Source organism: Dermacentor silvarum, chromosome 4 (genome assembly GCF_013339745.2).
Source record: "Dermacentor silvarum isolate Dsil-2018 chromosome 4, BIME_Dsil_1.4, whole genome shotgun sequence".
NCBI classification, from domain to species: Eukaryota; Metazoa; Arthropoda; class Arachnida; order Ixodida; family Ixodidae; genus Dermacentor; species Dermacentor silvarum.
In genome coordinates this window covers 147,145,705-147,217,793 of record NC_051157.2, presented here as the reverse complement: position 1 = coordinate 147,217,793, position 72,089 = coordinate 147,145,705, and positions in this window count along the sequence as shown.

Sequence of the window (72,089 nt, the reverse complement as noted above, 5' to 3'; positions counted from 1 at the left end):
GGAAGGATCAGACCTACAGCACCTGAGCAGTACGCGTCATCTGGACCTCAGTGACCTGATCGAGGCTGCAAGCGCACAGTTGGAATGCGCTGGAAACACTGAACGGGGTTGGTCGGCATTGGACTTTGTCGACGACCAGCCGCGGCCCGAGCCCCTGGAGGAGAAAGTGGCCGCGTGGGACCCATGTCAAGAAAACAGCTGCGCTCTGTCGCCGCCCGGCGAACTCTAGCTGTTTGAACTCGACATGTTCGACCCAAGGCGCACTAGACTAACGAAGCCGGCACCGCGCAATGTTGCACTCTGTTGTGTGAGCACGTCTTCGTGCGCTCGGTCGCCGGCCAGTCCTCCGAAGAGTAAGAAACTTGTGCCCGTAACGGCCGCCGATTCCAGCATGTACACACTGGATCTGCACTGGTTCACCGAATCTTGTGACCAGTCGGCTACGTCATCTCCGCTCTGCGACCGCGCAACCACGGTCGCGCTTCGACGCCGAAAACTGAAGCCCGAGCTGCCTGCCGCTCCACTAAGGCCTGCTGCACTACCAAACGGCAAGCTGACAAGGCGTTTGCGCTGCCGTCGACATAGCCGAGCCTCGCCTTCAGTCGCTCCAGGTGTATCGCGTTCGCTTAGTGGTCCAGGAGAATAACTACAGCAAGAACGCGCGCGCGCGCACAATACGTCGGACACGTTCACAGCTCCACCTGTAGTGGTGCACAACAGCTGTATACCTCGAAAGCCCACTACCAGCACTGGCGTTCACGAGCATGTATTGCCTTATGCGCCAAAACCTTCGTCGTTGGATAGCTTTTACGACGTCAACTGGATGTCCGGAGACGAATCTCGCCAGGTAGTAGGACCGGTGGCGTCGGGAAGGAGGACAAGGCGGAGGGAGGCGATGCGAAGAGTGATGAACCCGACGAGCAGGAAGCTGCAGCCCGAAGAAAAAAGAAGCGTCATCACAAACGCGACAGGAAGAAGCATAACAGAAAGAAAAAGGTTGGCCCCAAGCTGAAGAAGATAGAGCGGGCGTATTGCTGCCCGGCCTACGCAAGACGAAGCAGTCTTGCTGACATCTGAGCAGTAGGGCTGCTGATGTTCAATTTTTTTTCTTCTTGGTAATATTGGAGGTCTTTATGTTGACTGTACTTAAAAGCGCACGTCAGCAAATGTTTGCGACCTTGCAGAATTAAAAATCTATTTCCAGCGTTCATTAGAGCAGTTTAAATATTTTCAGTTCCCTGTAATTACACTTTAAAAAGTTGCCCTTATATGACGGTTCCGTTTGAAAACTTGCTCGCATGTAAAGCTTTAGGGAACTTATTGTTAGGAAGTTTTAAAAGCAGTAATTCGTCAACACACATTTCACTTCGCCAGAACATTGACCATATAGCCTCCCCTCCTATGATTGCTAGATTTGACCTAGGTATTGCTTGCAGTTTTCCCCGTGCCGCGGTATAAATTGGACTATGTTCGTAAAACACGATACAGCTCCCGATTGCTTGCATGCGTAATTTACGGCAAATTTTGTAATTTGTGCCTTCGCTTTGAACTTAGCCTACACATTGCCCACAACGCGTTCCTTAATTTAGTTAAATATAGCTGAGACATCTTGATTAGGTCACTGAGACCTCGAATAAATCAACTCTGAACATCTTATGACGCACGAATGTAGGGAAGAAAAAAAGGCAAGGTTTCAGTGATTATTTTCAACGTTTCCTACTGGACTAGGAACATATAAATTTCGTCTGTCATCGTACGTACCATGACCACTCCTCCCATTTCCAAGAAGTATAAACATGTAACCTACAGGTTTTGGTGATGATGATGATGATTTATGTTTTGTGGCGCAAGGGCCAGCTATGGCCAAAGAGCGCCAAGACGTGGTGTACTGAGTGATCAATGCTGTGATCAATCATAGTGGGTAGGTGTAGGGTGGCTGTAAAGAGGTCTAAAATCCTGCGCACTAAAAGTGCGCAAAAGACAAAATAAGATCATGACAATGATGTGATAGGGGTGCAATGCATATAATTATGTAACATAACATAGTATTAGAAAGATATAAGCGATACAAGACACTAATGCCTCACAGAGACCCTTAGAAGCAAGGGCCTGGAAGAGAGTACATTTAAAATATGCTGTCGCAGCAGCGTCCTCTAAAAGAGGACGCCGCTACGAATCTCTCGGGCGAAGAACTTGCAAAATGTCAATGTCGATTAAAAAGGCTAAAACTGAATCGTGCTGAAATACAGGGTCACTATGTATGATGATGATGTATGGTGTTTAATGGCGCAAGGGCCAGGTATGGCCAAAGAGCGCCAGGCCAGTGTTAATAAGTTGACAATGGAGCAATGAATTGCGAAAGGTAGATGTGTCGTGGCTGTAAAAGGGCATAAAAACAATCGCTGTAAAATGCGTAAAATATATATGTAATAAAATATGGCAATGGCTAATGAGGCGCACTATGAACACGAAAGCACAAATGGCAAGATAATGATGATAAATGAAAATTTATCACTGATAAATCTTTTCAAAAAGCACTACTGCCTTGACAGGCCCTTTGAAACGCAAGGGCCTGGAGACGCGCGCTATACAAAACTACTATCGCAGCGGCATCCTCTGGAGAGAGGATGCGCTATGAAACTATTGGGCAAATAACATGCAATATAACATCGCTACGAAAACCCAGGACAGCTTTAGTGTTAAAGAGGGGTTTGTCGCCCAGAAACATAGCGGGATGGAGAGGGAGACAGTACCGGTACGCTAGAGGAAAGTGCCTTTTTCTCTCTGTTTCGGCTTCCCTGCACTCCACGAGGGCGTGAAGCACGGTAAGCCTCTCTCAACATCTACCACAGGTTGGTGGGTCATATCCAGTTAAGAGAAAATTGTGGGTGCCGTATGTATGTCCTATTCTCAAACGAGAGAATAGGACATTAGTTCTTCGTATTTTCGTAACGGGATGCCAGGGACCTATCTGTGGCTTAACTAAGTGGAGCTTATTGTTCGTTTCGGCATCCCACAAGCGCTGCCAGTGGCTTCGAAGATTATTTCTTAAGTAGGGCTTGAGATCTGCGGCAGGGTTAAGTGCTCGCGATGTAGTTGATGTGGCCATTTCATCAGCTAGAACATTGCCCTCGATGCCTGTATGGTCAGGCACCCAGTATATAATAATATGCTGGTTAGACATGTATGCTTTGCACAGAGCAGAATACAGTTCAATGAGTACAGGGTTTTTGTGTCTATGTAGAGTCATGATAGCTTTTACAACGCTTAGGGAGTCTGTAAATATTATTGATCGTTTGAGTTTTGACTTGCCTATACTCTTCACGGCTGATAAAAGTGCATAGGCTTCAGCCGTAAAAATGCTTGTTTCCGGGTGCAGTACATTGGACTCAGACAACGATGGGCCGATTACTGCATAAGAAACCCCTGCATGTGACTTGGAAGCGTCAGTGTAAAACTGAGTGCAGGACGAGTACTTGAACTGGATTTCTAGAAAATGTATCTGGATATGGGCCTCTGGAGCGTCTTTTGTGACCTCTACGAACGAAGTATCACACTCTATGAGTTGCCACTGCCACGGTGGCACTGGATTTGCTGGGGCCATCAAATTATATTCAACTAGTGGGATATGCATTTCTGCACTAATTTTTCTTGTACGTAGTGAGAAGGGTTCTCTTGCTGTCGGCCGGTTATTGAAGAGCGTGGCACTGGTCATATCATTTATGATTGAGAATGACGGATGTTCTGAGTTCGAATTTACTTTCAGGAAATAGGTAAGGCTTAAGTATGAACGTAGCATGTCAAGCGACCACACGTCCGCCTATACATACAAGCATGACACAGGACTTGTTCTGAAGGCACCAGTGGCTAGGCGGATGCCTAGATGGTGTACAGGATCCAGCATCCTTAGGGCGCTTGGCGTAGCGGAATGGTACACTATGGCACCGTAATCTAGTGGTGTGAGTATGAGGCTATTATACAGATTTAAAAGGCACGTTGTGTCACTAACCCAAACGGTGCGTGAAAACACTTTCAGAATATTCATTGTTTTCATCCACTTGTTTCTTATATACTGTATGTGTGCCACAAATGTAAGTTTCGCATCCAGAATCACACCTAAAAATTTATGTTCTGTTTTTACGGCCACACGTTGTCCCTACAACTCAATGTCAGGATCGGGGTGCAGACCCCTCTTCCTGGAGAACAGGACGCAGGTGGTCTTTTGTGGGTTAAGGGTAAATACATTCTCGTCTGCCCACTTAGACACCTTGTTCAGACCAAGCTGAATCTGCCGCTCAAAGACTGCAACATGGCACGAGGCGAAACCTAACTGTACATCATCGACGTATGCAGAGTAAAAACATGCTTCTTGGGATACACAGACGCAAAGAACTCATTTTTACGATAAAGAGAGTGCAACTCAGCACCCCGTCCTGTGGCACTCCAGTTTCCTACACAAATGGCCTTGATACACCATTTCCCACACGAACACGGAATGTGCGATTAGATAACTTTCTATGACATTTAACATGTTACCACGTATACCAACGTGTGAGAGGTCTCTAAGTATTCCAAACCGCCACGTGGTGTCGTAGGCTTTTCCATATCCAGGAATACAGACAGAAAGAACTGCTTATGGACAAAAGCTTCACGAATTTGCGTTTCAATACGTATCAAATGGTCGGCAGTGGATCGACCCTCTCGAAACCCGCATTGGTACGGGTCAAGCAGTTTGTTAGATTCGAGGAAATGTTTTAGTCGGCGGTTTATCAATTTTTCGAACAGTTTCCAGAGAGCTTGTTAGTGCTATAGGCCGGTAACACGAAACAGACGATGGGTCCTTGCCCTGCTTCAGTATAGGGACGACAATGGCCTCTTTCCAGGGGGAGGGGATCTTGCCGGAGGACCATATAGCATTGTAAAGGCAGAGGAGAGTTTTCTTTGTTTCATGGGGAAGGTGTTTTAGCATTTGATAAACTATGCGGTCAGAGCCTGGGGCAGACTTGTTGCAACAACTAAGCGACGCATACAGCTCAGCGATGCAAAATGGCTGGTTGTATGCCTCGTATCCGTTGCATTTTCTTTCTATTTTCTGTTTTTCTATGGTAGCCTTGTGTCTTTTAAATGTTGGCGAATGATGGGATGAGCTTGCCACATGTTCAAAATGTGCTCCCAGGCAGTTAGCTTGGTCTTCCAGACTGTCGCCTTGTGTGTTTACCAACGGGAGTGAATAAGTTTGTAGCCCTTTTATCTTATTAACTTTCTTCCAGACTCTATTCTCGCCTGTATACGAGTTGATGCCTGATAAAAACTTCTCCCAACTCTCTCTCCAGGCCTGTCGACGCGTTCTTCTCCCCTCCGATTTTATCTTCTTAAAATTGAGAGGATTCTCCGCAGTTGGGGAGTCGCGTAGCAACCCCCACGCTTTGTTCTGTTTCCTACGAGCGTTCCGACATTCGTCGTTCCACCATGGGACACGGCGTTTGCAGGTCGCACCACTTATTTCAGGTATACATCCAGAAGCGACATCAATTATAAAAGATGTAAAATACTCGACAGCAGCATCAATTCCAAGCGAAGATATGTCAGACCACGAGATACTACTTGTAAGACTTTGGAATTTCTCCCAATCTGCTATATCCAACTTCCAGCGGGGTGCCTGTGTGTGGAGGTTCGTTTTGTAGTGGTGATCTCAGCAGTATCGGGAAGTGGTGACTCCCGTAAAGATTTTTTATAACTTCCCATTTAAGTTCAGCAAATATAGACGGGGAAGCTACACTGAGATCAATGGAAGAAAACGTTTTGTTTGCCAGATTGTAGTAGGTGGGTTCCTTCTTATTCAAGAGACACGCACCAGAGAAGAAAAGAAATTGTTCGATTAGGCGTCCTCGCGCATCGATACGCGTGTCGCCCCACAAGCTTCTGTGTGCATTGAAATCTCCAAGAACGAGCTAAGGTTCTGGTAATTCATCTATAAGTGACTGAAATTCATGCTTGTGTAAAGGATAATGTGGGGGTATGTAGAGCGAGCAAATGGTAATGAGTTTACCCAGAAGTACAGCACCAACGGCTACCGCCTCAAGTGCCGTATTGAGTGGAAGTTGCTGACAGGCTACACTTCTGTCGGGTATGATGGCCACACCACCAGATGATGCGGCAGAATCCTCGCGATCTTTTCGGAAAACAATATTCTGACGTAGGAAGTTGGTGTTTCTGGAGTTTAGATGTGTTTCTTGAACACACAGCACCTTTGGAATAAATTTACTGAGAAGTTCTTGGATGTCGTCTAGGTTGTGGATTAGTACCCTAACATTCCACTGCATTATTTTATTCATGTTGGAGGAAGATAAAAGGTGCTGTGTGTTTCAAGGGGTGTGTACAGCCTATTTTACAGAGCCTTTTCCAGGCGCTGTAACTGGTGTCTTGTCTTTTTTGGAGCGTTCTTGGGAGAGTCGCCTCTCCCTAGGCACTCCGTGTGCCGTCTGAGAAGGAGTTGTGTCCATTGCCTCTTGCGAGGCGTTGGACAATCGCTCTAACGAGCGATGTGTAACGTCGGTTTGGCTTCGCCTCGGAAGACGAAGCCTTTGTCCCCACCAGTGCGGAGGTTGACGGCACCTCCTTAGCCTCTGCGCTATCCTGGCTGCTGCCAGAACTAGTAGAGGCCACTGGTGTGGCTGAGTTCGGTGATGGTAAGGCAGCCTTGGCTGCTCCCACCATAGGGGCGGGGGGCGCCACAGCCGACCGCTCGCTGTGCGCGGGCCGGACAAGTGGCGGAGGCCGATGCGACACTGCCCCCTGACGCGTCACATCGGCATAGGTTGTGAGCATCTTTTGCAATGGTGAGCATCTTTTACGCGCTTCCTTGAAAGAGATGTTCTCGCGCACTTTGAGAGTGATAATATCTTTTTCTTTTTCCAGGTAGGACAGGATCTGGAGTAAGCTGGATGTTCACCATCACACTTAACACAGTGAGGTGTCGCTTCGCAGTTATCTGAGGCATGACCCTGTGCTCCACATTTCGCACATCTGAGCCTACCACGGCTGCTCTGCGAGCCGTGGCCAAATCTTTGACATTGGAAACATCTTCTGGGATTAGGTATGTATGGCCTGACAGCTATCTTTGTGTATCCGGTTTCTATGCTTTGTGGCAGATCGCAAGTGGCAAAGGTCAGAATCAGGTGTTTTGTAGAAATTTCTTTATTGTCTCTTCTGATGTTGATACGCTGTACATTGGTTACGTTTTGCTCTTTCCAGCCTTCCAATAGTTCGGTTTCGGACAAGTCGATGAGATCTGCATCAGACACTACACCGCGTGCTGCATTCATAGAACGATGAGGTGAAATGGTGACAGGAATGTCTCCAAATGCCACAAGCTTGTTGAGTTTATTGTGCTGCTCTTTATTGCGGATCTCAAGCAGAAGGTCCCCGCTCGCCATTTTGGTGACTTTATAACCTGGGCCAAGAGCGTCAGTCATGCCTTTCGCAACAAGAAAAGGGGATGCGGTTCTAGCTGGTTTTTCAGTTTTTTCACTGTGCACTACTTGAAATCGGGGAAAGATTTGTTTTGGTTTAAACAGGTTTAGTAGTTCACCGGTGCGTCCCCTCTTATGAGAGTGACTATCAAGTAAACGGGGAAATGCAGGTGTTCGCATAATTATTTGGTATATTTCGGCGGCAATGGCGGCCACCCACCACGGAGCCCAACGAGGGGACGCTGCAGCACTTAACGTGTAAGGCTGCAGGCGCCAGCCGTGCATTGCTGATATAACCCAATATAAGATACCCAAGAGAGGGCACATACACAAGGTTAACCCAAGCCGCCTGTGAAAATTAGGAAGTGACGGAAGAGAAGAGATGATAAGAGAGCAAAAGAAAGGAGATAGGAAAGCAAAAGATTGGAGAGGTGGACAGGAAAAGGCGACCACCGTTTTCCCCCGGGTGGGTCAATCCGGGGGTGCCGTCTATGTGAAGCAGAGGCCAAAGAGGTGTGTTGCCTCCGCCGGGGGGCCTCAAAGGTCCAAGCACCCGGCATTAGCTCAACCTCCAGGATCCCCCTTTCCCCAGACACGGCTAAGCCACGCACTGCTATACGCGGGAGGATCCAACCCTCATGTGCTCGGGTACGTGGTGGCGCAACTCACCAAACGCCTGCTGATGCACACGCCCCTGCGGGGAGGGTCACTATGTAAAAACATCGCTGGGTGAAGGGGTATATTCTCTCTATAAGCTTGAACAAAGTGCTTTTTTCTTTCAGGTTCTATTAGTGGACACTGTGCTAGGATGTGAAGTACAGTAAGTGTTTCGCCACATCTAGTACAGGTCGGGGGTTCCCCTCCTGACATCAGGAAATTGTGCGTGCCGTAAGTGTGTCCTATTCTAAGCCTACAGAATAGGACATCATTTCTTCTAGATTTCATGGTCGATGGCCAGTTCCCTAAGCCAGCTAGGTTTAATTAAATGAAGTTTGCTATGAGTCTGGGCGTCCCACAAACGTTTCCAGTGGACTCGAAGTCTCTTGCCTAGATGTGGTTTCATATCGGGAGCAGGGACGACCATAGATGTGTTGCTAGCTTTTGCCTCGATGGATGTGGCATGCTGGTCTGCCAGTACATTTCCCTTGATGTCTCGGCGTCCCGGCACCTAGCACACCACAACATGCTGCCCGGACGCATAAATATTACATACGAGTGAATAAAGCGATACTATTACAGGATTTTTGTGCCTTTTAAGAGGTTTTAAAGCTTTTACTACGCTCAGCGAGTCTGTGTAGATGATTGCTTTTGGTAGTTTTGATCCTTTGATATGTTTAAGAGGCGACAGTATTGCATAAGCCTCTGTTTTGAAAATGCTCGTTTGGGGGTACAGGGCCCCGCAGGGGCGTCTGCGCAAGCAGGCGTTCGGTGAGTTGCGCCACCACGTACCCGAGCACACCAAGGTTGGACCCTCCCGCGTGTTTCCGTGCGCGGCTTAGCCGTGTCTGGTGCCTAAAAGTCACCCCTGAACTAGCCTTCCAGGCCTTCCGTCAATGGTGTCATTGGGTCCTGCTCGATGCCACGGGCCCGGACTGGTGGTACTGCTGATGCCTCATGGACGCCTTCATCATGCACGCCAACCGTGCTGTCTGGACTTTTGCTGCTGGTGTTTGCTCAAATTTTTTCTCTTTCTTTTTCTTTCCTTTTTCTTTCTTTCTTTCTTCTTCTCTCCCTTGCTGTTCGATCTGTGTCATTCATTTCTCTATCTAGTTCTATATTTCTTTTTCCCCTTTTCTTACTCTATGTATGTATGTCTGTGAACTACGTGTGTGTTTCAAATAAACAGCTGAGACGCGACATGCCATGCCATGGCAGACACTTAGCTTCCACCTTGTGACAGGATTTGGCCGAATATCTTCTCTGCTTTTTGGGTCGGCTCACCCTCGGCATTCTTTAATTTTTTGTTCAATTGGCTTTTCCTTAAATTACTTTTTGGGTTATACCCTTATTCATTTTTGTTTGATTGGTTTAAGCCTGCGATGCGTTTGTGGTGCGGGCTACCCTCATTTTCATTTAGGTTGTTTTTAATGTTCAGAGGGACCCAAAAACAAGCCGTGTCTGGGGAAAGGGGGATCCTGGGGGTTTAGCCGATGCCGGGTGTTCTGACCTTTAAGGCCCCCCGGCGGAGGCAACACACCTCTTCGGCCTCTGCTTCACATAGACGGCACCTCCAGACTGACCCACCTGGAGAAAACCGGCAGTTGCCTTTTCCTGTCCCCCTCCTCAGTCTTTTGTCTTTCTCTCTCACTTATCCATCTTTCATGTCTTCTAGTCACTTCTTCTCACTTCCGAATTTCTGGGTGGCAAGGGTTAACCTTGTGTGGGTAATCAACCTAGATTGCAGCATATTTGGTTATAGCAATGATGTACTGCTGACGTGTACACAACTTGCCCTTGCTATGTCGTCACGAGGGGCGTAGCCAGGGGGGGTTGGGGGTTTCAACCCCCCCCCCCCGACATTTTTTGCGCACCCCCCCCCCCCACTTAGCCACCCTTTTCTCGTCGCTTCGCGCTGACATAATTCAAGAAACCGGTGCTACTATCACAATTTCATTCCTGGGCGCTTCTGTTTGGGTTGGTAATTTACAGCGAATCATGTCTGCATATGAAAAAAAACTGTCACGGTGTTTGTCAAGGCTTTGACACTCTGTGAGGTTTTGGGCGAGAATGTGGCGGCCACATTCTGCAGCAACAAATGCGGCAGCCGCATTTTAGATGAAGGCGAAAATGCTCGAGGCCCGTTTAGATTTAGGTGCACGTCAAAGACCCCAGGTGGTCTAAATTTACGGTATACATTTCCGCCGCCACCCTTCAGGTGCCGGTTAGGCCGCGCTCGCGCAGGTCTGCGCTCGAAACGTCTCTTGTGTGCGATTGCGCCCCTACGGAAGGCTGGTAGTTCCTGCTGTGTTGTTGAATCCCAAACCAGCAATTACGGAAGGCTGGAAGTCACTGTTCTGTTGTGGAATCCCAGACCAGCAATGTACACACGAAGGGGTTGATGCCAGCAGTGAAATTCCACTGACTCGCAACAGAATGCACGAAATAGACAGCCGACAAGGATGGATTACTGCTGTGCGCAGTACAGCGTATGCAAACTCTTGTTGCAGGCGCCGACAGTTCTCGTCGGAGTTCACGCGTCCTGAGAAATTTATTATGTGCACTATGCACTGAACAAGACCGGAGTTCATTCATGCATCAGTAGTACACCAATCAGCCGAGATTCTGTGAGGTACTAGGCCGATTCCTGTTTGCACCAACGTAAGCGAAGCATAAATGAGTTGCACACACTACTTAAAATGCGTACACATGCCATATCTATGCTGTGCGGTGAAATATTCTGTACAATTCTGAATCTGTTGACGTAAAGGCAAATGACGGCTGCATGCTCGCACAAAGCGTCCATGCACTTGCCGCAGGAAATGCAACCCTCTCGTATGAGGGAGCAGGGCGACGAAAGTTTCGAAAAAAAAGCATTAGGCGTTCTAGCGCGTATTTAAGTTTTCTAGCGCAAAGACGCACCGAACAAGGTATTGCATGGGAGTAGGTATATAGCCTGGTCACACGTGCATTTTCACGTGTATAGCTGTCCTTGACTTCTGAAACGCACTTCGGCCCGACGAGGACGACGCCATCTACGCTTAACGGAGATTAACAATTAATGATGTCATTTCCGATCGGGCGGATCGTCTCAATGATGCGTTTTCGAAGACTGGTCCTTTCATTGGCGCGATGAGAGACCGTTGCTTCAAACGCCCACTGTACCTGTCGTACTTACTGTATTTTACTGAGCTTACTTTACGTTTTACTTAATTTCTTCACAAGCACACGCGAGGGGGGGGGGCAGTCCCATGTCTTTGATATACATGTATAGAGTCTGCTTAAACTACCGATATTTATTATCGAGCACGTCACATAGAGAAAAGCAGACGCTTTCCCTCCCCCCCCCTCCCACTCGGGCCGGTGAACCCCCCCCCCCCAAAAAAAAACATTCTGGCTACGCCCCTGGTCGTCACGTCCTCTTGTTGGGCTCGGTGGTGGGTGGCAGGCATCACTGCTGGACATAAGCTAATATATTACGGGATCAAGCTATCCTCCACTAACTGATCGTCTCCCTGACAAGAGGGGTCGCACCTATGCAACATTTAACTTTCTGGTCCAACCTAAAGAAACATTTTCCAAATTCCACGTTGTACATTGTGAAACTTCAGACAAGACTGTTTGAACAATCTCACTATTTATTGTGTCAAAATCTCTCACTGGAGTAATAGGACCAGGTTACAAAGCAACGAAGATGGCTAGTGGAGTCTTGCTGCTGGAGCAGAGTGATCAAACACAACACAGCAAGCTGTCTAACCTCATGACGATTGGAGACAACCCTGTCTCCATTTCTCCTCACCGCTCACTTAACACAGTCCGCGGAGTAGTATCTGAACAAGACCTTTTGGAACTAACTGAAACAGAACTTCTTGAAGGATGGAAGGACCAAGATGTAATAAACGTACAGAGAATCAAACTGAGACGAGATAACAAAGAAATACCAACAAAGCACCTAATTTTGACCTTCGCCATGAGCAACCTACCAGAGTCAATTGAGACAGGATATATGAAGATCCGTGTTAGACCGTATATACCAAATCCCCGCCGATGTTTCAAATGTCAAAGGTTTGGCCACGGCTCACCGAGCTGCCGTGGTCAGTTGACGTGTGCTAAATGTGCTGCAAATGACTACCCTGCAGATGATTGTCAACGCGAACCTCACTGTGCTGTGATGGAGGACACGCCGAATACTCGCGGTCATGTCCCAAATGGAAACAAGAAAAAATTAATCCTAGCGCTCAAGGTGAAACAAAACATTTCTTTCAAAGAAGCGCGTAAGCGTCTTTCGTTTGTCCAGCACACAACGTATGCCGATGTGGCGAGTCAGGGGGCTGCGCCACCTCGGCCTAAGGTGGCTGCTAAGATCACGAGCTGTGAGCTTGCAGTCTCGCCACCCGCCCCCTTGGTGAGAGCAGCTAGCGCTGCCTCACCTAACCCGAGAAAAGGGAAGCTGACCGTTGAGTCAGTGACTCCCAAAACCCCGCGAGAGTCGAGGCCCGTGGCGCGTGGCACACTGCCGCCCGCGCGGGCGTCCAGCGCCTCACAGGAGGCGATGGAGGTAACCCCAGGCCCTTCGGTGTCAACGGCGCCGAAGGATCGGCGTGCCTCGTTAGAGCGCGCCAAAACAGGAAAACTCACAAGAGTTACTGCGCCTGTGAAAGGCCCAGTAACTCTTGTCTCTGCAATCTTGAACACAGAACCACTTATCCCAGCTACAATGGCTGTGCAAATATGTTACAATGGAATGTCAGAGGACTTATTCATAATCTAGACGATGTAAGCAAATGTTATCTGAATTCTAACGAAAAGTGTTCTGTGTTCAGGAAACACACTTAAGACCCTGCCACACAAATTTTCTAAAACAGTTTGCAGTATTTCAAAAAGACCGCGATAACTGTCTTGCCCCTTCAGGTGGAGTGGCTATAATTACAAACAAATCAATTGCTTGCCAACATCTAAATATTCAGACATCTCTTGAAGCCGTAGCAATCCGTGCCATACTCTTTAACAAGTTAATAACGGTTTTCTCTTTGTACATCCCTCCTAATCATCATCTAACCAGCGTTGAGCTTGAGAACCTGGTAGATCAACTTAAGGAACCCTACATAATACTCGGTGACCTGAATGCCCACAATCCGCTTTGGAACGACACACGCTGCGACTCGAGAGGACGTCTCATTGAAAAATTTATTTCAACTGGTGCGTGTCTTTTTAGCAAAAAAGAACCCACATTTTATAGCTCAGCACACCATACATTTTCTTCAGTTGATCTTGCCATAGGTTCCTCCGTACGAATCCGTAAAAAAGTCCGTACGGAAGTGACCGTTTTTCGCTAATTTTGAGCACAGCAGATACGCTCGATCCTTTTTTCTACCCGAAGAAATGGAAATTTAGTGCTGCCAATTGAGAGAAAGTTAGAGAACTCTCTGTTCTCTCATATGATTCAATAATACACTTGGAAATTGAGGAAATCAATGAATTTTTCACGGAACACATACTAAACGGCGCAAGAGTCCATACCGCAAACAGGACGCACTCGTGTTAATACCAAGCCGTGGTGGAACCATGAGTGTGAAATAGCTAAAGAGAGGCAAAATAAAGCGTGGGGTAAGCTTTCGCGCTACCCCAACACTGAAAATTTAATCGCTTTCAAGCGAGCAAAGGCTAGTGGAAGGCACATCCGGCGTGAGGCCAAGCAGGAAAGCTGGAGAAACTATCTATCGCACATAACCTCATATGCAGATAAAAAGAAGGTGTATGTGAGGGTGAGAAGGCTTATGGGCCAAGCTCCTAGCCCACTCCCATTGGTAAATAATCTTGGCGACACACCAGAACAACAAGCTGACACACTAGGTGAGCATTTTGAAAGCATTTCTAGTTCACATCACTATACGAAAGAGTCTTTAGCGCACAAAAAACATGCTGAACGCAGACCACTCCTTTCCAATAAACGAAGTCGAGAGGGCTATAAGAGAACTATAACAATGCACGAACTAGACATCGCTCTAAACAGTTGCCGAAGTTCAGCTCCGGGTAAGTACCAGATTCGTTACGACTTGCTAAAGAAACTGCCGAAGCAGACGCATGAGTGTTTGCTGGGCCGTTTTAACAAAATCTTTGACGCTGGCTGTTTGCCCAACAGTTGGAAAGAGGCAATCGTTATACCAATCCTCAAGCAAGGCAAGGACCCCTCCATGGTTGCAAATTATCGTCCGATAGCTTTAACAAGTTGCTTATGCAAACTGTTTGAAAAGATCGTGAATCGCCGCATTATACACTTTTTGTAATACAATGGTATACTAGATACGCTCCAAGCTGGCTTCCGTGCAGGTTGATCAACAACCGACAACATGGTCCTCCTCGAATCGTACATACGAGACGCCTTTGTCCATAATCAGTACTGCCTTTCTGTATTCTTTGATCTCGAAAAGGCATACGACACAGCATGGCGGTATGGCATAGTGCAAGATTTGACCGCATATGGGATAAACGGAAACATGCTCCAGGTCATAAAGAGCTACCTCTCTGATCAAAAGTTCCGAGTGAGGATAGGAAACAGACTTTCTCGAACCTTTGTGCAGAAAAACGGTGTTCCCCATGGAGGTGTACTTAGTTGTACGCTGTTCATTGCGAAAATGAATTCTCCTCGAACTTCTGTACCGCCAACAATCGCATATTCGGTCTACGTAGATGATTTGCAAGTCAGCTTTAAATCTTGCAATTCATCTATATGTGAGCGTCAAGTTCATCTTGGTGTAAATAGACTATCGAAATGGGCAAACGATAATGGTTTCCGCTTTAATACAGAGAAAACAACATGCGTACTATCTACAAGAAACAAAGGCATGCACCCTGATCCATCCATTGAATTAAATGGACACAAAGTGACGGTCAAAAGTGAACATCAATTTCTCGGCATCATTTTTGATAGCGAACTTACATTTATTCCACACATCAAGAATTTAAAACTAAAATGCCGAAAATTGATGAACGTCATAAAGATCCTTACTCATTACTCCTGGGGAACTGACACGCAATGTCTGCTATCACTCTTCAATAGTCTTGTGCGGTACCAGATTGACTATGGCAGCATAGTATTTCAATCAGCATCTAAAGCAGTGTTAAAGATGCTTGACCCCATATACCATTTAGGCATTCGGCTAGCTACTGGTGCTTTTCGGACTAGCCCTGTTCAAACCCTCTATCCAGAGTCCACTCAATGGCCCTTGGAGTATCAGAGAACACATTTAGGAATTACATATGCCCTAAACATATTAGCTCAGAGGGAACACCTATGCAGAACACTAATTAATTATCGAACATCGGAACAGCTGTACGCAAATAGGCCATCACCAGCTCAGCCGTTTCCTTTGGCTATCACAAATGTTGCCGAATCACTTGGGTTTAGTTTCTCAGATCTCCACGAAACTGGGCTTAGTGATCTCATTGCTCCTTTGTGCCTGCCGCCCAGTTCTGTGTGACATGTCCTTTAAAGCGCTTGACAAGAAAAGCGTGCCACGCGAGGCTATTATGCAACATTTCCTATCGCTGGAAGATAAGTACAACGCAACGTCCTATTTTACGGACGCCTCAAAGACCCACAAGGCAGTCTCATGCGCATATATAGCCACGGCTATAATATTTCAAGAACTCTCAATACAAGTTGCAGCACGTTCACTGCGGAAGCATATGGTATTCGACTGGCTGTGGATCATATACGACAACGTAGGATACAAAAAGCTGTTGTCTACACAGATGCACTAAGTGTCGTAATTGCACTAGCTTCGGGAAAGATGGGAGACAACCCTGTGCTTGATCACCTGCTAAAATCCATTTATAACGCTTACAATGAAGAACTTTCCCTCGTGGTATGCTGGGTACCGGGGCATTGCGGCATAGCAGGAAACGAGACAGCTGATCAGAGTGCTAGAGAAGCTGCTCTACGTGGTGACATTGAAGTTACTGAGGTCCCTAGCCCAGATATTAAACATTACGCCCGTAACTGGCTATGCCAGCACTGGCAGTCCCAATGGGATAAAGAAACGGAAAATATATTACACGCAATAAAACCACAACTAGGCAAATTTTTCCTGCAAAAAGTCACAAGGCTAACAGAAACCACACTGTGCAGGCAACGTATAGGACACACATAAGTGACAAACATATACCTGTTAGAAGGCACACAACCACCCATATGCGAAAAATGTGGAGAACAACTCACTGTCCGGCCCATCTTAATTGAATGTCCAAGACTTCACCAAACAAGAGTACAGCATTTTAGAGAACTTTACAGACATAATATACCCTCTCACCTTGCATTATTTTTATCCGATGACCCGATGTTTACTGTCAAAAGAGTTTTTAAATACCTCGCCGACGTCCAGTTCTTAAACACTCTATACTACAATCCAAACCACCATGCTCCATCACATACGTGAGGAGCCTGAGCTATTAATGCCTCGAGGTCTCGCAGCTTTTTCGCATCGTTAAAGTACTTTGCTGATGGCTTCGAGGCAAATATTTATCGCCTATACTCACTGAAAACTACGAATAATCTGCATAACATATACATAGCATATAACATATGACAAGTGATCGCTCATAGTCACCTATATCGACTTATAACCCATGCACAGTCGAAATGCCTCATATAACAGTAACACCATAACACCAGTAACACCATAACAGCTAGGCCTTTTAAACCTTTGTCACTGCAAGATTTTTTACCCCTTTATATAGCAGATTTCAACATCCTTATCATCCTTGTATGGCTTTTGTATTTATACTATAGATAACTGAATCATCCATAGACTTGGCGCTCTTTGGCCAAAGATGCCCTTGCGACATTAAAACCAATCGACCATCATCATTGGGGGTACAGGGCGCCGGCATCCTAAAATGATGGGCCAACCGCTGCATAAGAGACGCCAGCGTGAGACGTTGATGCATCGGTGTAAATTTCTGGAAAGGAGTATTTATGCTGCAGTTCCAGGAAGTGCATTCGAATGTGTGTAACCGGGGCGTGCTTCGTAACATGTAAAAAAGACAAATCACAATCTACAATCTGCCGCTGCCACGGTGAGACCTGTATGGTGGGTGTCATTAGATGATGTTCAAAGAGTCTGACATGCATTTCCACAGCCAGACTTCTCACACGCAACGAGAAGCGCTCTCTTACTGCAGGCCGGGTATGCAAGAGGTTGGAGGTGGACAAATCATTTACGGTGGATTATGTGGGATGTTGACTGTTAGCGTTAATTCACTCTAAAGAAATGCATGAAAGCTGTGTAGGTCCTCTGCTAGTGGAGTGACCACTCATTGGATTTCACGTTAAGGCTTTCTACAGGGCTTGTCCTAAAGGCACCTGTAGACAAATACCTTCTTCAACGCGGTTGGGGTGGCTGACTGATATATTATGGCCCCGTAGTCTCGGCGTGTTCGTATGAGGCTTTTATACAAATTTAACACACACTTTTAGTCACTACCCCATGTAGTGTGTGACAACACTTTTAAAATATTCATTGTTTTCACGCACTTGTTTTTTAGATGTTTTAGGTGTGGTATGAATGTTAGCTTTGTGTCAAGAATTGTGCCTAAGCATTTGCGTTCCGTTTTTACAGATAGACGCTGTCCTTGCAGGTCAATGTCGGGGTCGGTGTACAGTCCTCTCTGTCTAGAAAAACGGACGCAGGTGCTCTTTTGTGGATTTAGGCATAACCCATTCTCGTCTGCCCATTTAGCCACCTTGTTCAGGCCAAACTGAACCTGCCGCTCAAAGATTCCAAGGTTGCACGATTTAAATCCGATCTGTACATCATCGACGTACGTTGAATAAAACATGTTGCGTGGGATGCATAGACGCAAGGAATTCATTTTTATAATAAAGAGAGTGCAACTGAGCACCCACCCTGTCGCACTCCGTTTTCCTGCACAAAAGGTCGTGATAAAACATTGCCAACTCGAACACGGAATGTGCGATTCAGCAGATAACTTTCAATCACATTTAACATATTACCATGTATACCTAAGTGGGAGAGGTCGCTCAGTATTCCAAACCGCCATGTGGTGTCGTAGGCCTTTTCCATGTCTAGGAATACAAACAGAAAGAACTGTTCGTGAACAAAAGCTTCACGTATCTGCGCCTCAATGCGTATCAAATGGTCAGTGGTGGATGGAGCCTCGCGAAAACCGCACTGGTATGGATCAAACAGTTTGTTTGATTCTAGTAAATGTAGTAGGCGGCGGTTTATCATTTTTTCGAAGACTTTGCAGAGACAGCTTGTTAGTGCTATAGGCCGGTGACTCAAAAGAGACGATGGATCCTTGCTCTGTTTCAGGATAGGAATTATAATGGCCTCTTTCGAGGCAGACCATATAGCGTTGGGAAAGGAGGGTTTTCTGTGTTTCAGAGGGTAGGTACTTCAACAATTTATATATTACACGGTCGGCTCCTGGAGCAGATTTATTGCAGCAGTTTAGTGATGCCTGTAGCTCAGCTAATCTCAATGGCTAGTTATATGCCTCGCATTGTATTTTAGTTCCAGCTTTGTCCTTCTATTCTGGCTTTGTATAGTTTAAATGTTTCGGGATAGTGCGATGAGCTGGACGCGTGTTCAAAATGTGCGCCCAGGAATTTCGCTTGGTCTTCCAAGCTGTCGCCCTGTTCGTTTACCAAAGGGATTGAATATGTTTGTCGTCCTCTTACCTTATTAACCCTGTTCCTGACTTTGGCCTCATCTGTATACGAGTGCATACCTGATAAAAATTTCTGCCAACTCACTATTCTGGCCTGTCGGCGCGTTATCCTGCCTTGGGACTTTACCTTCGTAAATTGATAAGATTCTCCGCAGTAAGAGAATCGCGTAGCAACCCCCACGCTTTGTTCTGTTTCCTAGGTACGAGCGTTCCTATACATTCAAGGTTCCACCATGGGACACGGCGTTTGCAAGACACACCACTTCGGATATGCATTTAGAAGCGGCATCAATTATGAACGTAGCAAAATACTCCACAGCAGCATCAATTCCTAACGAAGACATGTCAGCCCAGGAGGTACTACTAGTAAGACTTCGAAATTTCTCCCAATCGGCTGTGTCGACCTTCCATCGAGGGGCTTGTGGTGAAGACTCATTTTCTTTGGTTGTTCTCAGTAGTATTGGGAAGTGATCGCTCCCGGAAGGATTTTTGGGAACTTCCCATTTAAGTTCAGATAATATAGACGGGGAAGCTATTCTAAGATCAATATAAGAAAAGGTTCTGTTTGCGAGATAGTAAAATGTATGTTCCTTCTTATTCAGGAGACACGCACCAGAGGAGAAAAGAAATTGTTCAACAAGACCTCGCGCATCGCAACGAGAGTCGCCCCACAGACTGCTGTGCGCATTGAAATCGCTAAGAACAAGATAATGTTCTGGAAATTCGTCTATAAAGGACTGAAATTCATGTTTGTGTAAGTGGTAATGTGCTGGTATCTAAAGCGAGCAAATGGTGATGAGTTTGTTTAGACGAAAAAGTCGAACTGCCACTCCTTTAAGGGGCGTTTGTACCTTGCAAACGTTGATATGCTATGCTTTTGTGAATTACAATGGCAACACCACCTGTTGATGTGAGAGCATCATCGCGATCTTTACGAAACGTAACATACTGTCGGAGAAAGTTTGTATGTTTCGATTTTAAGTGCGTTTCCTGTACACACAGCACTTTTGGATTGTGTTGGTAAAGAAGTTCTTGGACATCGCCGAGGTTCCTAAGAAGGCCTCTGACGTTCCATTGTATGATTTCTGTATCTATAATGAAAGTAAATTGGTGCTGTGTGTACTCTGTAAGGAAGTGTTGCCTTAGATCACGGAGCCCTTTCCAGGCCCTCTAACGCGGGATTTGTCCTTTCTGAATCGGTCGAAGGAGCCTCGCCGCTCCTTAGGCGCTTGGTGCGCCGTCGGGATGTGTCCATTGCCGCGTGTGTTCACACTGCGGGGAAATAAATATACTGAGCGAAATTCAAAGCAAGGACGTAGTAAGGGACATGCGGGCAAGCGCTACTTTCAACATTGTCCGTTGCTACGCCCTTGTGTTGAATTGGGCACAGTATATTTATATCCTCGCATTATTAGTGTGTTTTATGTGCTGCGTAAAACTTATACCGCAACCCTGGCATAACTACAACAAACGAGGTCAAATTTTGCGAACATAGGGAGAACGCTTCACCAAGTTGGTGCGTGATGATAAATGCATGTTGATCAAATACAGCTTCTGCAAAAAATAAGAAAACATAAATCTTATGCAAGTTTTGGAAAGTGTTAAGCTGCCGTTACAGCTACGTTTGCCGAATTCCCAAGAGAACTCTGCATTTTAGAAACATTATACTTAGAAGGAATGGACGCAGCTTACGTGCACATCGTCGGGAACTTGTAACGTTTTTGGCTTACTTATAAGCGTTCCGAATAAATATAGAATCTACGTTTTTTTTTCTTGGGGGGGGGGGGGGCTGTTACACGTATTACGTATATGGACTGACCAGGTGTGAGGAGTGAGCTAAACGAAGCAGGTTTTTTATGTTTGGTGACATCAAGGACGAGGAAATGGGTGATGTGTAGACATAGTTCAAAGTGGGCGCGTAACTGGGGCTGTAGCAACGACTTACGTATGGAAGCGCTCTAGAGCATTATGGGTGTGTCTAACGAACGGGGCAGAATTTGGTCCGTTGCCCTGGCAGAATTACAAGAGCCACCGAGATGAACTTTAGCGAATATGGGTGGAACGCTATGAAAAATATCTCTGCGAAGGTAAATCAGTTGAATCAAACACAACTCTTCAAAAAGAAAATGTCTTAATCGAGTTTTACAACGCGTGATACGGTCGCTACCAGCTATGATTCCCATTGTGCCGACATAACAGTAGGTTCCATGTTTCAATGTAACCTACTGTTATAACAGTAGGTTCCAGTCCAATAAGAAGCGTTGAAAACAATTACTGAGCACTCGCTTCTTTTTCTTCCCTACATTCATGCTTCATAAGACGTTCACAGTTAGTTTATTCGACGTCCTCAGTGACCTAATCAAGATACCTCAGTTATATTCGATTGCAACACGGAGTGCGTTATGGGCAACGTGTAGGCTAAGTTCAAAGTCAAGGGACAAATTACAATTTTTCCCGCAAATTACGCATGTAAGCGATCAGCCGCTTTATAAATGTGTTTTACGAACAAAGTCGAATTTATCCCGCTAAACGGGGAAAACTGGAAGCAATACCGAGATCAAATCTAGCAAACACAGGAGGGGAGGCTATATGGTAAATTTTCTCACAAAGTAAAATGTGTGTTGACGAATTACTGGCTTTTAAAAGTTCCTAACAATCAGTGCTCTAATGCGTTACGTGCGAGCAAGGTTTCAAACGAAAACGTCACACACGGGCATATTTTTAAAGTGTAATTACAGGAAACTGAAAATCTTATTTCAACTGCTCGAAAGAATGCTCGAAATAGATTTGTATTTCTGTAAGGGCGCAAACATCTACTGACGTTCGCTTTTAAGTACAGTCGACATAAAAGACTTACAATAATCACAAGAAAATAAAAGACAAAAAAGCGAACGTCAGCAGCCCTGCTGCTCCGATGTCAGCAAGGCTGCTTCTTCTTGCGTAGGCCGAGAAGCCTACTCCCGCACTTTCTTCTTCAGCTTGGGGCAAACTTCTTTCAGTGGCGCTTCTTCCTGTCGCGTTTGTGATGATGCTTCTTTTCTCTTCGGGCTGCAGCTTCCTGTTCGTCGGGTTCATCACTCTTCGCATCGCCTTCCTTCGGCTTGTCCTCCTCAATTCCCGACGCCACTGGTAATACTACGTGGCGAGATTCCTCTGCGGACATCGAGTTGAGGTCGTCCAAAAAATCGGACTTCGAAGGCTTTGGCGCATAAGGCGAGACGTCCTCGCGACGACCGGTGCTGGTAGTGGACCTTGGGTATAGAGCTGTTTTGCACCACTACAGGTTGAGCTCGTGCCCGCCATACTATCTATGCACGCGCGCGTTCTTGCTGCAGTTATTGGACCAGTTAGCGAACGCGATACATCTGGAGCGACTGCAGGCACCTCGGCTTTGTCGACGGCAGCGCAAACGCCTTGCAAGCTTGGCGTTTGGTAGCCCAGCAGGCCTTAGTGTAGCGGCAGGCAGCTCGGGCTTCAGCTTTCGGCGTCGAAGAAGCGGCTGTGGTTGCGCGGTCGCAGAGTTGAGGTGACGTAGCCGACTGCTCGCACGATTCGATGAACCAGTGCAGGTCTTCGTGCACGGTGGAATCGGCGGCCGTTACGGGCAGAAGTTTCTTACTCTTCGCAGGGCTGGTCGGCGACCGAGGGCACGAAGACTTGCTCGCACGACAGAGCGCCACTTTGCGCGGTGCCGGCTTCGGTCGTCTCGTGCGCCTAGCGTCGAACATGTCGAGTTCAAACAGCTCGAGTTCGCCGGGCGGCGACAGAGCGTAGCTGTCTGCTTGACATGGGTCCCACGCGGCCAATTTCTCTTCCAGGGGCTCGGGCCGTGGCTGGTCGTCGACAAACTCCAATGCCGACCAACCCCGTGCGGTGTTTCCAGCGCGTGCCAACTGTGCGCTTGCAGCCTCGATCAGGTGACTGAGGTCCAGATGACGCGTACTGCTCAGGTGCTGTAGGCCTAATCCTTCCGTGCGGATTGTATTGGACCCTTTATCGATCCCGTCGGTGCTCTCAACGCAACGCGATCGTGTGCATTCCAGTACGCCGCTGCTTTCATGGCAGTCATCTTTGCGTCCTCGTTCTTCAATTTCTTGCGAGGCCCGCGAGATCGGCGTCACGAATGTCACCCATTTCGAGTGGCAAACTGCGATTGCCTCCGCTTCACTTTCGGACGAATCCACGACTGCTCTCCTGCGGCTGCGGCTTCCTATATTGAATGCAGTTGCAGTGTTCGGCATATCGCAGGGCTCTGGCGGAATGCGCATGCTATCGGCGTTGAGTCCATGGGGCGCGCAGTGGCGCGCGGACATGCCCGACGCAGCGAAGTGCCGTTTGGTGGTCGTCGGTCGTGGCGCAAGCTCAAGCGCTATCGCGGGACGGTCCGACGTTGATGGTCCGTCGTCACCTTTTACAAAGCGGTCTGAAATCGACAGCCTAAATCGACGAGGTCCGCGCGCCGCCGAAGGTTGTGCATGTGCACTGGGAATCTCAGTATACGAGTGCGTTCCAGCGTAATTAGCATCGTCCGTTCTTTCGAATTTACCTCCACTGTGGCTTGAACTGCAACCGGCCGAACATTGCTGGTCCAGCAAAACAGACTGCCCTGGACCAACTCCTCTATATGATGGCCTGCTCATGTAGTACGGCCAGGCTGTGCCAAGTTGCCCGACGAGACACCAAATGGAGAACGGCGCACGAACTTGAGTGGAGAAGTCCGCGGCAGCGCTGTCGAGGACACGCGACGCAGCTCCCGGCGTTTGACGGCTTCGCACAAGGTGTGGGTACGGCAGTGCCGCTCGGAGTTGGGCGTGCAAGCGTAGTTCAGAGGTCTAAGCAGCACATGTAATAGCGCGCCTGCATATCACGGCCCTGTTTGAAGCACGGCACGTCGCTGTGATAATGCGCTCGATGGTTTGCGCAGATACTGAACGTCTGGAAAGAGACGAGAGTTTTCGCAGGCCTAATCCTTCACCTTGCTTGCTTGCTTGCTTGCTTCCTAAACCATGGCGCACACCCATTACGGGGGATTGGCCAAGACGTCGACGGTTAAACGGATGGGGCGGGGGAGGGAAATCACAAGGACAAAATATTGTGAGGGAATATTTGTAATTATCCAATGAAACAAACTGATGTTACAGATATTTCTTTTCTTATGGGAAAACGTGTGCTTCTTAAGGGAGAGCAAGATAGAAGTTAATCAATTTTTACCAGTGTAATTAGAATTTTGTAAAGAACAAATAATAAATCTGTAAATTAACGTAAATTGTAATTTTGTAAAATAATAAATAATTAATCAGTAAATTAACTAGATATTCTCCTTGTACCACCAAGGGACTCGCATACGGACCTGCATACGTTCGCGTGTTTAAGTGTTTATAGCAATGACTAATTTTGCGAATGGTATTTCGGAGTATTTATTTCTCTAGATTGCGAATCGGCAGCAGGTTAATAAACCAACCCTTCCCCTACCGGGAAAGGGGGGCAAGCGAAGCTTGTCTTGGGTGTACTCACGGTGTAAGAGGTAACTACTTCTTACACCGTGGGTGTACTTAAGTAACCATGACGCGACGACTGCGATGGAGAGAACGACGTCACTGTCGGTAGACATCGAACCATCACTCGGTTCGATGTCTCGAGTTGGCTCGGCGGCGTGGTTAGCAGCATTCACCCGCCAGTGCCAGTTGAGATTATTTGAAATTAAATTGCTTCAAGATTAAATCTGTCCGTTACGTAAGACAATGGATGGCTGATACCCCCTTAAGAATTGTCCCATAGCACAATAAACGCGGCCTCCCCATTGCGACGACAGAAGTGAAATTCTACGCTGGATTGATTAGCGGCAACGCAGCTAGCTGTGGAAGCAGACGACGACGACGTACGCGGTTGCAGTGGCACGAGCGCGTGCCCAGCACGAGTACGAACCGAGGGGCGCCAAGGAGCCAGCTGCGGAAGAAGACGACGACGCTCGAGCCAACGCTGACGATGGTAGTTTTTGCGTTCACCGACGACACCGAAATTTGTGCCTTATAACAAGATTCCCTTGAAAAATTATCAATGGTTTCAGGTTCTTTGCAGAAGTGACATAGAGGGGACATCGCGAGACCAGAACTGTGTAGAGAAAAAAAGTTGTCGCAGTTTCACCTGAAAGGCGAAGCATCAATTGCGATAGCAAATTTGTAGAGAGCTATACGGAGTAATGATAGTAGCTTTATCAGCTGTATAAACTTGGACATGCAGCAGCACCGACAACACGCAAAACGGTTGTCGACGCCATCGGCGTTTTGCCCGCGTTCGCACAAAATGCGTGCGGCGTTGGTGACTGTTGCCGGAGCCTCTGATATAAATAGGCACTTGGTGCCGCAGCTAAACGTCGCCTCCCTTCCCTCCCCCTCCCCCCCCCCGCCACGGCCTTTCGCGCGGCGGAAGACGGCGCGTTTGTTCTACACATATGGTGATTGTAAAGGAGGAAAGAGACGCCTACTTCTGCAGCCCTTAAGAGAGAGAGAGAGAGAAATGAACTTTATTAAAGCACCGGCGGAGGTAGCAGGGTGCCACGCAGGGCCCTCTTGCTACCCGACTATATATGTGCAGTCATCAAGTTGCGTCTCGACGCTTACGCCAAGTTGCGTCTCGACGCTTACGCCGGGGGATCCAACGTTTTGGCGCTGAGCCGTGCTCCCTCAAGGGCTGCAGAAGATAGCGCCAACCTTTCCCTTTCCCTCAAGAACCACTTATCATCCAACGTTCTCCACGAGGCTGTCGCACCTGGGTCCCGTCGGGTGCGTCCCTGCGCGTTTGGCGAGCGAGAGCTGTCTCGATCCGCTGGACCGCCTGTAGTTGTTGCTCTGAGTCCTGAGCCGTTACGGCACGGGCAATGTCCGTTGGCAGTCTGCCTGGGTAGGCCGCTGCCTCTTCTGTATTCAGTTTACAATCCCACAACACGTGAGTTAGCGTGGCGGTCGCACTGTTACACACACTACACTTTGAGCTCTCGTAGACGTCGGGGCATATGAAGCGCGCGAGCGCAGGCGTGAGCACCGAGTTCGTTTGCAGCTGTCTGTAGAGTACCGCCTGTTCTCTGGTGAGCTGCGGGTGTGGGTCCGGCATGGAGCGACGTGCGCTCCGGTACCATTCCAGCACGTCCGCGTAGCTCGTTACCAGTTCGGCTTCTTCTTCGTCGTCTTCATCGTCGGTGGCTACTCCCTCCGCTAAGACGAGGGACGCTGGTGCCACCACGCGGCGAGTAAGACCTCGCGCAGCGGCGTTCGCCGTCTCATTGCGGTTTGGGGAGGTGCTCCCGAAGTAGCAGCCTTGATGCGCCGGGAACCATCGGAGACGAGTCCGCAGTCCATCGGTGCACTGTCTGTCACTGCACTTCACAACGCGCACCGCACTGGCACACACATTATTTCTGCCGTAGTTCCGAACCGCTGTGCGCGAGTCGCTCAGGATCGTTGTACACTTGTTGTCGGCGAGGGCCAGCGCAATGGCGGCTTCTTCCGCCTGATGCGCTTGCTTCGCACGGACGCTGCAAGCACTGTAGATTTCGCCCGTTGTGGCGCGTATTGCTACGGCCACGTATGTGTCTTCTTTGTCTTTGTATTTAGCGGCGTCCACGTATAAGGCGCCGTTATCGTTGGCATGTGCTTCAGTGAGGGCCTTGGCTCGTGCGTCTCGTCGGCCTTGGCTGTGCTCCGGGTGCATGTTCTTTGGTAGGGGCGCCACCACCAGTCGGTGGAGGGCCCTTTTCGGGAGGGCGTGATGTCCCTTCGCTTCGTTGTCAGTAGTGTTCGTGCCTTGGCCTAGTCTGGCCAGGATGCTTCGTCCCGTTCGTGTGGTTTGGAGTCTCTCGCGCTGAGATGTTCTTTGCGCTTCTGCGATTTCTTCGAGGGTGTTGTGCACCCCCAGCTCGAGCAGCTTGGCTGTGCTCGTGCAGTTGAATAAGCCGAGCGCAGCCTTGAAGGGAGCACGGCGCAGAACACGCGTTTGTTCTCCGCCGTGCGTTCACTCCCCGTGAAAGCGCGCGTCCCTCGCGCCCTTTCACTCGCACATACAGCGTTCGGCGCGCGGCGACGATTTCATCTTCATTGACGTCATACGGAACCTCACGGCGACTGCGACGGCGACGCCGACGGCAGAAATCTGCTTTAGAGTGTCCATATAATTGCTATCGCAATAAAATCACAGCATATCCACGAAGTGAATGATGATAAGTGGGCGAAGCACCGGGGGATCATTCGGGTAAACCACAGCTACGGACGAGAGATAAAGAGAGCGCGCGTCGGGAACGAGAGAGAAAATTACACCATCTTCCCTTACGGGAACCCTGAGTAGTTGCGAAGCAGCCATGGGGTCGACTCAAGGTAGTTTTATGAGCTGTATAAACTTGGACATGCAGCAGCACGAGCAACGCGCAGAACTGTTGTCGACGCCGTCGGCGTTTTGCCCACGTTCACACAATACGCGCGCAAAGTGGAACCGGAAGTGGAACCGGAACGCCATCTAGTGAACACTTCATAAAACTACAGGTGGCTACATACTACTACTCTACTACTACTACTACAGAGGAAGGAACGACCCACACCCTAAGGAGCTTCGCCCCTAAAAATAAATGAAAAAAAAACGCTTAACCTAGCACTCGGCCGCGCAATTCTTGAAACAGCGATGCCGGCAATCGTAGCCCACCATTCGGCTACGATCCGCCGTGCGCGCGTACTTTTTGCCGTGCGCGCGTTACTTTTTGCCTTATGACTCATGATGATGAAAATTTCTTTTCGCGCGTCTCGGACTTACGGCCGTCACTGCGCGTTGCATAGCACAGCTTGAAACACCGACACCGCGTTCCAATGCCGACACCGCGTTCCAGGAGATAAGTGGTTCTTGAGGGAAAGGGAAAGGTTGACGCTATCTTCTGCAGCCCTTGAGGGAGCACGGCTCAGCGCCAACGGGGAGGGGTAAGTGGGAGCGAAAGAAGGGATAGAGCGCCACTCTATCCCTTCTTTCGCTCCCACTTACCCCTCCCCGTTGGCGCTGAGCCGTGCTCCCTCAAGGGCTGCAGAAGATAGCGTCAACCTTTCCCTTTCATCCCTTCTTTCGCTCCCACTTACCCCTCCCCGTTGGCGCTGAGCCGTGCTCCCTCAAGGGCTGCAGAAGATAGCGTCAACCTTTCCCTTTCTCTCAAGAACCACTTATCATCTCCTGGAACGCGGTGTCGGCATTGGAACGCGGTGTCGGTGTTGCAAGCTGTGCTATGCAACGCGCAGTGACGGCCGTAAGTCCGAGACGCGCGAAAAGAAATTTTCATCATCATGAGTCATAAGGCAAAAAGTAACGCGCGCACGGCGGATCGTAGCCGAATGGTGGGCTACGATTGCCGGCATCGCTGTTTCAAGAATTGCGCGGACCCACTCCGTGAATGCGTCTATTTCTCTCGCTCTCAAAAAGCCGGCAGATCCCACGCCCTCTGGGAATCAATGTTATGAGAAGCAGTGTGCGGGGAGCCTACCAAGTTACGCAAAGACCGTGAGAGCACCAAGACGTAGGCGGCTCATTGTTGACCTACACGAAGTCATTTCAGTGTTTTTGAGTGTTAATGTTTTTTCGCTGAGTCATTGTCATTTTTGCTGAGTCATGCTCACGACTACTAGCATCATGCTTTAGTGTTTCCTTCACTTAGTACCCACGTCAGAACCCATTTCACTGACTTTTGAGCGTTAATCATTTTCGTTGGGTCATTGTTATGAGCTACAGGACACGCAAGTCATGACAATTATGTCATTACCTATCACTTATGTTCTTCATACACTCCTGTCATACTATACCAATTTTGGTACCTACCAAGTTAAGGAAACGACCATGAGAGCACCAAGACGTAGGCGGCTGTTTCATGACCTACATGACACGCATGTCATGACATATCATTTATGTTCGCCATATACTTTTGTCATAGCATGCCAATTTTGGTACATACCAAGTGAACAAAACGAACATGAGAGCACAAAGTCGTAGGCGGCTAGATAGATAGATAGATAGATAGATAGATAGATAGATAGATAGATAGATAGATAGATAGATAGATAGATAGATAGATAGATAGATAGATAGATAGATAGATAGATAGATAGATAGATAGATAGATAGATAGATACTGTCAAAGTAGCGAATGTTCGCCAAGAAAGGCTTCGCGTTTAAAACCTCTTCACCTGGCAGACCTGCTGTCACGAAGACCACGGTTCGCATAAATGCATGTTCCACAATCGTGGCTGTAATAAACAAAAAGAAAGTGGCTGTATAGCCTAGTGGTTACGACACTCGCCTTGGGAACGGGGGTGCGGGGGCTCGAATCCCGCCTCGACATGAAAGTTTATTCTTTTCTTTCTCGGTAGTTTCTTGATACGCACCACAAATTACGGTTGGCCTCAACAGCTTCGCTGTGAAAATTTAGGGGTGCAAAACGGCATCGTTATTTTGTGAGGGAGATTTCCAATTTACGTTTGGGGCACCATTGATTGTCCCAAGGGTAACGCAAATGGTTTAAGTCTGTTCTTTGGAATGTCTGTCTTGCAGAGTCTTTTAAGAGAGATAGTTTTGTAAACCTAGCCGCAGTGATATAAGCACAAATCGGCAGAACATACATGACCGGTCTATGCAGGGATGTGCAGTGCTCACGAATTGAAACGCGACATTGTGCGCGCGTGGCCTCCGGTACATGCAGCGCCGTCGTTGGCCGCCCGTGGAAGCAAGGTGTTGTGTTGTAGTATACCGCGAGGATGACAGGTTTTGACCGGATGCTTACTGATTCCAATTGCCAATGAGCGGGACTGTGGTTCTCCGAAGACCCAGCGGGGCGCTGGAAGCAATGGCACGCTGCAGCGCGCTTGCGTGCCGACGCCAGTCGGTCGGCGGTACACGCAGAATGGCAGAGGCTGACGGCGTGCTCTACCTTTGCCACCAGCCTCTACGACAGTCTGCCACGCATAATGGCTGCCGTCGTGGCCGCGAGAGTAGAACCGACAAAATACTTGTACTGCATATTTCACGCGAATGTGCGAGCGACTGCGTGTTCTTTCTTTTTTTTTCAAGAGAGTTTCATTCTGGAATAAAGTTTGCTATTCCTTCGTGCAGACGTTAGTTTTATTCAGATGAACGTAACGGTGCTTTTCTTGCACAGCGTATGTGCCGCATTGCAAGGACCCGCGTAAAAAGAGTGCGCACCGCCGAGCGACTGCCGTCGACACCCAAGCACGTTAGAATCCCATGTGTTTATATATATATATATATATATATATATATATATATATATATATTTCGTCATCACCATCAGCTTATGTTTATGTCCTCCGCAGGGAGGACACCCTGTGACTTCCATGCACTTACCCCTGTGTTGAGCTAGATGTTCCACCTCGCGTCTGCAAATTTCCGAACTTCAATACTCCACCTAGTTTGCAGCCGTCCTCGACTGCGTTTCCCTTCTCTTGGTATTCATTCTGTAACTATAATGGTCCACCGGTTATCCATGCATTACATGGCCTTCCCAGCTCCATTTTTTAAATTAATGCCAACTAGAATATCGCCTATCCCCGTTTGCTCTCTTATTCACACCGCTGTCTTCCTGTCTCTTAACGTTAGGCATAACATTTTTCGTTCCATCGCTGTTTGTGCGGTCCTTAACTCGTACTGGAGCTTCTTTGTTAATCTCCAAGTTTCTGCCCCATTGGTTAGCACCGATGATGATGATGATGATGAACCTAGGTCATGGCTCGCACCTACTAGTAGAATGCAATGATCATACACTTTTCTTTTCAACAACAGTGGTAAGCTGTCTCTAACATCGTCTGTCTCTAACATCGTAAAAATGTCTCTAACATCGTTTGTTTCATTGGATAATTTCAAATGTTCTCTCACAATACTTTTTTCCTCAATATTTCTCCCCCCTCCCACTCGTTTAACCGCCGGCTTCTTAGCCAGTTCCCCGTAGTGGGTGTTCCCCATGATGTAACAAGCAAGCAAGCAAGGTGAAGGATTAAGCCTGCGAAAACTCTCGTCTCTTCAGAGGCGTGTAATGTCTGCGTAAACCAGCGAGCGCATTATCACAGCGACGTGCCATGCTTCAGGCAGGGCCACAACATGTAGCCACGCTATGACATGTGCTGCTTGGACGTCTGAACTACGCTCGGACGCCCAACTCCGAGCGGCACTGTCATACCCACACCTTGTGCGAAGGGGTCCAACGCTGGCAGCTACGTCCCGTATCCTCGACAGCACTGCAACGGGCTTCTCCACTCAAGTTCGTGCAGCGTTCTCTCTTTGGTGTCTCGTCGGGCTGCTTAGACAAGCCTGGTCGTACTACATGAGCAGCCCATCATACATAGGAGTTGGCCCGGGGCAGCCTCCCTTCCTGGACCAGCAAGGTTCGGCCGGTTGCAGTTCAAGCCACAGGGGAGGTAGATTCGAAAGAACGGACTGTTGTGTTGTGCGACCCCTTTTGACATGCTGGAACACCGGTGCGGTGGGGGTCTCTATTCGTGTCACTGGGGGGAGCTGGGTCTCTCCCATGCCTCTTTGCTACCACCAACCCGGCGTGGCCATGCCGATCATGTGACCCGTGCCTCGCTTACCAATAGCGGGTATTCCCCCACCATAAAACCACCTGCAATAAACGCGGGAGAGCAGTCTCCCGTCAGTCTCGTCGAAGCTTGTCTGCGTGTCGTCACTTACGCGCCCTCCCGGCGTTCGGCCTCTCCGTCGGCCCGACGCGGGTTACGCCGCGTTCCTGCCCTACACAACACGGACGATGCTAATTACGCGGTAACGCACTCGTCTACTGAGATTCCCAATGCGGATGCGCAACCGTCGACGGCGGGCGGAGCTCATCGGAACGCCGGCAAGACAAAACGGTCAATTTTAGACCGTTTCGGAAAAGCTGACGACGGACCACCAACGTCGGACCATCCCGAGATAGCATTGGCGCCGCGAACGACGACCACCAAACGGGACTTCGCTGCGTCACGCATATCCGCGCGCCAAAGCGTGCCCCTTAGACTCAACGCCGACAGCATACGCATTCCGCGAGAGTGCTGCGATGTGCCGAAATCCGCAACTGCATACAATATAGGAAGTCGTAGCCGCCGGAGAGCAGTCGAGGAATCGTCCGAAAGCGAAGTGGAGGCAATCGCAGTTCGCCACTCGAACTGGGTCACATTCGGGACGCCGACCCCATGGGCGTCCCAAGAAATTGAAGAACGAGGACAAAAAAAAATGACTGCCAAGAAAGCAGCGGTGCACTAGAATCCACACGATCGCGTTGCGTTGAGAGCACCGACGGGATCGACTACGGGTCCAATACAGGCCGCACGGAAGCATCAGACCTACAGTACCTGAACAGTACGCGTCATCTTGACCTAAGTGAGCTGATCCAGGCTACAAGCGCGCAGTTGGAACGCGCTGGAAACAATGAACGGGGCAGATCGGCACTGGCGTTTGGCGGCGACCAGCCTCGGCCTGAGTAGAGTGTACTAGAATTAGCTAGTACGCTGTAGCCTGAGTCCCTGGACGAGAAAGTGGCCGCGTTGGACCCATGTCAAGAACACAGCTACGCTCTGTCACCGCTCGGCACTGGTTCACCGAATCGTGCGAGCAGTCGGCTACGTCACCTTCGCTCTGCGACCGCGCAACCACAGCCGCCGCTTCGACGCCAAAACATGAAGCCCGACCTGTCTCCCACTCCACTAAGGTCTCCGCTACCAAACGCCAAGCTGACAAGGTATTTGCGCGCCCGTCGACAAAGCCGAGGCGCCTTCAGTCGCTGCAGGTGTATCGCGTTCGCTTAGTGGTCCAAGAACTGCAGCAAGAACGCCCGTGCGCGCTTGCATAGTTTGGCGGGGGGCACGTCCACAGTTCCACCTGTTGTGGTTAAAAACAGCTGTATACCCCCAAGGTCCACTACCATCACTCGTCGTCGCGAGGACGTCTCGCCTAAAGCCCGTTTCACATGGTGCGATTTTGTCTGCGAATTCGCACGCGCGAATTCGCAGCTGCGGAAAATAAGCCGCCGGACTCTTCGTGCGTGCGTTTTTTCGATGTTCGGCGTGCTGAACTTCTCTGCTAAAAACGCAGATGCGTTGGTAGCCACTGTAGCGGTGGAAACAGGCGACCAATAGGAGGCGGCTCGCTCATACGTTATCGCCAGTCAGAATGCTTAACGAGTATACGAAAAACGCAGCTGCCGTAGATCCATGTGAAACGGGATTGCGAATTTCGCATCTGCGGAAATCGTAGCTGCGAAAAACGCACTGCAAAATCGCACCATGTGAAACGGGCTTTATGCTCCAAAGCCTTCGTCGTCCGATGGCTTTGACGACCTCAACTGGAGGTCCGCACAAGAATCTCGCCAGGTAGTAGGACCGGTGGCGTCGGGAACTGAGGAAGACAAGGCGAAGGGAAGCGATGCGAAGAGTGGTGAACCCGACGAGCAGGAAGCTGCAGCCCGAAGAGAATAGAAACGTCATCGCAAACGCGACAGGAAGCACCACAGAAAGAAGTTGGCCCCAACCGGAAGAAGAAAGCGCGGGCGCAGGCTGCTCGGCCTACGCAAGACGAAGCAGCCTTGCTGACATCGGAGCAGCAGGGCTGCTGACGTTCGCTTTTTTTTCTTTTCTTTTCTTGTGAATATCGGAAGTCTTTTATTTTGACGGTACTTAAGAGCGAACGTCAGCAGATGTTTGCGACCTTTCAGAATTAAAAATCTATTTACAGCGCTCTTTCGAGCAGTTGAAATGAGATGTTCAGTTTCCTGTAATTACACTTTAAACATAGTATGCCCGTGTATGACGGTTCTGTTTGAAACCCTGCTCGCATATAACGCTTTAGAGCACTCATTGTTAGAATTGCTTAAAAACCAGTAATTCGTCAACCCACATTGCTTCGCCAGAACATTAACCACAAAGCCTCCCCTCGTGTTTGCTAGATTTGATCTCGGTATTGCTTCCAGTTTTCCCCTCGCAGTGGGATAAATTCGGCTTTGTTAGTAAAACTCATTGATAAAGCTCCCGATCGCTTGCATGCGTAAATAACGTCAAAAATTGTAATTTGTGCCTTTACTTTGAGCTTAATTATCCTACACATTACCGATAACAGGCTCCTTATGCAGGCAAGATGATACTTAGTAGCGCAAAACTCCAAAATGATTCGGAAATGAGATTGCTAAGCATATAATATGAATACACTGCCTTCGGCTGATGGCTCCCTTTTTGCGTTTTTTTGTGTTTGCGCATGCGTATCACTGTGTATATACAGCAAGCCCTGCTTCGGAATAAACAGTGGTGAGTGTACCGCTCGTCTTTCCTTTCCTCTCGCCTCTCACTGTTGTCTTTGATTTCGAGTTTTGCGCTGCCAAGTATCATGTTCAGTTCAGTAAACACCAACTCGCCCAAGAAGAAGTCATTCTTATGCAGGCATATATAACTAAGGTACCTTAGCAGGTACCTGAGGGCGTCCACTGAGGACGTCGAATAAACCAACTATGATCGTCTCATGACGCACGAATGTAGGGAAGAAAAAGAAAAAAAATGAGGCTTCAGTAATTATTTTCAACGCTTCTTACCTGACTAGGAACGTATAAAGTTTGACATCGTACTTACCATGATCACTCCTCCCACTTCCCAGAAATATAAACATGTAACCAGTCCTACTAGTTGGCGAGATTCTTCTGCGGACATCCAGTTCACGTCGGCAAAGCCATCCGACGACGAAGGCTTTGTAGCATAATGCGAGACGTCCATGCGATGACCAGTGATGGTAGTGGGCCTTGGGGGGGGGGGGGGTGTATACAGTTGTTTTGCACCCCTGCAGGTGGAACTGTGGACGTCCTCGCAATAGTATGCATGCGCGCACGGGCGTTCTTGCTGTAGTTCTAAAATCGATATTGTAAAACTCGATATAAGACATTTTGATTAAGAGCTGTGTTTGATCCAACTCATTGAACTTCGCCGATATATTTTTCATAGCGTTCCACCCATATTCGCCAAGTTTCATCTCGGTGGCTCTTGCAATTGTGCCTGTGCAACGGTTCAAATTCTGCCTTTCGTTAGACACACTCACAAAGCTCTAGAGCGCTTCCATACGTAATTGTTGCCACAGCCCCAGTTGCCCACCCGCTTTGAACTATGCCTACACATCACTCATTACCTCGTCGTTGATGTCACCAAACATAAAAATCCTGCCTCGTTTAGTTCACTGAGGACACCAGGTTAATACATATACGTACCACGCGTAACCCGCCTCCTCCCCCCCCCCCCCCACACACAAAAAAAGAGGGATTCAATATTTATTCTAACGCTTATAAATAAGCCAAAAACGTTACAACTTCACGACAATTTGCGCCAAAAGCTGCACCTTTCCTTTTAGGTATAATGTTTGTGAAATGCAGAGTGTAATGTTCCGTGCGTTATGGGCGTGTGCGAAGCACTGGCCATAACGGCCGACATGGGGCGAAAATCTGCTTGCGTCCTTTACTGCGCTTGCTTATAGAGCCACACCACGAGGAAAGAGGGAAAAGTAAAGGGAAGGGTACGCCAGTCGTGCCGAGTAGAAATAATGGCATGGGCTGCGCTGGTAAGCGTACTATCAGATCACGATACAGACAGTTCTCTTGGGAATTTGGCAAACGTAGCTGTAACGTCAGCTACGAACACTTGCATAAGATGTATTTTTATTATATGTTTTTCTTTGCGTTTTTGCAGAAGCTGTATTTGATCAACACGCATTTAACATCACGCACCTACTTGGCGAAGTGTTCCCCCTATGTTCGCAAGATTTGACCTCGGCTGTAATTGTAATTATGCCAGGATAGTGGTATAAGTTTTACGCCGCTCGTAGGACACACTAATAACGCGAGGAAATAAATATACTGCGCAAAGTCCAACACAAGGACGGTGTAAGGGACACGGACAAGCGCTAGTTTCAACAGTGGAAAATCGCGCTTCTCCGTGTCCCTTGCTACGTCCTTGCGTTGAATTTTGCGCAGTATATTTATTTCCTCGCAGTATGAACCAACTCGCCCAACAATTAGTTTTATTAAAGGGACCCTGAAGCGATTTTTACGATTTTGTACAAACGTACTGAGTACGTTAGGGTAGGGCCTTCTGATGTTTAATTGACACATCTGAATGTTCCGCGTAAAGCGTCTAATTTATTATAAGGTTTTAAAAACGGACATCGCTACCGATTGCAGCGCGCCAATCGACTGAGTTTTCAGCCGCCCCTGGCTAGGTGACGTGATTTGACCATATGACGTCAGTAGGGCGAGCTATCTGATTGGCTGCCCAGGGCGCGTCATCAATAATTTTTCGTACATTATGGTGAACAAATGTTGTTCATTATAGTTGCAATGTTAGTTAATTTGTTTGTATAAAAAGAAAGTAACGGAAAGACAATGCACAAGGAAAATGTATCACTACACTTTTGAAAGCGCTTCCGCCACACAACAAGTGTCGTCTGCTTGTGTTACAACGTGCTCCGTGTTGACGCGAGCTGCGCGGTCTGTGTTGGTCTCGATCTGTATTTTCGCGAGCACCATGATTCGCCCTTGCGTTGTGGGCTGCAAACGGAGCGATCGGCGACATGTCAAGCTGCGACATCGTGCTCTCTGCAAGGCAAACATGCGATCGAAGTGGCTGCAGCGCCGGTTGTCGGTATCCGATCCGCACCAGCATCTACGCCTTTGCGGCCGTCACTTCACACCCAAGGATTACTATGCAGGGTGTTTCAGCGAACACTTTCGAAAATTCTTAAAGGTTGCCTGTGGCAGATAGCACAATTCTAGTTCGTGAGCTGGTCTACTCGAAGAGGCGGACATTGCTTGTACAGGAAATTGAAGCGCATAATCGAATAATTAACAAAAATTCACTAATTAAGTTTTTGACTAATTACCTGATGGCCCATATTGCAATTTACCAATTGTAGCCGTGGAATTTGCAAGGCGGATCCATTTGGAACGAATTCTCCCGATGACACCAGTTTCGAAATATTAATAACCGAACTTTGCGGAGAAATGCATTGGCGTTCCAGTTAGAGTCTTAAAAAAACGTCGCTTTATGCAATGAAGCACAAAATTAACTGGAACGCCAATGCCTTTCTCCGCAAAGTTCGGGAATTAATATCTCAAAACTGGTGTCATCCTGAGAAATAATTACAAGTGGATCCGCCTTGCGAACTCCACTGCTACAATTTGTAAATTGCAATATGGCCCATCAGGTGATTAGTTCAAAACTTAAATAATGAATTTTTGTTGATTAGTCGATTATGCATTTCAATTTTTTGTACAAGCAATGTCCGCCTCTTCGAGTAGACCAGGTCATTAACCAGAATTGGGCTATCTGCCATAGGCAACCTTAAATAAATTTTGAAAGTGTTCACTGAAACACCCTGTATACCACCATAGTGTTTAGTGTGACCAGTATTCGGGTAAACGCAAGCGCGAGCTGCGTCTGGGCGTTTTACGGGATGAGCGTAAGCGCAAACTCGAAAAGTAGCGAAACTCTCCTCCACTCCCGCGCTTTCCTTCTCGAGATCCTCTCCCGACCGGCTGCGCGCTCTGCGCACGGCACTCTGAGAAGGCGAGCGTGCGGACGCCGGCCCTATGCAAAACTCTAATTTGGCTGGCGCCCGCGAGCGCGCCTAAGTTAACGTTTTTTTTTCGTTTTTTTTGCGTTCCACTAAAAACAAAAACTTGAGCAAGTGGTGGGACATGCTTGACGCTACCATGAGCCGCCTTATTCATCTTCTCGTTTGCGCAATGAAAGCGTTAAGTGTGAACGCTTGCGGGATGAACAATAATTGCGTACTATTACATAGCCCACATAGGCTTTGGCATTTTTATACCGGTTGTATTATTAGCGCACAATAGGATAGGAATAAACTTTATATGTCCAATGGTTATGGCTGTTGGTGCCCGGGGCTAGGCTGCCAGGGGTCCATCGCCGGAAAACAATCTCTCGAGATCCTCGGCAATAGCCCTGGCCCGCTGGACGGCCCACTCCTGCACAATGTTATTGTTAGAATATTTACGTTATATATTTGTACTGAAAGGGGGATTTATTAAAACTCGTCCGAGGGATCGCAAGTGGCTTTTTAGGCGCAGTCCTAGCTGTTGGCATCTGCAGCTCGAGCTCTAGTCTCGCGCCAAAGTGATGGCAATGCCCACGGCGCCTACATGCATATTCCCCACTACAATTGCCCCCGCTGCAAAGGTGAGCCATCCTGGCGACCTAAGGTGATGACACGATGAGGGGGTCGTGGTACAGCTTCAGGCGGCTGATGTGAACCGTCTCGCGGCCACGGCGGCGCTTGTCCGAAGATGGTCCCTTATAAAATAATTGTGGAAATGTTGTTGAAAAGTCATTGGTCAACGTCAACAAATGGCATTGAAACCACATTGAGGCTTTGTTGAAACATTATTGAGGAACTTGTTGAGAGGTGTTGAAAATTGGCCCGCGACATTTCGTGCAAACATCATTGAGTCGTTTCAATTTGAGAAGTCATTGTTGGATTGTTGAAACCACGTTGAATGTCAATATTGAAAGCCCATTGAAGCATTGTTGAAGATGTGTTGAGTGTCAATATTGAAAGCCTGTTGAAATATTGTTGAGATATGTTGAATTCCAATATTGAAACCCCATTTACATAATGTTGGAGCTTTGTTGAACTTCAATGTTGAAACCCCATTGAAATATTATTGGAGCAGTGTTGAACATCAATATTGAAAGCCCATTGAAGTATTATTGGAGCAGTGTTGAACATCAATATTGAAACCCCATTGAAGTATTATTGAACCATGCAGTTTCATCAATAATGAAACCACATGGAAATATTGGAGCAGTGCTGAGCATCACTATTGAAATCACTTGAGCCTGTAATAAACCATATTCTAGAGTTGCTAGCAGAATCATTGTCCCATTTTTGAATTGGCTTAACACAGTCAATACTCCACAAAATCAACAGTTCAAAATTGATGTGGACAAAAACCATTTTTTCTAGATGAAGTGTTTATTTTAGCCAAACATTTTTAAACTGTACAGCCATGTGTGCCTTGAGATCAAAAACTTCTTAATGTAATCTACAAACTACCAGCAGCTTGATACAATCATGAAATTGAATACAGAAAGATGTAAAGGCCCTAAAGTAAAACACATTTGTCAAAATTGTAATAAATAGAAAATAAATATACAAGCAGACAAGCATGACTGTAAACATTAAAAATTTACTTGCTTTCTCTGTTGGGTACCCAGTGACATAGCAATCATGGCACAATATCCATAAGCCCACTGCAGACACTCTTATTTATTGGTTAAATGGTGTGTGCCAATTTTACTAAACATTACCTACCTTTTAAATAACATGGAAATTACGATAAGTTGTGCCATGACAGCAGTTTATGGGTGCTGCATTGCTTGGTGCACGATCCAGTTGCGTTTTCTGCCATGATTACTAGGTTCCTGGGCAGGTCATTACATACCAAGCGATTTATTTATTTTGACTGCTTAAGATTTCTATCTGATAGACCGTGGCCATTAGTGACCTGCTGGAAGACTAAAAAATGTTTTTCCTCATGTGAGTTCCATTTAAGTTTTGATCAGTGCCACAAAAGAAGTTAGAATGAAAGAATTTGCAAAACATCAGATTTCATGCGCACATGGAACAAAGCACATCTTTGCCTGACCCGAGAGCTTTTGTTGCACTCTGAATTTAAGTAAACTTTTACCTCTTAATTCTTACTGTTTTCAAATAGCAAATAAATCATTAATACGAACTTATGTTAATATGTAGTTTTACTTAAACAGAACCACTCTGACAGTAGAACACATTCCACTTTCAGGTGCACGTATGAAGCCAAATTTCTCGTAATATTTCTCAATGTGCCTACTTTTACTTTATCGAACTTGAAATGGTGTGCTGTCATGGAAGTCTTGGCATGAAATGACCCGAAATACCTAATAGTCAAGAAACACTATCTTTGGTAGCAATATATTAAAAATTAACATAAAATTTACTAAAATACTACACACAACACTTGTGCAATTAATTATTATTCACAGCACAGTACTTGTGTGTCAACCATCCAACCTGGGCTTTTCAGGTGACTAGATAAACAGTATGATAAAAAATGTTCTGGGCTGTTCAGGTGAAACATTGTAAGAATAATTTTTTTAATGTTGATGGCTACAGGAGCACCACACTTGCACTGTCCACAGCTTTGGGCTCCTCCTGACACTTGATGTCCCTTGCAAGCAGTGAGGCCAGAGTGTTTTTAATGTAGGCCACGTTTGTTGCGGGGAATTTGTGACAGGTAAAGCCTGCAAAAAAAGGAAAACAGCATGAGGTTTAAGACCAATGTTCCACATGCAAGAGTGTGACATACAGTACACCCTGTTATAACGAAAGTGTTTCATTTGTTTTGATTATTCAAAGTTTTCGAGAGTTCAACTGCAGAGAATGACCAGCTTTCAAAGTGGAGTGGCACTGGAGGACTTCACTTAGTACAATATGCAGAAGGCAAAAAGAAAAAGCCCACTGTGACAGAATAACTTTATGAATATCCTTGATGTGAAAAAATGTGAACTTTGCTTGCTTAAAACAAAATAGCGGAAAAAAAGACTTCATACTGTTCGTGAAAAAACTTAAACGTTTACTGGCAACTAAAATTATTTCTCTGAACTTTTATCTCGGCAGGAGAGACTTTCCCCTTCCTCACAAGAAGTTAAATAGAGTGCAGGCATTGACCCTCAGATTGTTGCAAACAGGCTCATATCCCAGCCCGGCTTTATTACACAAGCTTTATCCTGACACTTATGCCAGTAGTTCTTGCAGACACTGCAATGACTTCGCCAGCCTAGTCCATATGCTCTGGCGTTCCCCCTCGTTGCGAGGCATGGAACAAATCAATGAGGACAAGTGGCTCTCCGCTATCAAGAGCCCCGATGCCGGGGCGTAACTATGGGCTGTCCAGAGGGCCCACGATGCGGCAGTCGGGCATGGCCTGACTGTCCCAACGTGGGAGTGGCCCGCTGCTCACTGAGTCGCGTACCTCAGGATTTTCATTAGTTTTACATCCATCCATCCATCTCAACTTTCATAACTAAAATGCGCAGCACTTCGTTGCACTTTTACTTGCTCCAAATACGGTTATGCGACCAGAATTGAGTATGGTATATTAGAATTTGATTTACGAGCTCATATGCTACTGGAATGCACTTCTTGCCTTATAATGGCCATTCTTATGCCTCTTTACTTTAAAGAAAATACTGGTTATAACGAGTATTTACTGCAGTTGCGCGCCAACCTGGTTACGCTAACACAGGCAGAACATGACAGCTATACAAACAGATGATCAGTCTTCCGAGAGAAATATGTAAGTGAACTGGCTTCGCTAACCCTTTGAGGGTCACTGCCATGCATGTACAATGGCAGAAACAAGTCGTGTGGTCACGGTCATACGTATGAGGCGGCGAGAGAACGTATAAAAAAGCATGCCTTTTCAGAATGAAGTGTCACCTAGCATCACGTTACAGATTCTGCAACCTTCTGTGACTTCTACAAAAATCCTGATTAGGCTGTCGCCTTTTGGCTTCCTCCAAAACTGATCTTTCTCTTCGCTCTATGGTGCCCATCACCGCAGTAGTTTGGGAGTATTCCTGCTTCCCCTAGTTTAATGTTTTGTGAAGTCACTACATTTAAAAATGTGGTTATGCTAGTTTGTCCTGCATGCTACAATAAACATGCTGTAAAACTGCGGACACTAAGAAACTTTTGTCACTTTGTGACGTAAAAAATTAATTGCCCATTTTTTCCTCTGAAAAGTCACTCTGAAGAACTTAAATCCACAATAAAAATATAACCCTTAAATTGGGGAACATAATTCCAGGAAGTATGTGATCCTCAAAGGGTTGCACATGAGCACCTACAAAGCCCATTCAATTTTTCTATAAATGTAAACGCATAGTACTTGAGCACTGGTTGATAGTAACGCTGTAAACAGGCAAGTGCGCCCTTGAAGTAAGAAAGCAGGAGACACTTCCGATAATTTCTGAGTGGGAGCTGTGAACATGTCTCATGGTCTGGAAAAAGCTTTAGACAGTAGCTGCCAAGAGCCTATTCAGTGCTGCTCATTTTATTTAAACATGGGGAAAACTCAAACAAATGCATTTGTTCTTGTCACATCTTAGAATACAATGTGATGAATTGCATGTTAATAAATAGGTTGAGTGCCTATAATGAATGGACATCGCTAAGCATAGCAATGTTGACAACGAAGCTGGCAAGTGTCCCTATTGTTGCTTTGATCGAAACAACCAAACAATTATGCCACGTAACTTAACAGCTATTGTTCTCACAGCAATGCATTGAGTAAGGTTATGGCATAATTATTGTGCAAAAGGCAGCATTAGCCCAGGTTTTAATGTAAGAAAATGCTTGGCTGTCATGAGTCGGACGCCGGCGGTACACGAAAAAGAAGACGACGAAGATCGCGAAGCGTTCCGAACGGCGCGAGCGCTTGAATCACGCGAACCGAGGTGTGGTGAGGCAGAAGCGAGACGAAGCAGCATTATCGACGTGGCTCTTGGACGGGAAGGTCGCTTCGTCAGCTATGCTCTAACGACGGGAGAACGGAGAACCCGGTCCAAAGCTCGTGACGCTGGCAAGGTCCAGGTGTAGCTGTAGACCTCGGAGACGTCCAGGCGAAGGTCCTGGGACCGGCTGCTGCTGCTCATGGTGGTTCCGGTCCTCTTCGCAAGAATCCCTCTTCCTCGGCCGAGCCCGATCAACCGATAATCACCGGGACTACGGGCCGCCACGTAGATCGACGGAGGGCGAAGAACGCTTCGGTAGGCCTAACCAGGCAATTGACACGTCAGCGGCGGCTACCGGGGCACCAGCCACGTACTCGGTCCGGTCAACGGAACCATGAGTCGTCGGAACTTACGGCATCAGCAACACCCCGAATGAATACGACTTGGGCCCGACGAGAGGAACTTCAAGTTGACGGTCCGTAAGAACCCGTATTTCTGCTTTGCGACGCAGCTAGGCCGGGTCTAGTGTGGCCAGACTTTGATGAGTCAGGGCTATGACTGACTTAGAGACTTTAAGACGGAGCTAGGCTCCGAAATCGAAATAGAATATTTGTTGGTAGTTTTGTATTTAGTCCGAGTTTTGTATTTCTCACTGAGCGAACATTGTTGTTAAATTATGGCTTTAGTTTTGTGCGCCTCGTGCTTTTACCGTCCTTGTACATATTAAATCCTTGTTTGCTGTGCTGCCAGTCGTATCTCTCCTCCCTCGAGGGTAATGTTTGTGCGCAACCCTCCTGCTCCCAAGTAAGAAGGTGACAAAAATTGGGGGCCGTATCCTGGCAGGCTCGCCAATTTTTGTCACCTTCTTACTTGGGAGCAGGAGGGTTGCGCACGGGCATTACCCTCGAGGGAGGAGAGATACGACTAGCAGCACAGCAAACAAGGATTTAATATGTACAAGGACGGTAAAAGCACGACGCACACAGAACAAAAGCCATAATTTAACAACAATGTTCGCTCAGTGAGAAATACAAAACTCGGACTAAATACAAAACTACCAACAAATATTCTATTTCGATTTCGGAGCCTAGCTCCGTCTTAAAGTCTCTAAGTCAGTCAAAGCCCTGACTCATCAAAGTCTGGCCACACTAGCCCCGGCCTAGCTGCGTCGCAAAGCAGAAATGCGGGTTCGTACGGACCGTCAACTTGAAGTTCCTATCGTCGGGTCCAAGTCGTATTCATTCGGGGTGTCGCTGATGCCGTAAGTTCCGACGACTCGCGGTTCCGTTGACCTGACCGAGTACGTGGCTGGTGCCCCGGTAGCCGCCGCTGACGTGTCAATTGCCTGGTTAGGCCTACCGAAGCGTTCTTCGCCCTCCGTCGATCTGCGTGGCGGCCCGGTGTCCCGGTGATTATCGGTTGATCGGGCTCGGCTGAGGAAGAGGGATTCTTGCAGCCGGGATTGTGGCCGGGTTCTCCGTTCTCCCGTCGTCAGAGCATAGCTGACGAAGCGACCTTCCCGTCCAAGAGCCACGTCGATAATGGTGCTTCGCCTCGCTTCTGCCTCGACCACACCTTGGTTCGCGTGCCTCGAGCGCTCGCGCCGTTCGGAACGCTCAGCGATCTTCGTCGTCTTCTTTTTCGTGTACCGCCGGCGTCCGACTCATGACATTGGTGCACTTCACCAAGCATACAATTAATCTCCTTCTGCTGAAAGGTTACTATCTGCCACCACACGGACCTCCTTCAAGACAGGAGCAACTATAATTCAATGTGTTCTGTTAATTAAAATAGGTCAAACCACTGTGTTTTGCATTACAGAACCTGGAGAGCCATTTTGACTGCTGAAGTTTTGTAGCCATGCTGTCACTTGAGTTTAGCAATAACTGTACTTGAGCATAGCTTTTTCATAATTCCTATAGTATAATAACACTTTCAGGCTACTTAAGCACATACTCCCATGCCACTAGATAGGTAGCATGCTTTACAGAGAACTCTTCATTGCAATCACACTCAAGTAGCCCTACTAATGCACAAATGCACATTTTGACTGGTGCTATCAACTTCTAGCAGTTGAAGCAGCTTTTAAAGTTTAGGAGCATTTGACTGTGGAGGTTACTGTCTCTCTTGTGATATATGTGTCACTTGAGATCATATGAACTGGCATTACAAATGGTAGGCTATTCTAGCATGCAGTTACAGACACAGGCTACTTGAAAGTCATTTGTTATGCTAACGGCAAGTTGCTAATTTTAAATACCAACTCAATACAAGAATGCAACTGGAATGCATGGAGGGTACTTACCTATCACAGCGTTGACCCTGGTCGAGTCAAGGGCCTCTTTTTGCCCCTTGGTATTTTTGGTACCAAAGAGTGAGCGGCCGACTAGCTCCTCCTCCGTAAAAACATGGCGCAGCAAGGTCCTTGCGAATTTCCCTGGCCCCCCATGGCAGGCCGTTGTGAGCTGGGCCAGAACTGTCTCCTCCACAAGGACTCCTCCACCTATGTCGATCTGCACGTTTCAGTAAATGATAGCAATGTTGTTTCTAGGATCTTAAGCATGTTTAGACAACAGCCGTACTCTGAAGATAGAACGCCAGTTTTACTTGACTAGTTTCATAGTTTCTTGTGATGTTTGGATATCACATGCTTCACAAAAACAAGGTTTTATTCAGCACAAACAAGATAAATATAAGTAAACCAAAGTATCCAAAACATTCAGGCAACTCAGATATTCTTAGGATACTTCACATACTTTGGGGTGCCTATGCCTAACCGTTTTCCTGCCAACTTGGGTTACTGGATAGTCCATGGTCTAATGAGTAAAGCATCGTGCTACTATGCTGAGAGAAAATGGTTCATAACCAGCCATTGGACCAGCTTGGGTCACTGGCTACGTGACCCTGGGAATGTGCCGCTCTTAATGTACATCTTTTGCGCCAACTTGGGTAACTGCTGCTTATGTCGGTAAACATCAGTAGGGATCTGAAAAGGAAGACTGCCTGCAATAACGTAATTACTACACATCGGATTCGTTTGCTGTGCCCTAGAAGTAATCTGAGATTCTACTCAGCTGTACAAAGTGTACATAAGCCACAAAGGCAGGGTGTGCCAACCACCACCTCATCAATGAAATGAATCAACTCGTAAAGCACTAGCTGCACCAGATCAGAGTGGACCCAGGTTTTTGCACAAGCACAATGTTAAGAAGCAAGTATCCCTGGCCAATGTCTCACAATTCTGTCTCGTTAGTTTCACCATCATAAGAATCCTCATCAAGTATCATCACTAATTAAACACCAAATGTAAGAAAGAATGGTAATCGCATTAGCATCACCAATCATCTCCAAAGGCTGGCTGCACTGCCAATTTTTTTCATGTGAAAGGAAACACTGGAGAAACTGAAGACCATCTGTGGTGCATTACTACTAATGAGGCCATGACAGTAGCCATATATGCCTCACCTTTTGTAGAAACATATCTATAATGTTTGTTAAATATTTATGGAGGACACCTTGAGGGTGATATTTGCAGAGTTAATGAATGCTACAGCTTAAACGAGCACTAAAGAGAAGTTAAATTCTATATTCTGCGATTTTACGGCCAAAAGCACGATCTGATTACGAGGCACGCCGTAGTGGGGGACTCGGGATTAATTTCAACTACATGGGGTTCTTTAAATTGCACCCAGTGCACGGTACATGGATGGCTTTGCATTTCGCCTCCGTTGAAATGCAGCCACCACAGCCGGGATTTGATCCCATGACCTTGTGCTTAGCAGCACAACACCAAAGCCACTAAGCAACCACAGCAGATCAGCACTAAAGGGAATAATTTCAGACGTATTTGTAAATGACCTTTCCACAATAAAAAAGATTCACGGGTACTGTGACAAGAGGCACAGTTATCTCTAAAAGGCACAAGACAAAATATTGGTGGCACTGCTGCCTTCAAGTTCACGCACCAGCTTGCTCTGACGTCACATTTCGATGGTGTCCTGCTTGGGATTACTTTTTTTTCTTTTACAAATAAAGCCGTTTCTCATTTTACTACAAAAGAGCCAAAGCTCAACAATAGAAAGCTTCAAGAACATTTACTGGGCCAAAACGACCCAAGTTCGTAAGAGCACTTGAAATCCATGATGTCAAATGAGGCATCAGCGCTAGAGTTTTGGGAAACATTGAGCTTCATTTTCTTATCTAATAATCAACCTAGCTTCATGAAATTATCTGAAATGAAGATTTGAAAAGATGCTTGATCATTTTAGGTTGATTTAGGGTGTCTTTAGTGTCCCCTTAATAAAGAACAAGGTATACACTTGGCTCAATGATAGGATAAATGCACCACTGATTTTCATTACGATGGGATCACCAGTATAGAAGATGGTATGCATTGACTGATCCAGAGGGGCCCTGCCTGCATCTTGCAGGGTAGTTAAATAATTTGTGGGAACAAAAAATTTAGAGTTCTGGACTGAGTGAGTACTGGTACGACATTTTCATTTCTTGGGCTAAATGAAGGTCCTAGACCTCTATAGTGCTGCATAATGTTTAAATAATAATAATAGCCTAAAAATTTACTATAACAGCATTTTGACGAACTGATTTCAGTTTTCTTTCCCAGGAGGTGTATGTGTCTTGACATCATGACGCAGAAGGTGGCCATGTGGTAGCAGAGCATTGCGACGCTATCACAACCACTTCGGCTCACTTGGTCTGCTATGCTGTTTTGTGCAGTCAAATGTAGCAGGATAAGGAACCACTGAGTGAGCTGAAGCAAGTTCCAAAATGCTGCAATGTCCTTCTCCCATGTGACCACCTTCTGTGTCAAAATGTAAGGACCCGTACATCTCCTGGGCAAAACAAATCGAAACTGGCTCAAAGAAGTCAATTATCTAGGGTGCTTTGACGCTTGCCAATATGTATCCAAGGTTTTAAGGTCCAGGACACATAAAACAAAATCTTGAAAGCATCATGCGACTACTTTAAATAATGGCTGTAGTGGTTTGAGTTGTTAAAACGCACACAACAAAAGTGAAGCGCAAGTGGCAAGAACAAGAGAACCTTATATATATATGATTATCAATTGGAGAAAGTAATACAGCATTGCTCCAGAACCCACAGATCTAAGCCTGATTTGTAAAACAGATCATACCATTGGTATAATTACACAGGAACATTATTTTCGTCTAGATATAAATCTATGAACCTCTGGCACGGAGAATTTTGCTATGTATTAGTATGCAGCAGCGCTTTCAGTACTTCCAATTTGTGCATCTTCCAACAAACGACACACAACAACTTCAACAATCCAACTGGGTTATGGTACTAAAGTAGAGCACACACCGCCCGACGCATAAGGAATATGCATGAATGGGTGCATTACTATGTGTAAGCCTTAGGGTGCCACTATGGGAAAGAATACAAAGATCTTAAAGATTACTATGATCACAAAGATCACAATGGGAATGCATACAAAGATCTTAAAGTACAAATAACCTACCATTCCAGGTATGTGGCTGCAAATTACTGAAGTTTAATTTGTTTGAAAAGCCTCGTCTGCTTGCAGTCGAAAGTGAAAAAAAAATTATAGCTAAGCTATTGCAATGCAGTAGTCGCCTGTTCATTCCTGTATAATCAATGTGCAAAACAATTTTACTACAAATGCAATTCAAGTGTTGGATACCTTAACACTGGGCACCACAGCTTGCTCTCTCTATTTCACCTCTGTCATCAACTTCAGACGCTTGGCCATTTTGGCGGCGTCTGTAATGGACAGAGAAATTTAACAATTCCTGCTATTGGAGCAAAAAAGATTAGCTTGTAGCAGCGCAGCTGCTGGCACAACTTTTACGCATTTGCAAAGAGTATAAATAGTTCAATACAAATACCACTGTACTACCAGTTTTTAAAAAGCCAACTGTAACAAACTTTTGGGCAACACGAAAAGCCTAGCTTCATAGCAATCTCCATGCAAAATTTTATATTTTAAATATAAGTGAAGGCATCACAAAAGGCTTGCAAAAGCAGACGTTATTGATACCGATACTGAAAAAATGCTACCATTATCGCTGGTTGAAAGTGAGGCATAACTCGTAGCACGTGATTCCTTGGCATAACCTCCAAGATTAGGTGCCGCCTGCGATGCATGGAAAAATCTTGGAGGTGACGCACAGGGATTTACATATCTGCTAACCATGAGGTGCGTGCACATGTGCTTAAAGGGGCTCTGAACCAATTTTTATCAAAGTGGAGAAATGCATTTCAATTTAAAATAGACTATTTCAGAAGTACTTTGTTGCAAAAAATACTTTAATACATTTAGCAGTAGCGGAGTTATTGGCAATCAAACATCCCTTCCTTGGTGCTCATGCTCCTTCAATGCCTAGCACTGCAAACACTACAGCGGTGCAGAGCATGCCCACAATGCTCCGCCTACTAAACGCCCATGTGGCACGCAGCTCAAATTTAATTTTGCATGTTCACGTAGACACCACTACTTGCGATTTTGGAACCTACGACGTGCCAAACGCAGAGAGAGAGAGAGAGAGAGAGAGAGAGAAAGAACTTTATTTAAATTAAGACCGTGCTTGGTCACTGTGGCTGGAGCCCCTCTTCCAGGGCCCAACTGGCTATTGCGGCGCGCCGGGCCTGGTCGAGGGTCGCCAATTGGCTTCCCAAGTCCAGTTCGGAGAGTCGCGCCTCCCACGACCGCAGTTGTCCTCAGTGAGCGGACTCGTCGCAACACCCCGCAGCAGACAGTATAGCTACATGCAACTGTAGTGCATATGCGCAACATTTACTTGGCGCCCAACAGGCGCTCATATGCTCAAGTCTTGCCGTGCTTCGTGGTGTGGACGGGTTTTGTCCTGCTTCGACTTGCCCAACGAATAGCAGCCACATCCAACTTCCGCATTTTGAAGCGCTGTCAAATAACTCAAGATGAAGCGAAGTCTGTTAAGGTGTCTAACGAGAAGCAGCCAGGAGTGAGCGCATGCTGGCAAGAGTGCATGTGGTCTGACCTTAAGTTTCACGTGGTTCGAGGCTAGCTGAGTGTTCAAAACTAGTAGAAATTAGCGAGACCCGACAGCTATGACACCGATAAGCAGGGTGGCCAAAGTTTCACTTCTACGCAGGCGGCTGTGGCCGAGCATGAGTAGACGATAGTCGGCTTCTTTGGGAAGTCTGTAATTATTATCAATAATTTGAAAGCAGATTTTCGCTTACTTCAGCCTGTCTATGCTTCCATAATAAACACTGAAATTAGGAGGAAGCGCAATAATCCAAACACCCTTCTTGGCTAAAGTCAGCTATTGGCCAATAGCAGCCATGCATGGGAATCTGCAATATTACAAAATAAGGCAGACCGACAAGAATGAGAAGGCTTCTGTGCAAAAGAGCATTTGAGAAAAAGTTGACTTGGCGCTCCACTTGCAAGCTCCACGCAACGCGCACGACTGCAAAATTTGGCTGAGATGTTCACAGCAACATATGCTGTCCGTGGACTGTTTTTTCACAAAGCTCGAGGGGCGGTTCAGTGCCCATTTAGGTACAGGCTTCCAAAAATAAAGTTACACAATTACCAGCTCTGCAGCTTTGCCAAAGTTGCTTCAATAGAATGTACTATACATTTATTGCCAATTTACCCAAAGTAACAGTTTGCTTCAGTTGGTGTTTAAACACAGGGCAGCTTTTATTTAAACATTTTTTAACGAAAGGACCACCATAGCTTAGAGATTGTCGATTGTAAATGAGCACAAACAATAAATGCCAAGAAACATCTACTAAGCAGCTAATGAAATTATACAAGTACTTAATTTTCTTGAATGCTCGAAAAGTCCGTGCTGGTATTGAACCTTTTAACATTATATCTGTATGTTCTCTTACACCAATCATCACCCCATACTTTTCTCTCCTTACTCTCGCACAATGTAGTAGTAGTAGGCCAGAGGAGCATTTAAGCCAGCATTTGCGTTTCTTAAATCAGCATTCTCTTTCCTCTCTCGATAAGTGTGAGGTACCTCAAGGCAAGGTATTCATGAATTTGCAGCTCTATTCTCCACATATTCAAACTAATCAGTTAAAAGCATCAAAAGAACAGGACTTTCTTAAAAAGGCCATGACACCAAATTTTTTTCTTAAATTACGCATTGCATGTTAAAGAGATTCGGCACTGAAAGGGTTAAAGTAATGACAGTGGTCATTCATTAGGCAAGCTTTTCATAGGTACAGTTTAAGTTCTTTTGTCTCAAGATATCTAAAATCGATTGGTTTCTATAGTCAAAGTAGCAGAGGATGTCATAGAACTCGAGGATGAAGTTGGGCAGACACCCAGCATAATGTATACAAATGCATTTCACCAGATGTCGCACAGCCCCCTTGTCGGAGCCTCTGCCCAGTTAACATGGAGCAAAATTCTACAACTTGAAAACATAGTATGAGGCAAAGAAAGTAAAGGAATTGTTACCAATGCGAAACCGATTTGTAAAGGTGTATCGACTTCTTGCAATTTCACATGGAGTTTGGTTACAGATTAGTCCTACTTTTCAATTAAGAAAGGTACAAGTATAATTTTTAGATAAGGAAAGGAGCGTGTAGGGCCCTCTCAAAAATTAAATTGAAAGATGCCCTCTTATATGGAACTTGGGTACTTGAAGAGTGGTCGCATAACCTTAAAGGTGCCATGACTTTACCACCCTGTGACTGGCACAGCAAAGCCTAAGTCGCTTTTGCACCATAAAATCCAATTTAACCAACTAACAAACTTTTCTAGCTTGAATTATGCATTGCATGCTAAACGATATGAATGAATGGAGGAATACATCTTTAATCACTCATAATGACCTGAGGCCTTAGTGGGGTGAAGGGAAGAGTACATCAATATTATTATTGACCCTGCAGGCCAGCCTCTTTGACAAAGTTTCACAGCGCAATTAGATTGCCGCGTGTGTCGCCTGCACAGTATAGCCAGTCGTTAAGGGTTCCCACAGCCTTGGGCGTGCATTTATCCCGGATTATATTGAGGCCTGAACATTTACACAAGTGTCTAATATTTGGGCAGTCATCTATAGGACACCCATACATGGTTAGAACATTCCCGTCTATATGAACACCATCGCGTGGGTATCATCGAAGGAGTTCCCCCAAAAGTGCCTCCAATTTGCAAGTAGTACGTCCAGTCTAGGTGGCACAAGCTTGCACCTGGTGTACGGGAATTTGCCCTTCGCGTGGCAGACCATGAGGCAAGGCGTGGTTTTTTGGTGGTATGGTTGAGTGTAAGCATCACCTGGCCTCTTGCTTGAAGTGTTCGCATACCTCCGAGTGGTCCAGCATGTGAGGAGCGTTAACAACCAGGTAGTCGTGGTCAAGATAAGACTCTCGGAAGCACACATGCTGCTCCATGGGCAGTGCCGTTTCCCGCTGCGCCCATGTGCCCGAGGACCCAGTCCACCTGTGCTTAGATATTGTGCCCGCCAGCCCTACACTATATGGTTCTAGCCAAAAGCTTGATGTGATAGACCACAAAGCGACAAGTGTTTGACCAGTGGGCCAGCCAAAGCTTTCACAGCCTCCGCTGAGTCTGTGTACACTAAACTGCTGCCGTAGATCTTGTGGCTGATGCTCTGCATTGGATAGCAGCACTTTCCAGGCCCAGTATATCAAGGCGAAAGCCTTTAATGGCTCATTGTCAAATTCATCTGCCGTTAGCAGAAACTGTCACAGCTTTCCGGCCTGCTGATTGGTCACCTCTTTGTTGTTACGACACTGTCGCTAGGCACAGGTGTGCGCCTCCTGATTGGCTCACGTAGCAAGAAACTACGAAGAAAGAAAAGAAAATTTCTTGCCGAGGCAGGATTAGAACCAGCGTACCCCCGCTCCCAAGGCGAGCGTCGTAACCACTAGGCTATACAGTCATGCCTGCAGACAATGCATTTATGCGAACTATGATTGTGTTCAAGCGTCGTCGTCTTCGTCCACAGCTGGGGCGTTTGTACACTCTTGCTCTGCGAGGTAGAGGTTTTGCGAGCTATGAGAGCGAGAGAGATAGAGTCACGCAGCGGGTCTCCCAGAACGCGGTGTCACTGTTGCGAGCTGCGAGTTGTGTGCCTCTGTGGTGTTTCCGACGCCCCAAATCACCATTCGCAATGGTGTCACGCTTCCGCCATTTCACACTTTAGTCTCGACAAAGCGTCTTCCGTTTTTTGCCTGCAATTTGAAAGATCTGGTCATGGGTGGTGGCTGAAGCTATAGCTGTGTGTCAGTAAGAACTGTAGCTACGAAGGAGAGGGCAGGTATACAAAATGTGGGGTCCCAGGACATGTCTATAAATACCACTCCAGGGTCTCAGTCAACCACGTGGCTCAATCGGCTCATCTCTGTTGTGCTCATGTCGCTGTCTCATTAATGCCCTGTCACATCACAGCTGCTTGTCTTGTTATAGCGGTGTCCCAGTAGAAAGGGGAACATTGCTGCTTGGCAAGGAAGCCATGTTCAACCCATCAAAAGTGAGCAGCACTCAGCCAGCCCTGGGGAAACTCCCAACGATGCGCGACTCCTGCTCTAGCCTGAATGGTGTCCTGGAGTTTGGCGATTCCAGAGCGTCAGTAGAGCTCTCCTACACAAGTGTGTTTAGATAACCCAGTCACCGATCAGACAGCCTCACGGTAGAGGTCTTCACTCGCGGCTGCAGGTCGCTACCAAACAATATATGTCTTACAACAAGCTGGCAAAATTCGTCCACATTCAGTGTGACAGAAAATTTTAAAATAAATTTGTCATATCACATTTAAAGCATACAGCAACCTGACAGCACTGGCAAGTGACGAAACAAAGTGTATTCTGAATGGTAATTGTGAGTGGTATTGTGCAGGGTACTTCCCCATATGCATCTCAGCTGTCACCCAAAATAGTTTTTGCAGGCATTCTCTGGTTTATGCGCTTTTTCTCGCATGAAATATTGGCAACACCCTGGCTCTGTAGTTATGTGCAAGAGCGTATCAAAAACAATTCAACATGGCATGTAAATGGTTTTGGCATCTCAAAACAGATGACAAAGGAGTAGCCTTGCACTTCTTGATGTCGCAAATGCCAGGACAAAGTGGTGGTCGTTGTTGATGGGAAGGACTTAGGGGAAAAGATTTCAAGTTAAAATTTCGGGTTAAAATGAGCGATAACCGCCCATTTTCTTTTTTTCTTTGGTGCACATTGGCCCCTCTATTTTAATGGTGGTAAATTGAGAATAGTTGGACAACCACGTCATGGCTCCTTTAAAGCTGCCTCAATGCAATTGCAGAAAGACCAGCCAACAAAAAAACCTCGAAATATTTTTTTCCTATGGGTAGGGCATATGTAGTTTCCACACCATGACAGCAAACTACTCAACAAACACACACATGCCGTCTAGCTACAAGCAGCACTCATCATGTACTCATAAATATGTAAGCAAATGTTCATCAAATTACCTTTCGTAAGTGCCGACAAATCTAAACACTTTTTCAGAAGCTCATTCTCTTCCTCGAGCTCCTGCACACGCTTTGAGCAGGTGCAGCATGGTGTGTCCTGTAATTCCTGAAATGTGCAATTTCATGAAGCTAAACAATGGTAATAGTCACATAGCAAAAAACACTTATTAATGTGCATTAGACATAATATAATGAACATGAACAGGATAGCAGTCCATGCACAAGCAGCATTTTATTTATTTTATTTATTTATTCAATACTGCAAACCTTGTACAGGTCCAAGCAGGGTGAGTAAAAAGGTAAACAAGGCAAATACAACAGAGTTAATAACGTTTCAAAAACATCAAATTGAGGCGAAAGGCAATAAAGAATCATTGCTGATCGACACAGGGTGCGAAGTAGACACTCGACTGCTAATAGTGATTTTTGCTGTTTTTTGCATTAAGCCCCTGTGTGTTTAATAGACCAGAGGCCACTACCGGCCATCTCTTAAAAATGATACTGCAAGTACATGTAGGCTCAGTTACACGTTGTCTTGAGGCTTCACTCTGACAAGACAAATTTTCTATGGCTGCTGTACAGACGTCGACACAGCTGTCTAGAGCTTGCAAGCTGCATGCTACATCAGTGACATCTGTTGTTGACCCCCGGTGTCAAGATAGCTTGTCACTTATTTGCTGCTGTTGGCTGTGCTCACCATTTTGCCATCTTTCTTGGCTGCCGGCAGATAATCGAGTGCGGTCACATGTATTTCTGTATGTGCATCCCTAGCGAACTCCATCGCCACTAACTAGACCGTATTTACTCGAAAATAGGTCGAGCACGAATATAGGTTGACCCCTATATATTATGCTCTCCGAGAAATTTTAAAAAATTATTAGAACATAGGTCGACCCATATCTTTTGAGAAACATAAAAAATTAGAACATGACACTCCTTTATTTACAATATGCTCGGCTCAGCTAGTCGCTGCCACAAGCCACATACTGGTCAGAACTGCCAGGAAAGTTGTCTTCTACATGAAGCCTCAGTTCTTTCTTGAGAGCACCATGCCTCCCAATTGCTGTGCCGCGAAAAGCACGACGCCGCCCGTTGCGCGCTAAAAGTTGCTCCCGCTGCTTTCTCCAACCCCTAATCAGCTTTTCATTCATGATGAACTTGCACTGAGTGGCGAAGTTGTTGGAGTTCTCGGCAAAAGGTACCCCTGGACACTTTAAGTCAGCGGTGTAGTTCTGCCGACGTGACATCGTCACACAGCCACGCAACAGCAAATGCAAACCGTCACGTAGACATGATCGCAAAATGGCACCGCAAAGGGAAAACAAACTGACAACCAATAAACAAGTGTGTTTCTTTAACCAGGAACATTGTGACTTATTATTTACGCCACTGCTTTTGTTGGATTTTTAACTGCCGCAAATTTCCTATTTCCATTATATTTGTTTTGCGTGACTGCAGCTTCAACGTAATGTATCAACATGCACGCCGGGGCATTCTGGTTTGTGGCCTTGACCCTCGCGGCTTGGGCGGCGGCCTTGTTCCACAGTGGAACTCCATTAGCTCGGTACATTTGCTAGCTTTGATCACGAATATAGGTTGGTAGATAATTAGGGGTAACATTTCTGGAAAAAAGGCGAATAAATACGGTAGTGATACACAGGATGTCTCGAGTCAACATTTCAACAAAAGTCATCATTACGACAGAAAACTTTGTCCAGAGGAAGGCCCCTGTACAAATTGTTGGCTCCAGAGACATCCCTTATTAAAGCACCTGTAGATCACTGCAAGCCTCTACCTTCCTGCAAACCCTTGTTCGGATCACCACTTACCATGCCACTAAGCAAGCAAGGAGCAGAAAATGTACAGAGAAAAAAAGCCAGCAGATCCCACGCCCTGTGGGAATCGATGTTATGCGAAGCAATGTGCGGGGAGGGGAGCCTACCAAGTTAACGAAACGAGCATGAGAGCACCAAGCCGTAGGCGGCTCTTTCATGACCTACATGACATGCATGTCATAATGTTCATGTCACGAGTCCTCAAGAGTCCATTTAGCTACACCTAAGAGACCTTAAGGTGAAAGCCTTAGCCATGCTCATGACTGACTTTGACCATCAACCTTTAGCCTTTTCCTTAACCTACTGCCCACGTCCAAACCCATTTCAGTGGTTTTTGACTAATCTTTTTTCGCTGAGCCATTGTCATTTTTGCTGAGTTATGGTCATGACTTCTACCATAATGCTTTAATGTTTTCTTCACTTAGTACCCACGTCCGAACCCATTTAAGTGGTTTTTTGAGTCTTAGCCTTTTTTGCTGGGTCATTGTCATGACCTACATGACACACATGTCATGACATGACCTATCACTAATGTTCATCATACACTCCTGTCATACTACGCAAATTTTGGTACCTACCAACTTAACGAAACGACCATGAGAGCACCAAGACATAGACAGCTGTTTCATGACCTACATGTCATGACATATCATTTGTGTTCATAATATACTCTTGTCATAGTATGCCAATTTTGGTACATACCAAGTTAACGAAACGACCATAAGAGCACAAAGACGTAGGCGGCTAGATAGATACAGAGTTTTTTTTAGCTGCACCAAATTTTTAAAATTAGAAAGATACATATCTTGGTCACGTTATGTTTACCATTCGAGTGTACAGATTGGCGGCCTCTACATACAGAGCTATTTCCGCAGTTCGTGCATAATTAGTGAAGTTACGCTAATTAACTTTCTAACTATCAACAATAGGTGACTACAGCAAAGAGTACTTTGGGGCCCGTCCTGGACACTACCTATCCCAACGATCAAATTTTGAATAGCGAAGTTCATGTGGGGGCTACGCGACCAATTGTTTCCCCTTGGCAGGCTTCTTAGGGGCTTTAGGTCAGGCCCGCGAGCAGCTTGCGTTATCTCCTCACTATGTGCGGCGTTCGCAGTCGACGCTACAGACTGATATGACGCCGTGCCTGCAGTATCTAAAAGCCCAAGGAGCGGGGTTAGCGCTACAGGGTTACGTGCGCCCGACGTAATGACGAAGTAAATTTGGCAGCTTGCCGGCATTGAAGCGTTAGGTCAACGCCGCAGACAGCAAGGAGATAACGCAAGCTGCTCGTTGGGCCGGACCGGCGGTGACGTCGGAGACGTGACGAAAGGCAGGGGGATGGCGACATCGACGACACAGACGCTCTTTTTGCGGCCAGTTTCACTTTCAAGCAGCCTGTCACGGGGAACTAATTGTTCGCGTAGCTCCCACATGAACTCCGCTATTCAAAATTTTATCGTTGGGCTAGGTAGTGTCGAGGACGGGCCCCAAAGTACTCATTTGCTGTAGCCACCTATTGTTGATAATTAGAAAGATAATTAGCGTAACTTCGCTAATTACGCACGTAAGTGCGGAAATTGCTCTGTATCTAGAGGCCGCCAATCCGTACACTCGAATGGTAAATATAACGTGACCAAGATTTACATTTTTCTAATTTTAAAAACTTGGTGCAGCTAAAAAAAAGCACCCTGAAGATAGACACTGTCAAAGTAGCAAATGATCGCCCAGAAATGCTTCGCCTTTAAAATACAGGTGGCATCTGAGACAAACAAGCACATTGTTAATTAAAACAAGCTCTACCAGGGTAGATGGAAAGCATAGACAAATACAATGACCACCATTATTGAGCGAATACCTTCTAGTTAATGCCTCACCTGTTCAGTGTGTTTTGACATTGTAACTGGTACTGGCTGTAATAGGAATGTAAAACAAACTCATGCTGTATGTCCTGCTTAACTATCTCAATGCATGCACTTTTTGTACAAAGAATAATGAACATGAACCAGTAAACTTCATGGAGAAAATTAATAAAGCATGACCTCTTAGATGTAATTATGAGGAATCGATAGCAAGAGCTGCAATTTATGCTGTGATTCAAACTGCTACTTGAAGTTAAATTAACCTATAGATTAGTAACTACACAAGGTATTGAGACCACGTCATGCCATATCACTCGTTGACCTTCTACTTCCACTACTGTTCTACTTTAATCAAGGTGGTAAAGTCTTTCTGAAGCAATTTTGTGAAGCACTTTTCTGTCCGCGACAATATTTCCTGCCACAGCAAACTACCGGTGCCGCAGTTTACGTTGGCTTTTGAAAGAGAAAAAAAATTCTTTTTTGGTCAGTCACAAACGCAGGCAGATTTTACTGTACTAGTCCAACTTTACGCACATGACCTCAATGCTACAATAATGGAAAATGACTATAGTCGACTTCCTCCCTGCACAATGAAACTTCCAGCCCACCTTAATAGCTCCAAACACCACGCATATTTCAAATTGAGCCTAGCTCATTTTTACAGGCCGACAGCAGGTGACAAACTGAACACCGCATAGACAAAGTTTCGTTACGACTGTCAGGAACACAACCGGGGATAACGCACGTCTCGCGGCACGGTTCCTGTGGCTAGTGCTTGCTGTTTCATTTGTGTCATGCACCATGAAGTACGGTAACAACACATTATATGTTGCAGTGCACCACACAACTTACACGCACTCGAGAAGAGGCTGCTGCCTCGTCAACCACTGCTGCGGGTGGGGTACCGGCGATCCGAATACCTGCGGCCAATTTGGCGCGCTTACGCTCCAAATGCCGTGGCTCACCTGAAACAAGCACCAGACAGGTAGTACTGTAATAACACACGCAAAATACAAAAATAAAATACAGTTTAGAAAGCTGATACTACTGACCTATGTAGAGAAGCTCTGCCGGCGCTGGATCGTCACTTGCGCTCCAGCGTATGTTCTGAACCGTCCCGCGCAATTCCCTGAATGCGCTCTGGTCTTCCAAAAGCCTCAGTCCTACATGCGGGTCGGCCAGCGATTGAATGGGATATACATCCCATTTGTCTTCCTCGATCCATTTCACGAGAATGTGAGTCATTTTGAGAGAGAAGGGGACAAGCACAAAACCTTCGCACCGCACGGGTTGGTTTTGGCGGGATTAGCTCGGCGTATACGCAACTGCCGATGAGCAGTTTGCTCGTAAGTTCTTCCCATTGCTTTTTTAATTAACGTTACAAAATATAATATGAAATTTTGTAAAATATTGAATGTCATTAGGTACTTAACTTACGCTACATTCAATTCTATTTAGGTTAATGGCATCTGTTTCTCTAATGTGGCGCTGCACATTTCTGTAACTGTAGTTTCGGATTCTCCGAGAACGACCTACAGGGGCGCTGCGAGCGCCGCTTGCGCGATGTCAGGGCACTCGCGTCTGTCGTCTACTGCCGTTCGGGCGCTGTCCGGGCACCTTCTGCAGTGTTTCCGTTTGTTCCCTGTGCTGGTATACTTATGAAGGTCATCTCAAATACATTTTCAAAGAGCTTATTTCCTAGACGACAATTTATTTCTCAAGGGCAACGCTGCAGTGCCAGCCGAAGGAGCTCGGACAAGCCCATTGTGTGTTTTTCATGCGTGGATGTAGACTTTGGAGATTGAGGGACTAATAAAAAAGCATAAATAGCACGTGGCTAATAAAAGCATAAACATAGCACATAAGAATCCTGTTAGGATACCATACCTACATATGAATCCTACATTTACCTTGATTTTAACCCATTAAAACGTGTTTGCTTATGACGAGTAGCTCATAGTATAATATATAATTTTTCATTTCTTCACGCAAGAGTGACGGACTGTGACTGACGATGAGTGTGCTGTGTTATGGGCTCTCTCTCTCTCTCCTCCCCATCTTTCATTCCCCGCATCCCGCCCCCATGTGTAGGGTAGAAAACCGGTTGTGCTGAACTAGTTAACCTCCGTGCCTTTCCTTCCTTCCTTTCATTTCTTCACAGAAACGCTCGGCAGTAACACTAGGATCTAACAATGCAGTTTAGATTCAACCAGCACCACTTGTTTCTTTAACTGCTTCTCAATATTGGGCCGTTCTTCACCGGTTAATGCCAAGTGGCGGTAATTTGAAGTAAAGCTAAATTAGGCTTACAGCTATTTGCAGAATACGCAAAGGAATGTACCAATATTTATTCATGTTTCGTGCTGCACGTTCAACTCATTTCTGCTTGTTTCTTGAGGAACAGACATCAAAAATTTGTTTGGCGAACTGACACAGGCTGCTCGGCCCAAATTTTTTAGTGAGATATGCCTTTTGGACCGTACGGCTGCAGCTCGAATGAAGCCGAAGCCTCATTCATTAGCAGTATGAGGCTTATTGAAGATATCATTATTCCCCTGTGGAGGTGAAAAATCAAGTGAATTCATTTGAGGCTTTTGGTGTCTTCTCTATGAGGCGGGTAGGTGAGGTTCTCTTTTATGCACTCACGAAGTGAATAGTTCTCAGTTTGGGGGGGGGGGGGGAGGGGGGGTTGTTATACAACGCAGGATTGAGATATGGTGAGGCATAAGGCGTTTGAATTTTCCTCTTCAGCCCAGCCTAAGCTGCGCTGTATAGCCTCGAGTATACCCTATAGGCATTACAATTGGCGCTTAAAGAACTGCTTCATGGTTTCAATTCCAAGTTGTAGTGAACTGATGGGTTTCGCGAATAATACGTACCTCGCCATAACCACAGTCGGTAGATTTAGTTGCGTAAGCCCAAACCGCATGATAGCGCATGACGGTCACTATGAAACGTTTTCTCGTGTGCAATTGATAGGCTGTCGATCTTAACCACGAAGCTTTTCTTTTAGATGGTTGCTGTCGTGGTATTCGTGAAGTATATATATATATATATATATATTATATATATATATATATATATATATATATATATATATATATACGTGACGCGCCGTCGTGTTAACAGCCATGAGCAATGCGTTTTCTGGGTGCCTGTTTCACAGAACGGTGAAAATATTAGCAAACGTTTTCATGCAATGTGCGCGCCTTGCTCTTATTTTTACGCATTAATAAAGTAGCCATATTTGACTAGAACAACTCACCATAGTAATAAGAATTCATCATCATAAAAGATTCGCTGTGCAGTTTCCTTCTAACACGCGTTTATAATTTTCACATCAAATACCAATGCCAAGATTTTTCTTCCTTGTAAAATGCAATGTCATTCCTAAGCACTAAGTGAATGTTAAGTGTTTTGCGGAGCATCATACACAACTTCGTGTGTTGAAATTGCAGACATTCTTTTTTACACAAAGTTTATGGACAGACACTGCGCATATACGCATTGCAAAACCAGTAGACCTCTTCATTTCTACATAGCTTGCAATATCCACGCCGAAAATTTTCACGACTCGCGGTTTTGAAGAAGAAACTGCTGTTCAGGCATGAGAGTAAAAATAAGCCGGCATATCCAATAAGTACGGCTCGAGCCACCAATACCCCAAGCATTCACGAAGGGAACGAGCGCGCGCAGCAGCCTAGCGAGCGCTGTCCTGGCCGTGAAGTCACTCGTAGAGGGCGCCACTCCAACTTCTCGCCGCTACATTCGGAAGCGAGCACGGCGTTGTTTCGTGCCTAATTCAACGAGATCTACCGTCCTTGCTTTCACGATGCCTCGAAAGAGGCACTATAGCCAGTACCGCTGGGACCCTGCAGCAGAAGTTCCTCGCCGGTCAAAATATCGCTTGAAACGCCGAGCTCCTCCGGCTGGACCGTCTACTTCGGCGCATGTTTGGAGCTCAAGTGAAGACAGCTCCTGTGAAAGTAGTAGCGAGACGTACCCGGAAAACGTTCCTAGCTCGGCTGATGAGATCGCACGCGAAGGTCAAGAAGGTACTGTAGGACCCAAAGACAGCGATTTGGAACCTCCGCATGAGCATAGTTCAAGCGGTTCGTCCGAAGTATCGTCTGACACTACTGAATCTGACGAAACTGATTGTGAAAGTGGCCGCTCCAATGATGGGGCATCTTCAGACAACTGGAAATGTGAAATGGTAAGCATTTCTTTATGCGCTTCGAGCGTGCGCTGTTGTTGGGTGTTATCTTATTTTCAAGATTTAACTTTAAGTCAAACACTGCATTGTTATAAAATTCACGGCAAGCTTCTGATTGGTGTTGTAGAACTCGCGGGGCGCGGTAGCGCTCAACCTAGCTGAACGTAGCTTCACAGTTTGGTGGCTAGGCATGATTATATTTAAATCTCTGAGGGTATTTCTTTGCTAATTGTAACAACGTGTCATTATTCCGTATTATTCGGCAGTAATGGCCTACCAAAGAGCTAGCTAGAACCTGGACTGCTCCATGGGTTGTTGCTTGCTTAACAGCTTAAATACTATATACTTATTTCTTCCCTCCGCGCCTTCCTACACCTGTTAATTCTCTCTTACCATGTGTCTGGCGATTTATTAGGCATATAATCAATCAGGCCTACATGGTCAATTACTCTTGATGGAGCCTAAACTTACGATTAAATTTACAATATATATATATATATATATATATATATATATTGTCACGAGCCTCGAGAAGTAGCCCTGAAGGTTTAATAAACGTAGAGCAGCTGGCTCTTGGAAGACGCGACCGTCGGGGCTGGCTCGAGCAGAGAAGGAGCGCGCGGTCTTCTTTCTTCTCTTAGGCTCGACCCACTCTTGCCCTCGACCCACTACCTACAGGTGGCAATATCCCCCCTTCCGAACAAAAGCATCGCCTCGATGCTAAAAAAAAAATAGGCGTAGAAGACAAAGAAGAGGAAGGCAGGCAGAGCGAAAGTACACACAAAAAAGTAGCCGTCACGCCGGCACAGTCAATGAACGAAGAAGCAAGCTCCCAAAGATAAATGAAAAGTAGAAACAAAGAAGGGAATGAGAGAAAAAAAATTAAAACAAAAAAATTATGAACGCGCAATGTACGGCTTCATGCGCACAACATGAACTATGTCTGAGGTCGGTTGTCTTTGTGTCCTACTCCGTGTCTGCGGTGTTGTGTCCGGAACAACTTCGTCGTTTACGTCACTGACGCGGCGGAGTACTTTATACGGACCGAAATACCGGCTCAGAAGCTTTTCACAGAGGCCACGACGGCGAACGGGGGTCCACACCCAAACTTGGTCTCCGGGGTTGTAGGACACGTCCCTGTGGCGGATGATGTAGCGTCGTGCGTCTGCCTGCTGCTGCTGGCCGATATGCAGCCGCGCGAGCTGCCGAGCTTCCTCAGCACGCTCTGCAAATTCCTGGGCGTCAGTTGTCAATTGGTCAGCGTCTTGACACGGCAGCATAGCGTCCAGCATCGTCTGGACTTCGCGACCGTAGAGAAGGCGAAAGGGCGTGAAGCGCGTCGTCTCTTGCACGGCGGTGTTATACGCGAAGGTCACGTAAGGCAAGATCCGATCCCAGGTTTTGTGTTGAACGTCGATGTACATTGCGAGCATGTCTGTGACAGTCTTATTCAGTCGCTCGGTAAGTCCGTTGGTCTGCGGATGGTACGCGGTCGTCTTGCGATGCCTGGTGTTGCTCAATTCAAAAACTTCGTCCATAAGCTGCGCTGTGAAAGCTGTCCCTCTGTCGGTTATTACAGTAGAGGGAGCACCGTGACGCAAGACGATGTGGCGCATGAAGAACTGCGCTACCTCTGAGGCCGTGGCTCGTGGGATCGCCTGCGTCTCAGCATAGCGTGTTAAATAATCAGTCGCGACGATCACCCATTTGTTACCGTCGGCCGAGAGAGGAAACGGTCCGAGAATGTCCATGCCGACTTGGTCGAAAGGCGTGTGAGGTGCTTCAATTGGCTGAAGTAAGCCAGCCGGTTTAACGGATGGTGTCTTGCGGCGCTGGCATTCAAGGCAGCCTTTAACGTACTGTTTGACGCTTGCTGAAAGCCCGGGCCAATAGTACATTTCGCTTACTCTAGCGAGTGTTCGTGAAAAGCCTAAATGACCAGATGTCGGTTCGTCATGGAAAGCGAAGAGGATGTCGTCGCGCATGTCCCTTGGAACCACCAGGAGGTAAGCACGGCTGGTCAAACGAGCATTCTTCTTATAAAGCACGTTGTCTCGCAGACAGAAGGACGTCAGCGAGCGGGACAGATGGCGTGGTATGGTTGTGTCGCGGCCCTCTAAATGATCGATGATCGGTCTAATCTCAGCGTCGTCACGCTGCCGTCTGCTCAAGTCCGACGAACTAATGGCGCCCAGGAAGCCGTCACCATCCTCTGTTTCCTGACTGGCAGGATCAATGGGTGCGCGGCACAGCGTGTCAGCGTCTTCATGCTTACGGCCAGACTTATAAACGATGGTGATGTCAAATTCCTGTAGCCGCAAGCTCCACCGTGCCAGTCGTCCTGAAGGGTCGCGCATGCTTGCCAACCAACAGAGGGCATGGTGGTCCGTCACTACTTTGAAGGGACGACCATAGAGATAGGGGCGAAACTTGATGATCGCCCACACGACCGCGAGGCACTCTTTCTCCGTAGTCGAATAATTCGCCTCGGCACGGGACAGGGAGCGGCTGGCATACGCTATAACTCTTTCCACTCCATCTTGAAGCTGGACGAGCACTGCGCCAAGGTCAATGCTGCTGGCGTCGGTATGCACTTCAGTATCAGCATCATCGTCAAAATGTGCAAGAACGGGTGCTGACTGCAGGCGCTGTCGTAATTCAGCAAAAGCCGCCTGTTGCTCATTATGCCACACAAATGGCGTATCGTCCCTCGTAAGGCGTGTCAGGGGTTCCGCTATCTTCGAAAAGCCTTTAATAAACCGGCGATAGTAGGCGCACAAACCCAGGAAGCGCCGGACGGCCTTCTTATCGGCAGGAGCTGGAAACGCGGCCACAGCGGCAAGCTTGTCGGGATCGGGTCGGACCCCTTTGGCGCTTACTACATGCCCGAGGAACTTGAGCTCTTCGTAACCAAAGTGACACTTTTCGGGCTTAAGTGTGAGGTCTGCCGATCGGATGGCTTCTAGCACACTCCGTAGGCGGTGACGATGCTGCTCGAACGTTTCAGAGAAGATGACCACATCATCCAGGTACACAAGACAGGTCTGCCACTTCAGTCCAGTAAGGACAGTGTCCATCATTCGCTGGAAAGTAGCCGGGGCTGAACACAAGCCAAAAGGAAGCACTCGAAATTCATAGAGCCCATCTGGAGTCACAAAGGCTGTTTTCTCGCGGTCGCGTTCGTCTACCTCGATTTGCCAGTACCCGCTTTTTAAATCGATAGAAGCAAAATAGTGGGCACGCCGTAGTCTATCTAACGAGTCGTCGATACGCGGCAGCGGGTACACGTCCTTCTTAGTCACGTTGTTGAGCTTGCGGTAGTCGACGCAGAAGCGTAGCGTTCCGTCTTTCTTTTTGACAAGAACGACCGGAGACGACCACGGGCTGTTAGAAGGTTCGATGACGCCATCGTCAAGCATCTCGCGGACTTGCGTACGTATGGCTTCGCGTTCTTTTGCCGACACGCGGTAAGGCTGCTGGTGTATCGGGCTTGCGTCTTCGTACGCGATGATCCTGTGTTTAGTGATCGAAGTCTGGCGTACCTTGGAAGAATGTGCGAACCAGGTCCTGAATTCAAGCAAGAGCTTGCGCAGTGCTGTCTGGCTATCGGTGGACAGTGCAGAATTGATGTCGAGATGGCTCAGAGACGTGTCTGCTGTCTCCACTACTTCTGACGTGAAGCAGTTGTTAACGTTTGCTACTGCGTCAGCAAACGCTAACGAAGTGCCGCGGAACAGGTGTCGGTGCTCGTAGCTAAAGTTGGTAACAAGCAATTGCGAATGACCAGCACGAATCTGTATAACACTTCGAGGCACACAAACACCTTGCTTCAGTAGGTGTTCCAAGTTACTTTCGGCCACCGCTTCGCCATCGCGTAAGCCACAGCATGTGACGTCGACGAGGACACTGGCACGTGGAGGAAGCGTGACACTGTCTGCCGAAACACGGAGTACGTCGTCGCGCCGTTGGCCGTCTTGCACGTCGACTGCTCGTGCGGCAGAGAAAGTGATACGATGCTCTTGCAGATCGATAATCTCGCCGTACTCCTGCAGGAAGTGAACCCCAAGAATAACGTCGCGGGAGCATTCGCGTAAGACAAGGCAGCTCGCAACGAATGTAGATCCTTGAATCTCAACTCTAGTCGTGCAGGCGCCCAGCGGAGTAACAACGTGGCCGCCAGCCGTCCGAATCTGCGAGTTATGCCAGGGCGTGATCACTTTCTTCAGCTGCGTTGCTATTTTCCTGCTTAGTATGGTGTAGTCTGCGCCGGTGTCCACTAAAGCACTCACGGCATAACCGTCAATGGTCACTGGTATATCGAGCGAAAGCCGGTCGTCTCGTTCAGCTGCAGGTGATGGCGGATCGGTGTGTTTCCGTAACTGCGTCCGTCGGAGGTCTTCAGCGCTTCGACCGTCAGCGACCTCGCCCCCAAAGATCGCCTCAGTTTTCCCGGCGGGGACTGGTCGACCGCTCGGGAGAATAGCGCTGGGGCGGAGGTGAAAATCGTCTGGGAGACGGCGATCGCGACTCCCGCCTGGCAGGCGGTGGCAAGCGCTGCTGAGAGAGGTAGTCCTCAATGTCCCGGGGTCGCTGGCCGTATCGGGGTGGCGGCGAGTATGCGGACAAGCCGCGAATCCCAAGGCGCCGGTATGGGCACTGGCGCTACAGGTGGTCAGCTTCACCGCAGTGGAAGCACAGAAGCCGATGATCGGGTGTGCGCCAAACATCCGACTTCCGAGGGGGCGGGCGTCTGTCGTCGACGTAGCGAACCGCTTGCTCCGAATGGTGGGCAAATGGAGCGGCATGAACAACCGGCGGCGGTGTATACCCAGCGTCGTAGTACGACATCGGCTGCGCCGACTGAATTGACACCGTAGGAGGAGCACGAACGAACCGCGGCGGAGAGGGAGAAGGGCGCTTCAGGGCTTCCGCGTAGGTCGCACGCGGATATTCAACAGGTACTGCCGCAGCGTTAGCAGGAGGCAAGGTGTCACGGAGCGCCTGGTGCACTTCGTCCTTGATAATGCTCGCTATGGAGCTTACCGTAGGGTGCGGTGTTACGGCGGCCTTTTGCAACTCTTCACGCACGACAGAGCGGATGAGTTCTCGCAGACAGTCACCGTTGCTTCCTATGGCCGTGAAAATGTCAGCAGCAGACATGCTGTTCGCTTGCCGCTCATATATGTTCGAGCGATGCAGAAGCATCTTTTCCATAGTCACGGCCTCGGACAAGAACTCCGCGACCGTCTGCGGAGGGCTCCGTACGAGGCCAGCGAAGAGTTGCTCCTTGACCCCGCGCATCAGATGACGTAACTTCTTCTCCTCCGTCATTCTTGGATCGGCCCGTCGGAAGAGGCGCGTCATGTCTTCGACGTAAGTGGTCACAGTTTCGTTTGGCAACTGGACGCGGGCCTGAATCGCACGTTCCGCTCGTTCGTGGCGATCAGGACTGGTGTATGTCTCCAAAAGCTGACGACAAAACTCGCGCCACGACGTCAGTTGCCCCTCGCGGTTCTGAAACCACGTACGCGCGCCATCCTCCAGGTAGAAGTAGACGTGTCGGAGTTTCTCCGTGTCGTTCCATTCGTTCACGGAGGCCACGCGCTCGTATTTGACCATCCAGTCTTCGACGTCTTCGAACAATGTGCCATGAAACGTCTTCAGGATCCGTGGGCTCTCAAGTGTGTAACGGTTCGACATCGTGCTTCCCGTACCGGTTGGGGCGGTTTGAAGAGAAGCGCTGGTCATACCGGTTGATGTGGTGGGAACTGTAGCGTTGACGACTTCTGGAGACAGTCCCCTGATCCTGCGGCTGGCCCGATGCACGGGAGTGTCGACAGGCACTGGATTCGTAGCGCGGATCCTTGGAGGGGTCTGCAACATCCGTGAAGACGCTTACCCCGCACCTCCACCAGTTTGTCACGAGCCTCGAGAAGTAGCCCTGAAGGTTTAATAAACGTAGAGCAGCTGGCTCTTGGAAGACGCGACCGTCGGGGCTGGCTCGAGCAGAGAAGGAGCGCGCGGTCTTCTTTCTTCTCTTGGGCTCGACCCACTCTTGCCCTCGACCCACTACCTACAGGTGGCAAAATATATATATATATATATATATATATATATATATATATATAGAAGCACGTAGGAAAAACTTACAAGACTTTACTGACGTTTCGCCGGGGTCCGGCCTTCATCAAGAGTGCGTGTGCAAGCATACAGAGCTCAATTTATACCTTCTTGCCGTAAGGGTGAAAAGAGACAAGAAAAAAATACAAAGTGGAAAAAAATATATATATACAAAGTAAAAAAGAATACAACGAACACGTAAATGGAAAACTGCGCGTGCACAGAGTGGAATTATTAAAAAAAGTGAATACAACAAGGCTGTGAAAACAAGCTCCTAAATCGTGAGTAGCCCATGACCACAGGTGTGCACAGATTTCGCGTCGTCATGGATGTCAACACGTGCAATGACCCATGTCAAAATCATCAAAACGATGGGCATGTACAGTGGTGCTATACAGGGGTACAAAGTTGGGCGTGTATGGAGTGGGATTATTGAAAACGTATTAACAAAGAGCATGCGGGCATCACTGACAGGATTTAGTGGCGTCGTGAGTGTCTACACATCTGATGGCTCATGTCAAGGTATATCAGAAACGACGGGCATGTACAGGGGTACAAAGTTGGGCCTGCATGGAGTGGGATTTGAAAACGTATTAACAAAAAGCATGCGGGCGTGACTGACGGGATTTAGTGGCGTCGTGAGTGTCGACACATCTGATGGCTCATGTCAAGGTACATCAAAAGCGACAGGCGTGTACAGTGGTGCCATAAAGGGGTACAAAGCTGTGTGTACATACAGTGGCATTGTGAAAAACATATTAACAAAAGGGATGCGAGCGGTCGCTGCTGCCAGGTGAGTATTTGACCACAAAGACGGTCATACACCCTCCTGGCTTAAAGGACTCCTGCACTGTGACCTCCACTAACCTCCGAGTTGAACGAACTGCGATCCATTGAATTCTTTGCACACGTGGTATTCTTTGTGGTTGTCGGCAGGCGTACTTTACACAAATTGTATGAGTGTGTGAAAAAAATGAAATAAAATATAAAATAAATGAAAGATTTAATGGCAAGATTAAGTAATAAACCGCAATAGAATTTCGAATTAATGCTGCGGAAATATGCATATCCCTACATAAGCATGTTCATATGTATAACTATACATGTGCACACACCCACACACACACACACATATATATATATATATATATATATATATATATATATATATATATATTTCAAAGGACAGGGGAACGGAGTAAAAAAAGAGAAAAAAAGAGAAAAACACAATAACACGGCTTTACTGACGTTTCAGCCGCACAGTCAAATGTCAAAGAAGAATGACAGCCGGAAATGCAGGCGCACACCTTTTTTACCTCAAAGAAACCAAAAGTGATAGGGATAAACGTATATGTGCAACGATAAGGGGCTATGAACTTGCAAGGCGTAAAAACGCGGATAAAACACTAAACGGGTAAAAAATAAAGTTTGCCAGCACTTTCCTTGATTCCACAAGTGACCGCTTTAAATTTATGAATCAGGATGCTCGAAGCTCTCTTTCGTGGTGGGAATGAAAACCAGATTGAAGGATTGTTGCGGTGATTTTGTCAAATGAGTGGCCTGGAATGAGCACGTGTTTTGATAGTGGAAGATGAGGAAGAGTGGCTGCGTGGCACTTGTGGTTGTTAAAGCGATACCGGAACGGCGTTTCAGTTTGTCCAACGTACTGTAATTTGCAAACAGAACATTCGAGCAAATAGATACAGTTGTTAGTGTCGCATGCAAAATTACCTTTAATTTTAATTTGGAAATCGGAGGCAGTGCTTTTGGCAATACATGATGTTGTCATGTGTGCACAAACTTTGCACCGTGTTTTCTTGCATGGTTGGCAACCCGCAGTCTCAGGAATCCTTGTTTTAGATGACGTTAAGATGTCATGCAGATTACTAGACCGTCTGAAGACTACCCGTGGGGGCTCTGGAAAGATAACTTTAAGGTGATCACTCTGTGCTAGTATGATGAAATGTTTTTTAAGGATTGACGAGACATTTGGAACCGATGCTGAGTGGGTTAGAACGAGGGCACTTTGTGTCTGAATGGGCGATTGTTTTTTTGCACGGAACAAATCCTTCCGATTTAGACCATCGGCCCTTTTAACGGCATCATCCACAATATGACATGGGTATTCCTGCTGAATTAAAGCTTCGCGAAGTTGTTCACAGTTTTCATAGAAGTCCGACTGTTCCGAGCAAAGCAGGCTTTTAAGGACTCGCTAAATACGGAACGACAATTGTGCGCCAGTAGTGATTTCAGTACGCACGAAATCGCCGAATTAGAAGCTTATAAATAAAAAAAGCTAAGTGAGATTCACGAAAAAAAAGTGTAAAAAGTTGCTCCGTGATGGTGTGGACCGCTCGTTGTTTCCAAGGCAGGTAATAAAGGTGGTTCCGATAAAATCCTTTCCTGGGCTAGAGCACAGCCCGCCGCCTCTTTCTAACGTGGTTAACCTCTCCCATGAGAGCCTAACTGGGGATGAACTTCGCATTTGTCACGGGGCCTAACCTTTTGTCCTGCAACCGGCGGATATGACGACTTTCAATTGGCTAAAGATTTGGAAAACTTTTCACGCAACATGCGCCTACGGGAATATTTCCACGACCGCCCATCCACTTCTGACACGCCACCAGTTATGCCTTCTAGCAAACGTTGGACCCCTCCGGCCCAGCGTGATAAATGCCTAGACATGTACATTGCCGCCGTCCAACGTGACGTCCTTAAAGCTTAGGAAACCAAAATTCATTTCAGCCAAATATTTCATTAGAGGAAAGGAAAGCTATCGCATCATTGGCCAATGCAGTGACATTGTGATAAAACCAGCGGACAAAGGAGGTGCCGTGGTGATCATCAGCACAACGGACTATATAAACGAAGCCCAGAGACAGCTAAATGATCAGAATTTCTATAAGCGTCTAGACGGGGATCCTACCACAAATTTTAAAACAATAGTCCAAGACACCATTAAAGGTCTCGTAAAAGCGAAGCAATTAAGCGATAACGCAGTAGGTTCACTCGACCCACTCAGTCCCATCCCGGGCAGGTTTTACTTACTACCTAAAATGCACAAAGAAAACTGTCCCGGACGCCCTATTGTTTCAGGCATTGGCACTGTCACAGAGCAACTTTCGCGCTACGTTGATGTAATAATCAGCAGTCTTCCATGTACCTTCTCATCTTATCTTAAAGATACGAACCATTTTTGTTGGACATCGACGACCTCCTTATACCAGAAAATTCCCTGCTCGTTACATTAGATGTGGTCTCACTCTATACAAACATCCCCCATAATGATGGCATTCAGGCAGTTGTTCATGCCTATGACAGATCGTCTGATGACCAGAAAACCATTGGTAGTGACACACTGTCTACATTATTGAAATTAATTTTACAGCTCAATAATTTTAAATTTGATAGTTCACACTACCTTCAAATAAGCGGCACATCAATGGGCACTCGCATTGGACCTAATTATGCTAGCATTTTTATGTCTGTTCTGGAGAATGACTTTCTTGGCAAGCGCGAACTAAAACCTCTTTATTATAAGCGGTTTATAGAAGACATTTTTCTGATCTGGCCTCATGGTGAAAATGAACTGTTATCGTTTATAGCCGATTTTAATACCGCCCACCCATCCATTTCTTTTTCGCATGAATACTCTCGTTCTACGATTAACTTTCTGGACGTTACAGTTTCCCTATCTAACAACAAACTAACCACTAAACTTTACAGAAAACCAACGGACAGGCATCGTTATCTTCACTTTAAAAGTTCTAACGTAAAACACTGGAAAACCAGTGTACCATATAGTCAGGCGCTCCGTTTTAAAAAACTTTGCTCGGAACAGTCGGACTTCTATGAAAACTGTGAACAACTTCGCGAAGCTTTAATTCAGCAGGAATACTCATGTCATATTGTGGATGATGCCGTTAAAAGCGCCGATGCGCTAAATCGGAAGGATTTGTTCCGTGCAAAAAAACAATCGGCCATTCAGAAACAAAGTGCCCTCGTTCTAACCCACTCAGCATCGGTTCCAAATGTCTCGTCAATCCTTAAAAAAACATTTCAACATACTAGCACAGAGTGATCACCTTAAAGTTATCTTTCCAGAGCCCCCACGGGTAGTCTTCAGACGGTCCAGTAATCTGCATGACATCTTAACGTCATCTAAAACAAGGATTCCTGAGACTGCGGGTTGCCAGCCATGCA